Consider the following 70,172-nt stretch of genomic DNA (forward strand, 5'->3'; position numbering starts at 1 on the left):
CCATTCACCCTTTCGCGGGTATTTTCGGATCCATGGGATCCTTCGACTTTACCGACCATCAGCAGCAGCAGCCGGAGCTGCAGGTCCCCCCCGAAGGTTCCGGCGACAAGAATGGACTCAATGCGATGCCCTTCCTAGGCCAAATCCACACTAGTCTTCTGCTTTCGCGCCCAATGGGTCCAATAGGTCGCGCACACCCCCCCACCCCCCCACCTTCCCTCCGATGGGTGATTCAGATGGGTGAGCGGCAGCAGCTCAGACTCCCCTTCCCCCTAGGACATAACTTACCCCCGCTCCCCTGCAGATTCAATGCTGTGCCACAGATGGCATCGATGGGACCACCGCCCGTGTTGAGCTCCCTCTGGACAGCCGGCGCTTCTCCGGACAGCCGCGGAGACTACTACGACGGCCCGCACAAAGAGTACTCCGACGGCCGCTACGACGGCGACTACGAGGGCGACTACTCGATGCCCACCGAGGAGGACCAAGAGGAGGAGTCGTGCTCCTGTCAGGGCCAGAGCGAGTTCAGCTCGATAGAGCGCACCGAGTCGGACTCGGAGTGGGAGGAGCTCTCCGACGGCCCTTCCCCCAGGGTCTCTCCGCTGGAGTCCCTCGGCGCAGTCGTCTCTCCACAATGCAGCCGGAGCACAGTCAGCGCATGGTGGCCTTGTACCACCTCCTCTTGGAGACCGCTGTGGTCAAGGTCGTGCTGCTGGTGATGCAGATGCTGTGCTGCGCGGTGTTCTGGCTGGTCGAGAAGACTGGTCGTCAACGAAACCGTCGGCTCGATGCGCCTCCGATTGTGGAACAGCAAGTTCAAGCTGCGCACCATCCAGCGCCAGTTTGTGGCGCATGGCCAATGCCCGGGCGACGAGACGCTCGTCTTCTTTGCCGTGCTCATGACCACTCCCTGGCTGTTCTCCCTCAGCCTCCTGGGATTCATCCTGTCTTTGGCGGCGCTCCTGAAGAAGACCGTCGAGGAGCTGTGTTCCAGATACGCCTGCACCTCGTGATCTAGGGGGAAGCCATCGAGCAGAAAGCAGCAAGCAGTATCCAATCACACACTGACAGAAGACAAACGTCCACACGCCCGACACTCCACTCCTCCCCTCAGAGATGTTTGCACTTCCATTTGGGCATCTATTTTCGTTGATGCCAGAATCGTAATGCACGGAATCGTCTCTCCGTTTTGGACGCAATGAAAATATATGCCGAAATATTCGAAATTCAAAGTCAAATTCAAACAAGAGTTTCCAGTCGATCAGATATATCGTTTATGCATATTACGATCCGTTCCGTTTGGACGGGAGTCCAATTGCTCATCGTTCATCCCCGTTATTGCATTTATTATTATTTTTATTTCGCTGCATATTTGTTCTGCAATTTATTCAATAATAATCGGAGGAGGAGAGCATGCAGCAGCAGCAAAACATTTCCGCTGCAGCAGCGATTGTGGCAGCCGTGGGGCCTTTGTTGCCACCAATTGCAGGCCCCCGCATACGCACTTCGGAGGCACGGAATCCACCAGAAGCGGCAACAAATGAATCATTAAATATTCACTGTACTCTTATTGATTCATGATCAAAACAACACAACAAAGCGTCATCATCCACGATCCACGACCCCTTCTACCTGATCCCGAATCCGTAGAAGCATCCATTTTCAGGGCTCTTTTGGGCGCTGGTTGGGGTACGCCTCCGATTTCAATCCCTTGCCACACGGGCAACCCGAGCAAGCCCCGATATGTAAACAGGGTCAAGACTACCTGTGCGAAGGGGGCCAAGGGGGCGTCGGCATAAGACTCGGCCCGGAAGTGGACATACTCGTGTGCAGCCCTTTCGCCCCGGCTATTGATATTCCCATTTGTGATTACAGTCTGTAGCGCCACAGCTCTTATAGTCTTTGAGCACTAGGCGCTGAAGAGGACGGACAGACGGACGGACGGATGGACGGACGGACAGACGGACAGACAGACAGGGCGCAATCGACTCGGCTATTGATGCTGATCAAGAATATATACTTTATGGCGTCGGAAACGATTCCTTCTGGACGTTACACACATCCACTTTTACCAAAAATCTAATATACCCCAATACTCATTTTGCAAACAGATCAAAAAAAACAAAACGGAGAAAATCCCTACTGCAGTCATCGACTGCGATACAACCTCTGGCGCTTACGTATAATTTCGTATAAAATATGTTCTATGTAAATAATCAACCAATTTATTTTCGGTTTTAGTTGCCGATCGTGTTCTGACATGATAATTATAGTAGAACAAAGAATACAATAGTATAGACAATGGAAGAGATTACTTGGAAGAGTATTTTTATAACCGCTACTCAAAATAGTATTGGGGTATATTAGATTTGTGGTAAAAGTGGATGTGTGTAACGTCCAGAAGGAATCGTTTCCGACCCCATAAAGTATATATATTCTTGATCAGCATCAATATCCGAATCTATTGAGCCCTGTCTGTCTCCGTCCTATATACAGCTAGTTTATAGCAACGATATTTTGGATCCAGACTTCTGTGATATGTCACTGCTACAAAAATATTTCAAAACTTTGCCCCGCCCACTTCTGCCCTCCCAAAGGGCAAAAATCTGTGGTATCCACAAATCTCAGAGACAATTAAGTCTAGAGTAACCAAATTTTTCTCACTATAAAACCTATATTTCAGAATTTCGCCCCACCTCCTTCCGCCCCCACAAAGGACGAAAATCTGTTGCATTCACAATATTGCACATTCGAGAAAACTAAAAACGCAGAATCATGGATAGTGACCATATCTATCAGATCGCTGAATCTGGATCAGATCGGATCATTTTTGTAGCCAAAAGCAAGAAATCAATTTGCAGTGGCTACGCAGCGCCCGACGTCACGCTCTGACTGATTTTCTGTCTCTCTCGCACGCACTCTTTGTCGTGTCGTTTAGTATTAGCGGCCTCTGCCGGAGGAGAGCCATACTGACTAAGTATCGGGAATAAATGTAGAGTTGCGGTGTCCGCAGCAACTCACAACGTTCCCCCTCGTTTATTAGTTGAATTTGTGAGTAAAGCGCTTGTCGAATAGTTATTTGTTAGATCTAATATCTCAAGTGGCTTCAAAGTCTTAACTTAATAGCAAACTTAAACATGTCTGGTCGGCGAAAAGTCATTGAATACAAGAAAACCATACTGGATCTAAATATGGGAAAGACAAAACACGACTATTAGCATCTTACATTTAACTATTCTGAAACAGTCGTTGTGGCTTCTTCCTTAGGCTTTTCAGGTTCATCCAGATTCCTTCCGACATTAAACTGATCCTGCTGGACATCTACTGACGACTGCTTTTGTTCGCTTGGAGATCGTGGCTGCCGGGTTCGTAGAAGACTATCGAGTCCGCCAAAAGGAGCCTCAATGATAACATAAAACACATACGACATCAAAATAGTGATCCCAATGACAGACCAGAAATTAAGCATCTGCAAAGCATAAAATATTATACATTTGTTATAATCCACTAGTTTCCTTCAACTATCCAAAACAAAACTTACAAAGTTGTAGTTCGAAAAATATGTATTGGTCCGTAGAATTCTGCTGTTTACTTCCAGAGTGAACATATTCCAGATGTACACGGAATAGGAGAGTCTCGAGAGTGGCTGCCACAATGGCGAGGATAGGAAACTGTCTGCCAGACCGCCATAGCCCTGCATGCAGGCAAAGATGATCCAACACAGCGCTAGGGGCCAGCCCCCGGGTAAGCGTGTAGTAGAGAGACTCCTCGAGTATGGTTAGAGGAGCCCTAAACTTGGATGCGGCTTAGCTGGAGCTTCCTTCCACGATTCAGGTGCAAGAAGTACCCGAAGAGAAATCCAGTCAGCCATTGACCCGCATGCGTGTGTGTGGATCCATAGACATCCAAACCATCACCTCCTTTACTTCCATTCCTGAATTAAATGAGGCTTAATAACTTCAAATGCAAATAGAAAGATCGTGGACTTACTTCGTGAGCATTGATTCATTGTTGACCATCATCGTGACAAAGAGGCAGGTCGTGACTAGAAGCAACAGCACTACAATGCCAGCAGCCGCCTTTTTGCCCCATTTATACAGAGCAATCAGCAGAAGCAGAGAGATTATGTATAGTTGCATATCCACTGCCAAGTACCAGGCATGACCTAAGCCCTTAAAAAAGGTGTTGGAATACGCCTATTCCCACATTCAAATAATAACATTAAATAATATTATCGATATGTTAGGTATTATTATTATAAGTTAGTCTGGTCACACTTGAAGTGTCGACCCTCTCTCTTCTTTTGTGATCTCAAGTGTGTGGACCGGTGTTGCAGCAAAAAGTAATCAAGAAATACATAAATAATCTTTAAAGAAAAACATAACTTGGTACTGTCTTCCGTTTACTAATTGTCATAGCTAGTCTACCAATAGGTTATGGGCCCAGTCCACGCCAATTTAAATAAATTAAATTAATAACAAATAGTTGTGAAATTAGTTCCGCGTGCGTTCTTGTGTAGTTTTTTTTTATAGTGTGTGTGTGTATAATATATACATACATAGAAAATGGAAAGAAATAAGCAACATATTAAGCCTTTTTGTGGCGAGAAATATTCTATATGGAAATTTAGAATCAGAGCTTTGTTTGCTGAATTAGAGGTGCTCCAAGTAGTCGATAACATAATGCCTAACGAAGTAGATGATAATTGGAAAAGGCAGAGCGATGTGCAAAGAGCATTTTAATTCAATATTTAGGCGACGCATTTCTAAACTTCGCGGCAGGCGACATTTCGGCACGTGATATTCTGAAGAAGCCTTGCGTCGCAATTAGCTGCACGTAAACGTTTAATAACACTCAAACTCTCAAGTGAAATGACACTTTCGAGTCATTTTGTTACTTTTGATGAAACAGTGAGTGAGTTGTTAGGGGCGGGCGCAAAAATGGATGAGATGGACAAAGTGGCACATTTGCTGCAGACTCTACCTTCAACCTATAATGGTGTCATCACGGCAATCGAAACTTTGTCAGATGAAACTCTATCATTAGCGTTTGTAAAAAAAATTGTTCGACTACGAGACCAAATTAAGAAATGAAAGTACTGATACAAGTAGTAAAGTCATGAAGGCAGTTGTATGAAATAATAACAATTTTAATAATCGTAAAACGTTTGGATCTAGAAACACACGGCAAAAGATATTATTAAGGGAAAAGCTAGAAGTAATATTAAATGCCATCACTGTGGCAAAGAAGGGCACATGAAAAAGACTGTTACCAGTTTATAAGGTTAAATCAAAACAAAAAATTATAAACATAATAAACAAGCTCAGCTTGCAGCATCGGGCCACGGGTTCGCATTTATGATGCGGAAAATGAAAAGAGTGATCAGATAAATAATGAACTCGGTTTTACTCGATTCTGGTGCAACGGATCATTTGATCAATGATGACTCGCTGTACGCCGATTGCATCGAACTGGAGCAGCCAATTAAAATCGCTGTGGCAAAGAAGGCGAGTTTTTATATGCCACTAAGCGTGGAATTGTGCGGCTGCACAATGGACACAATATCACACTGGAGGATGTGCTCTACTGCAAGGAGGCAGCAGGAAACCTCATGTCTGTCAAGAGTCTGCAACAGGCAGGGATGTCAATTAAGTTTGACTGTGGTGGTGTCTCCATATCAAAAATGGAGTAAGTGTTGTTAAACATACAGGTATGTTGGATATACCTGTAGTCAAATTCCAAGCATACAGTGTAGATGCTAGGAACAAAAATAATTATCGATTATGGCATGAGAGGTTGGGGCATATAAGCAATGCAAAATTGCTTGAAATAAATAATAATAATTTATTTAATGACAGTAATCTTCTTGTTAATTTAAAAATATCAGATGAAGTTTGTGAGTCATGTTTAAATGGGAAACAGGCTAGGTTGCCATTTAAGCAATCTAAAGATAAAAGTTATATAAAACGACCCTTGTTTGTAATACATTCAGATGTATGTGGCCCCATTAAACCAGTTACACTAGACGATAAAAATTATTTTGTGATCTTCGTAGATCAATTTACACATTATTGTGTAACCTATTTGTTAAAATATAAATCAGATGTATTTAATGTATTTAAAGATTTTGTAGCAAAGAGCGAGGCTCATTTTAATTTCAAGATTGTCAATTTGTATATTGACAACGGTAGAGAATACTTGTCGAATGAAATGCGTGAGTTCTGCGTTAATAAAGGAATAAGTTATCATTTGACAGTGCCATACACCTCAGTTGAATGGTGTTTCGGAGCGAATGATAAGAACCATTACAGAGAAAGCTCGTGCTATGGTAAATGGTGCAAAATTAGACAAAGTTTTTGGGATGAAGCTGTGCTAACTGCAACATATCTAATCAACAGAATTCCAAGCAAAGCACTTGGTGATTGTAAAATGACCCCATATGAGCTGTGGCACAATAGAAAGCCCAATTTAAAATTTTTAAGAGTGTTCGGTTCAACCGTGTATGTGCACAACAAAATTAAAAAAGGTAAATTTGATGAAAAATCATTCAAAGCTATCTTGATAGGGTATGAACAAAATGGACTCAAATTGTGGGATGTCATTAAAGGAAAAGTTATTGTTGCAAGAGATGTTGTCGTAGACGAGACTAATATGCTTTATTCTAGAGAAGTAAAATTTGAAACAGATTTCCCGAAAGAGAGTAAGGAAAGAAGTCAACAAGAATTCCTGAATGAGAGTAAGGAATCTGATCAGCTTAATTTCCCGAATGATAGTACGGAATGTGGAATCCTGAATGAGAGTAAGGAATGTGATCAGTTTTATCTCCCGAATGATAGTACGGAATGTGGAATCCTGAATGAGAGTAAGGAATGTGATCAGTTTTATCTCCCGAATGATAGTACGGAATGTGGAATCCTGAATGAGAGTAAGGAATGTGATCAGTTTAATTTCCCGAATGAAAGTACGGAATGTGAAATCCTGAATGAGAGTAAGGAATGCGAAAAGCAGAATTTTCCGAATGAAAGTAGGAAAAGAAAAACTGATTTCCTGAATGATAGTAAGGAATTATATATCCCGAATGAGAGTAAGGATTGTGAAAAAGCTGATCAGCCAGATAATTGTCGTGAAGAAAATAAGGATACTAATATAATTAGTAGAAAAGTGAGAGGTTAAAGTCTAAGCCGAAGGTGTCTTATAAAGAACATGATAAAAGCTTTAACAAATTTATATTAAATGCCCATATAATGTTTGATGAAGTTCCAAATTCCTTTGATGAAATAAATTTTAGGAATGATAAATCTGATTGGGAGGAGGCAATAAATACAGAGTTAAATGCCCATGAAATTAATAACACCTGGACAATTATAAAGAAGCCAGAAAACAAAAATATTGTAGACAGTAGATGGGTATTTTCCATTAAATATAATGAACTAGGAGTCCCAATAAAATACAAAGCTAGACTGGTTGCAAGAGGATTTACTCAAACATACCAAGTGACTATGAAGAAACATTTGCTCCCGTTGCTTAGAATTGCCAGTTTTAGGTTCGGTACTATCATTGGCAGTCCAATTTAATTTGAAAGTCCATCAATGGATGGTTAAAACAAGCTTTCCTCAATGGTACATTAAGTGAGGAGATATATATGCGGCCATCCTTCAGGGCGTATTATGCGGTGCTGGGCATGTATGCAAACTGAACAAAGCCATTTAATGGGCTCAAACAAGCAGCTAGATGCTGGTTTCATTCAAGTATTTGAGCAAGCATTGAAAGGATTCGATTTTGTAAACCTCTCCCGTGGATCGTTGCATATATATTCTTGATAGAGGTGACATAAAGAAAAACATATATGTATTATTATATGTTGATGATGTAGTAATAGCGACAAGGGTTATGGATAGAATGAATAATTTCAAAAATTATTTAAGCGAAAGATTTAGAATGACTGACTTAAAATGAGATAAAACATTTTATCGGTATCAGAGTAGAAATTTTTGAAGACAAAATATATTTGAGTCAAGCTGAATATGTAAAAAGAATTTAAAATAAATTTAACATGGATAGTTGCAATTCAGTCAGTACTGCCATTACTAAATAAACTAAATTATGAGTTACTTAACTCAGATGAAGACTGCAATGCTCCATGTCGTAACCTTATTGGCTGTTTATGTACATAATGCTGTGTACACGACCAGATTTAGCTACCGCTGTAAATATCTTGAGTAGATATAGTAGCAAGAACAATGCTGAGTTATGGCAATGTTTAAAAAGGTTATTAGATATTTAAAGGGAACTATTGATATGAAGCTTATATTTAAAAGAATACATCATTTGAAAATACATTAGTTTGCTATGTAGACTCCGATTGGGGTAGTAATGAGATTGATAGAAAAAGTACAACGGGTTAATTGTTTAAAATGTTCGATTCCAATTTAATTTGTTGGAATACAAAAAGACAGAATTCAGTGGCAGCTTCATCAACTGAAGCTGAATATATGGCCCTATTTGAAGCTGTAAGAGAAGCTTTATGGCTAAAGTCTCTTCTAAATAGTATTAATCTTAACTCGACAGACCCATTAAAATTTATGAAGACAACCAAGGCTGTATTAGCATGCAAATAATCCCTCATGTCATAAAAGAGCAAAGCATATTGATATAAAATATCATTTTTCAAGAGAACAGATAGAAAACTAATGAGATTTCTCTTGAGTATATTAATACAGACACCAACTTGCTGACATATTCACGAAGCACTACCTGCTGGAAGATTTGCGGAACCTGCGGAACAAATTAGGACTACTACAAGAAGAATGATTCCAATTTAATGAAAACATGAACATGAAGCTTTATTAACGAATTTATTACATTAATTCATATTTAATTTTTTTTTTTATTTTTTTTTTATTTGAACCAAAAGAACCAATGAATTGTTAAAGTAATTTTAATTTTATGTTAATTTAATTTTAAAGTGATCTGATCGGGTTTTTCTGGGTTTTCCCCGTATCCTTAGAGCAAATGCTAGATCACATAACACTTCCCAGAATGCACACCAACCACATTAGATAACAATTGAATGTTACCTTTTTTATTTAATGATGAAAACTTTTTTATATTTTTATTTTTATGATTTTGATAATTAATGTTATTTTTGAGGGGGGCGTGTTGGAATACGCCTATTCCCACATTCAAATAATAACATTAAATAATATTATCGATATGTTAGGTATTATTATTATAAGTTAGTCTGGTCACACTTGAAGTGTCGACCCTCTCTCTTCTTTTGTGATCTCAAGTGTGTGGACCGGTGTTGCAGAAAAAGTAATCAAGAAATACATAAATAATCTTTAAAGAAAAACATAACTTGGTACTGTCCTTCCGTTTACTAATTGTCATAGCTAGTCAACCAATAAAAGGTAATCGTATCAATTGGTAGGAGCTAAGATCTATGACTTACAGCATTGCTTGTTGCATACTTTGCACGAACAGCAGCGTCCAGAACCAGCCCATTTCACAGGCTTGTGAAGGCACAAGCCTCCACAAAACCTGACCACAGAACCATCCCCTGAAGAGACAGCCCCGGGGGCTTATTATCTCATTTATTACTACTACTATTACTATTATAACAAAGACAACCATGAATCCTTAGTTTTCCCCAATTAAAATAAGAAATAGGCTAAGAAAAACCCCTAAAATAGTGAGGCCTCTTACTTATTAGCAGCGAAGAGACAACACGAAAGAGAGACGTCTACTACGGCCACGCAGCAAGAGAGCCGACATGGAAGAGAAGGAAACGGAAGAGAGTCGCCGATTGCTCTTACGCCCACGCAGCCAAAGCAAGAGAGAGAACGGCCAAACGCAAAGGAACAGCATGCAAAGAGCGCGAAGCGGCAGAGAGCCGCCGATCGCCCACGCAGCCGAGGGAGAGAGCCGACGGCGAATAGATCGGTTGCAGTAGGCAGGGTGTACGCACAGAACCAGAAGTTACCCAAAATGTTGGTAAATTTTTGTCGTTTATTCCCCCACAATAAAGACACCCACCTCAACCCACCGGTTTCAGAACTTTCCTGAGTCGTGGATCATGCGGCATCCACCAAGCTGGGCGTGCCTTTCCGATACCTTTCTTCCCTGGGGACCCGGCGATGCTGGATGTGAGTCGTGGATTCACGCGGCAGAAAAACTTCAAATCAGGTATTAGCAGCCCAAAATCAGAGCCCCGGCGAATAGCCAGCACCAATATTTGATCCCTCGACTTGTGTACAGCTAAGGCTGGTTTACCTAATACCCCCCAAGCAACAGCCACGTGTCCCAGACGCGCCGGCGAAAACCACGCGGAAAACCACGCAGCCAGCCACCTACGCAGTAGAAAGAGACGGGGAGAGAGCGCCGAAGACACCGCGTGCCGGGAGAAAATGGGCGCGGACGGCGCCTAGAACTTTGGCACGCGACGGCGACAAAGCGGCACCAGCGACAGAGCAGCAGTGACGGAACAGCGACACAGCGGCAGAGCGGAAAAGAGCAGAAAAAGCAGCAGCGACAGAGCAGCGAGCCAGCGGCAGAGCGGCGGCAGAGCAGCAAAGCAGCACGGCGGAACAGCGAGACAGCGGCAGAGCGGAGAAGAGCAGCAAAGCAGCAGCGACAGAGCAGCGAGACAGCGGCAGAGCGGAGAAGAGCAGCAAGCATCAGGGACAGAGCAGCGAGCCAGCGGCAGAGCGGAGAAGAGCAGCAAAGCAGCAGCGAGCCAGCGGCAGAGCAGAGAAGAGCAGCAAAGCAGCAGCGACAGAGCAGCGTGACAGCGGCGGAGCGGAGAAGTGCAGGAAAGCAGCTGCAGCGGCGCAGCGGCAGAGCAGCAAAGCAGCAGCGGTGTCCCAGCGACAGAGCAGCGAGGCAGCGGCAGAGCGGAGAAGGCGCCGCTACAGAGCAGCGGGACAGTGACAGAGAAAGCCAAGCAGCGAAGCAGCGGTAGAAACAACGGAGCAGCGGGGGACAGAGGGCGAAGGCAGAGACCAGCTAGATGGCAGAGGAGCCCTCGGTCACAAAGGAATGGCCACGGCCAATATAAGGCGGAGAGCAGGAACACGAGTCAGGGAGTTACCACCGAGGAGTCAGGGAGTCACGACCGATCAGTGAAGGAGTTACCACAGTCAGACAATTAATACCGAGCAGTCAGAGAGAGTTATTACCCGAGTTTTCCCAGGGGACCGTTCCCTGTACCGTCTGATGATGCAGCGAGCCCAGTACACTCGGGACAGGAACTCGAGCGGATCTACGGAAAATCTCCGCCCGGAGTATCAAATGTACACGCGCAGACAGGATTTCCGCTCCCTCACAGAATTGACCCAGTTCGTCTCTTCTTATACTCCCCATGGTATTAGACGACTTCATCTTGGGACACGACTTCCTCTGCGGCATCCCGCAAGAATCCACTGTGGACGGGCATATCTACAGCTGAAGTTGCAGCAGAAACCCGCCGGGACGATACCATCATGCACCGCCCAGCCACGCCCACGGGCCGTCACGTTTGCGGACTCCACTGCCATCCGAGACCAGCCCCAGACCAACACCCCATAGCCAACCACGAACCATCCAACCGCCGCGACAACAAGACCTTACTCGACAAGATCATGCAACAACCCCAGGACTACGCCGCCACAACAGGACACGAAGAAAGCTACGACGGAAAGAACTGCGACACCGATGGATCCAACCATGGCCAGTTCCCCGGCACGAATCCCGACACCATCAGGACAACGCAACACAACAAGGACTTTGGGCAGAGACAGTTACGGCTCCACTGGATCAATCCAGGGCCAGCTCGTCGAACCAGGAGTCAACAACAGGACACAGCAGGAAGCAAGGGACTTTGGCAGAGACAGCTAACTGCTCCACTGGATCAATCCAGTTCCAGCTCGACGAACCAGGACTCAACAACAGGACACAGCAGGAAGCAAGGGACTTTGGCAGAGACAACTACGGCTCCGCTGGATCAATCCAAGGCCAGCTCGTCGAACCAGGAGTCACCAACAGGACACAGCAGAAGCAAGGGACTTTGCAGAGACAACTACGGCTCCGCTGGATCAATCCAAGCCCAGCTCGTCGAACCAGGTGTACCCAACAGGACACCGCAGAAAGCAGAAGACTTTGGCAGAGACAGCTACGGCTCCACTGGATCAATCCAGGGCCAGCTCGTCGAACCAGGAGTCAGCAACAGGACCCAGGAATCACCAGGATACTCCAGCAAAGATAGCTGCGGATCGCGGGATCAATCCAGGGCCAGCTCATCGAACCGGAAGTCACCACGTAGTCTCCCAACCACGACAGACATCACGCAAGCCAACGAACCCCGATACACAGGACGAGATCACAGAAAACCCGACGATGGACTACCACTGGAGCCATTAGCCGACGGCCGAGATAGCTCGGGAACGCAACCCGTTTCGCCCAGCCGACTCGGACGACTACGAGAACGCGATCTTGGGCCACAATTACCGCCCTGGAACTGGAGGACCTATCGCCGTGGCAGCAAGACCCAGACCCCGAACCACCCCCCACGCCCGTGGGCAGGCAAGTTTCTGGAAGAAGAATTGGCGAAATTCGACGGACTAACTGGAGGTCTCCCCCATCGCCGAACACACGATCACAATGCGAGACAACAGGCCCGTGAAGCAGCGCTACTTCCCGAAGAACCCGGCCAATCGGAAAGATCATCAACGAACAGGTGGACGAGCTGCTCCGGGACGGAAGGATCGAACCATCCCGAAGTCCCCACAGTGCCCCAATCGTTTTAATAGGAAAGAAGACCGGAGAAATGCGAATGTGCGTGGATTACGATATATTGGACGTTGCCATGGAATGACTGCATCTTTCAAGAGGCGATGCAATTACTGCAACCGTCAAGTGGCCCGTGTGACACCAGCAGCAGGCTGTTACGCGCGGATCCCAGGCAAAACGCAGCCCTCCTCCCGCCCAACCGACCGAGGGGCGCTGCCGCATGACGCGCGTAGCCGAACCAAACGCGAACATGTAAGAAAGATAGATATTAGACTAACATTCGAGGAAAATTAGCACTAAACTTACCAAGAAACTAAGCATGCAATCAAAATACAAATACCACTACAGTTACTAATTAATAGAAAGGTGTGTAAGGATTAATAATTTAATAAGAGGAAGAGAATTATTGTTGGATATAATATGGTAGAGGGAATTATAATCCGAGCATAAGACCTAAACGGTTTCATGCAAGGAATAATTCGATCTACAAGGTGGAAGGAACAACGGTATAAAATTTCTAGTCAGTCTAATGGGGAATCGTGAAGTTATATGCGGCTCAACAGATCATGGCTATCTATGTCACCCCTGATCAAGTTGTGCATAAATATCACACCAAGCATTTTTCTACGGTTAACTAAGGATGGGAGGTTTTACTAATAATAGTCTACTAGAGTAAGATGGGAGTCTTACACCCGCATCCCAGTTAAAGCCCCGCAGAGCAAAGAGTAAAAAGTTTTCTGTACTGATTCTATACGGTCCTGGTGTACTTTGTACTGAGGGCACCATACACAGGAGCCGTATTCTAAGATCGGACGAACAGCGAGGTATAGAGAGTCTTTGTTATATAGGGGTCGTAAAATTCCTTTGACCTCCTCTTTATAAACCCAAGCACGCCCATGGCCTTATTTACCATGGTAGAAATGTGTTCGGAAAACTTTAACTTGGGGTCTAACATAAACACCCAGATCATCCACCAGGGTAATTCTCTCAAGAGAACCCCCAAATAGGGTGTAGGGAGCCAACAAAGGGCTAGAACGATGAAATGTCATAACTTTGCATTTCGAGGCATTAAGGTGTAACAAGTTTGCACACACCATGATTGAAAGCTATTGAGATCGGATTGCAAGCGAGAATGAAAATGAAATGTCCTTGTACTGGACACAGAGCTTAACATCATCCGCATACATAAGTACTCGAGAGTATGTTAATACTGAAGGCAAGTCATTAATAAGAGTGTGAAGAGTTAGGGGCCTAGATGGCTGCCCTGTGGTACTCCCGAAGAAACCTTTACTGGTAAAGAGAGGGAGTTTTGAAGAGGACTCTTTGAGACCTAGAACAAAGATAGCTAGAAATCCATCTCAGGAGGTTGGGGCGGAAACCCTAAAAGGTCAAGTTTATGTGCTAAAAGGGAATGGTTTACAGAGTCGAATGCTTTACTAAAGTCGGTGTAAATAACATCCGTCTGTAAGTTTGCCTGCCTTTAATAATGAAAGAGGTAAACTCTAACAAGTTCGTGGTGGTTGATCGCCGCCTTATAAATCCCTGCTGAGTTGGAGATATAAGTGACTTGCAGAGATGTTGCAAGTGCGGAGTTAAAACCTTCTCAAACAATTTGGGAATAGCGGATAACTTTGCTATACCTCTATAATTTTTTGCATCAGACTTGCTACCTTTTTATGGGAGGAATTATAAACGATTCCTTCCAGATTGGGGGGAAGCAAGAGGAATCAATGGACAGGGTGAATAGTTTAAGCAATGGTCCACACAGAGCCTCGGCGCAGTACCTGAGTACACAACCTGGAACCCCGTCTGGACCCGGTGAAAACACCGGCTTAACTAGTCGAAGATCTTGAAGTAGGGAATATTCATTTAATAAGGGACTGAAAATGCCGTTCGACCTCGGTAATCCGTATGGGTACGGTTGATCAGAGTAGCGTTCCTCAGAATAGGTGGTTTGGAAAAACGGGGCAAAAAGATCGGCAATTGCCTGATTATTATTTGCCGACATATTACAAAATGATAGCGAGGATGGGTGTGCGGACGTTCTACGCTTACTGCTTACGAAGCAGTAAAACTGCTTAGGGTCCTGAGAAAAACGTATCCTGCAACGAGATAGGTAGTTCTTATAGCATTGAGCATTAAGAACTGAAAAGTTTGACCGAGCTATTACATAACGAGAGTGAGAAGTAGGAGAACCCACTTCTTGAAATTTTTTATAAAGTCTTGATTTTAAGTTTTTTAGACTGGATAACTCTTGGGTAAACCAAGGGGGTTTTCCAGATCTAATCGGACAAGAAAGCGGGACACAAGAATAAAAAAATGTGCCAAGAGCATTGTAAAAAATGTTTGTGCCTTTTGTGACATCAGTGCACAAGTACAAAGCGGACCAATCAAAATCCCTAATTAGGTTATTAAGCTTCGCAAACTCGGCTTTACGAAAGCAGCGGACACGTTCAGGTAGTCTACTCGACCGATCCAATACAGTTGGTCCTATATCTAGCGACACCTCGAAAGTTGGGTGGTAGGCGTCTTCAGGTATAGTGAGTGGAAGGGTTCGGGTTAACAACACTATGGTCGGATCCGATACAAAGCATAGATCAAGCAATCGACCCAAGGAATTTTTCACATGATTGACTTGAGACAGGGACAGGTCAAGCAAGCCGTCAACAAAGTCATGTCGTGACATGGGCACTAGGATACTAGACTCGTTTACCGAAGACCAAACAGTTCCTGGCAAGTTGAAGTCACCAAGAACTATCATATGATCTTTATCAGATAGCGAGGAAGAAACAGCGGTTAAAGCGGACAAGTGCTGCTCATAAATTGAAATATCCGAAGAAGGTGGGATATACGAGCAGGTAATGAATATAGCGAAAGCGGGAAGAATCAGTTTTACACACAGGAATTCCAGTTCCTGTTGAACTTGGACTGTGAAGTGTTCTGACGTGAAGTAAGAGTCCACTGCAATTAGAACCCCTCCTGCACGTCGAGACGAACGGTCTTTCTAAAAGTTGTGTACCGACCTGCCAAAACCTCGGAACTAAGAATGTCCGGCTTTAACCAGGTTTCAGTAAACACAATAACGTGGGAAGCAAATGCAACACTATCCCGGAAAAGAATGCTGAGCTTACTACGCAAGCCTCTTACATTCTGATAGGATACTAAAAGAGAAGTTAGTTTTTTGGAAAGGTTGAAGCAAGACGGGAAGTTGAGGAAGAGGAAGTTGAGGTTGAGGGTGGCACACTGGAAAGATTTGGAAGGGATATGGGGGGCCTATTCTTCTTCTTAGCCTTAAACTCCTTCACCACCAAATGCTCCGGCCAAAATTTGGCGGAGCAAATGGTGTCAAATTGAGTTGGGGAGATGCTTATCTTAAACGAGGCTATCTCCCTTCACCACAGGTCTAGTACTTGTGGTGGCAATATCCGGAGGTCCGGAACGTCTATTTACTGGTGGGATCGGGATAGACGGGACAACTAGTGAACTTGCGGACACCACGGACACGGACGCTGTAGACGTACTTGGCTGCACATTCTCCGAGGCGATGAATTCGGCTACCGAATCTGCATCGTCAGCAGCTGTCGTTGCCTTTGGAGTGGCAAACGAGATCAACTGCTGCACACTTGGAGTGGTCGGAGTCAGTTTTTCGGCGGCGCACGGCTGAGTGACGGTTGGCACTTGCAGGTCCCGCGGAGTGACCTTTTTGCGCCTCGGAGACTCATTCAGCAGTTTTAAAAAACCGCTAAACTGAGCCTCCATGGCTAGGAGCCGATCGTATTGGTTTTTGAAACCAACGGTCAGCTCCTTAAAGCCACTCCGCGTCTGCCTCATGAAAGATACCATGTCCTTCTCCACCGCACGGCATGCCTCGCCACTGTAATGCAAGCCATTACGTTTGGCTATAGCATCACTCACGAGGCCAGAAAATCCCGCGCATTTTGCGTGGACTACGCTGTCGCAGAGCCAGCAGGGGACATTCGGCTGATCGTGAGTGAACTGCTTCTTACAGGTTTTTTTGGCGCAGACCACAGCGTATTCCATTTTATATATGTATTTGCTCAAAAAAAATTTACGAAAAAAAATTAAAATTTCCAAAACAAATTGGTATCAGATTAATGTGCCAGACAGACAGACAATGTGCAGAGTGGAGAGCGGTTATAGCGAGAGCTACTAAACAGAGAGCACTATTGCTCAGAAAGTTTAAAGAGCGAGAGAGAAAGAACAGTTATTGAAGTTGAGGTGATAGCGAGAGAGTGATAAAACAACAAAAGCTACCAGACGAGAGCGGACTGCAATGCAATACTTACTCACTGCAACAACACAAACACAAGCCGACGCCGAAAAATAAAAAGTTAAATAATATTTTAACACAAATCAAAAGGCATGCAAGTTAACGTACCCAATTCTATTGAGCTCTTATACGAGTTGTAAACAATCTTTGGCTTTCCAAAACGAAAACAATTTCAATCTTGGGCCTCCGCCTAATTGATTTCTAAGATGTACAATCTCAAGGGCTCCCGCCGCAATCCCAATCTTTGACACTCGCCTAAATGGAAAACCAATGTTTGCCCACACCCGGCTTCTCATAAACAATCTCACTCCCGGCTTTCTGCAGATCCTGCACTTTAGGCCTTTTACAGTTCTCTCTTTGATGACGAAATCCAATACTCGGGATGGCGAAATCAATTGAAATGCTGAAATTGAAATACAATATACAATACAAATACAAATACATACAAAATACAAATAAATACAAAAGCTAATCAAGATAATTCAAAAATACAAAAAACCCAAAAAAAACCAAAGTTTTTAAACAAAACCAACCAAAACAAAACACAAAGAAAGTGAAACTATCAGCTAAACCAAAGAAGGAAGACCCCCAGAAGACCCAGTTAAACAAAGAAATTAAGATGTTTTAAGATTTAAGAAATAAAAGATGACACCACATTAAAGGTAATAGAATCCCTACCAATTTTCAATGGTGGATTAAACCAATACGTAGGATGGAGGGAAGCTGCAGAAACTGCAGTGAAGTTATATAAGAAAGGAAGTAAGCAATATTATATTGCATTAACAATTTTGAGAAACAAAATAAAAGGACCAGCACATGACGCACTGACCAACCACGGGGCAGTTTTAAATTTTGATGCCATACTTTCACGACTTGACTTTGTTTACAGTGACAAGAGACCAATTTACATAATAGAACAGGAGTTAAGCGTTCTCCGACAAGGGAACCTTTCAATTATAGATTTCTATAACGAGGTTAACAAGAAAATGACCTTGCTAATAAATAAGACAATAATGACTCACGGAAAGGACAGTGAAATCACCAAAGAATCAAATAAAAAAATTAGAGACAATGCCTTACGCATTTTTGTCACTGGCCTAAACGGCGGCATTGCAGAAAATCCTATTTTCATTGAATCCCCCAGATTTACCGAATGCCTTGGCAAAGGTACAGGAATTGCAATCTAATAACATTCGGCCCCAATTTGCCTACCAATGCAGCGGCCCCAGAAATTCAGGGAATAATAATTACAATACCTTAAGATTCAACCAACGACAACCTAGGACTAATAGTTCACCATTCGACCAAAAAAAAAGGATTTTCAGAGGAATAACATGTCATGGGGACAACCCTATTTCTTGGGTAGTAGACAACAAAATCAGGCCCCGGAACCAATGGATGTAGACGAATCGATACAAATCCAGAACCGACAGAACAGCAATCATTCAGGGGAAATAATAATAATAATAATATTAGAAATTATCGGGAGAATACTAATGGTTATTATAGGAGAAATAATAAAAATTATAACCAAGCTCAGCATTTTAGGGCAAACGTAGTACCGAATAATCAGTCTAACGCAAATCAAGCGCAGAAACGAAAGCCAAATGAAACGTCGGAACAACCGGCTACTAAAGCAATGCGGATAAATAACATTGAGGAGGACCATTTTTTAGATCAGCCCCCGAAGTAGGACTGGCCTACTTAAAAAGAGTAGATAAAAAATAAACAGAGAATTAAAAGTTTTGATAGATACGGGAGCAACTTCCTGTTATATAAAAAAAGGAGTTTACGAAAATAAAAAAGAATTATCAATTTATAAGAAAGTTGCTACAGTGAATGGGTTTTCAATAATTAAATATTTCCATAACATAACTATTTTCAACACAAAACAAGTGTTTTACGAAATAGATGGAATGGAGGCAGATTTACTAATAGGATTTAACCTATTAAAGAAAATCGGAGCTGTTATTGATACAGGAAAGGGGACTTTAAGTTATAAAGACAATGAGGAGAAACTTCTATATGACGAGGTCCTTTCTTTAAACAAATTAACCTTTATAGAAGGAAAAACCATCCTTCCGTTGAAGGAATATATAATAAAAAAATATTTTGAAGAAGAAAAAGAAATGAAAAGTGATTCGTTAAAGGTAGAAGGAAGTTTATATAGCTTGGGATCAAAAAATCCTGAGCACGCCGACGAAGAATTATCCGTCAATAGTTTGGGATTCAAATATCCTGAACCCGCCGTCGTTGAATTATCCGACATCCAAAGTTTTAATAGTTTGGGATTAAAATATCCTGAGCACGCCGTCGTTGAATTATCCGACACTAAAAGTTCGAATAGTTTGGGATTAACGAATCCTGAACACGCCGTCGTTGATTTATCCGACAATGAACAATTTAAAAGTTTGGGAAATATCCGACATTCAAAGTTATGCAAATTCTGAATTGAAAAAAATGAAATTGTATAACACAATAACCTACAAAGAGGACAATTTAGAAAATCTCAGAGAGAAAATGGTATCTATCATCGAAGAAGACCATGCCAATATAAATTTACAGTTACCGTTCAGAACGGATGTAAAAGGAGAGATTAACACTGAACATGATAGACCGGTATATGGCAAGCAGTATCCATACGCTTATTCGGTTAACGATTTCGTTAATAACGAAATAAGTAAAATGTTAGAAGAAGGCATAATCAGACCTAGTAAAAGCCCATATAATTCACCGGTAATAGTAGTACCAAAGAAGGGAGTAAATGAGGACGGAACTCCTAAACATAGATTAGTAATAGAATTTAAGAAACTTAATGAAAACACCATACCGGATAGATACCCTATGCAAGATCCTTCAGTAATCCTTGCCAATTTAGGTAAGGCAAAGTATTTCTCGGCCATTGATTTAGAGTCAGGTTTCTATCAGATTTTAATGAGGGAATCAGATATTGAAAAAACATCTTTTTCCATAAATAACGGCAAATATGAATTTCTAAGAATGCCTATGGGATTGACGAACGCTCCCAGAATTTTCCAAAGGGCAATGGACGATATACTTAGAGAACAAGTTGGGAAAACTTGTCACGTCTATATGGACGATATAATAATATTTTCAAAAACTATAGAACAACATTATAAAGATCTAATTCATATAATACAGATATTGCAAAACGCTAACATGAAAATTTCCCTAGAAAAGTCTAAATTCTTTCAATTGGAAACCAAATTTCTGGGATACATTGTTTCCCAAAATATCATTAAAACAGATCCAGACAAAATCTCCGCAATACAAAACTATCCAATTCCTAAAAATATCAGAGAGCTACGTAGCTTCTTAGGACTAACAGGGTATTACAGAAAATTTGGCCGAAATTATGCCACAATTGCCAAACCATTAACAAAATATCTGAGTGGAGTAAATGGGAAAGTTTCACGAAGGGCATCCAAGAAAACATTAATACAACTGGATGAAGCAGCAATTGGAGCATTTAATAATTTAAAGGACAGTTTAATAGCACATATTGAATTAGTACAACCAGATTACAATAAAAAATTCACATTAACCACAGATGCATCGGACATAGCAATAGGTGCAGTTTTGTCGCAAGATGGGAATCCCATAACATTTATTTCTAAAACTTTAAGTAAAACCAAAGACTATACAATACCGGAGTGAGTGGAATTGAAATACATACAGATCACCAACCTTTGTCCTTTGCAATGTCGCAAAAAAATCCAAATGTTGAAATGAAACGTTGGTATTACTTCATAGAAAGTTTTACACCAAAAATCATTTATAAGCCAGGCTCAACTAACGTAGTAGCGGACGTAGTGATGTCGACCAGACAGAATCAGAATCAGACATAAATTCTCAGCATTCAGCAGAGAGTAGTTTTGAAAACGTCATTCAAGAGACTAGCCAGCCTCTAAACCAATTTAAACAACAGCTACTATTAGCGCAAGGGAGATTCACAGTTCATGAGTTAGTAAGAGTTTATGAAAATACCCGATATATTATTGAATTTGATACGGTAGACAATCTGCTAATCATTTTAAAAGAATTTATTCAGCCTCACTTAACCACAGGAATACACTGCACTTTAGAAGATTTATACCTTATCCAAAATAAGCTAAAGGAAAACTTCATAAATAAATTTCTCTTCACGAGAAAGTTCCTCCAAGATGTAGTAAATTCAGAAGATAAAGCTATAATTATAGAAGAAACACATTGCAGAGCCCATAGAGGACTAGATGAAAATTACAAACAAATAACTAAGCTGTATTATTGGCCAAACCTGCACAAAAAATTAAAAGAATATATAAAAAATTGTGAGATCTGTAACAAAAACAAATATCACAGACACCCTGTAAAAATTCCAATTGGGGAAGCTCCCATTCCAGCAAAAGAAGGAGATCAATTACACTTAGACATATACTATGCCCAAAACCTAACATTCATAACTTGTATAGATTCTTATTCCAAATACTTGGTGGTCAAGGAAATTCAAAGTAAATTAAACATTGAAAATAAGGTAATGGAAATATTGCAACACTTTCCGTTAGCAACATCATTAATGACTGACAACGAACCAAGCTTTACTTCAGCACAATTTAGATCATTCATACAAAGAAGTAACTTAACTATTTATTATGCTGATCCCAGACACAGCACCTCAAATGGTCAGGTAGAAAGGGTACATTCCACACTAACAGAAATAGCGCGGTGCATCAAGGATGAATTAAATCTAACAGATTATTCAGAAATAATAATAAGGGCGGCACTGAAATATAACCTGACGATACATTCAACGACCAATCAAATGCCATATGACATATTGTATAACAAAATAGAACACAAACATAATCCAATATTACTTAAGGAAGCTCAGACCAAAATGCTTAAGCTACATAACAAAGATAGAAGAAAAAAAGATTATAAAATAGGAGAAGTAGTTTATGAAATGAAATTCGGGGAAAGAAATAAACTTCAATCCCGATACAAAAAGTAGGTAGTTAAGGAAAATCGACCGAATAAAATTATAATCAACAATAGAAACAGAATTATACATAAAGATAACATCAAATATTAAATATTTTTTCCAGAAAATGTATGCGAATATACTAATACTGACTTTTGTTATATTGACGACTTCGGAAGTAATACGCATAGTGACTATCTATTGCTCAAAGACGACAGAGACGTTTACACTTATGAAACATACGCTGAACTTTTCCATATTACTAATTTGAGTTTTTATAGAGAGATAATTGATAAAGAATCCAAATATGTCAACAAATCAATTAATTCAGACGATGAGTGGGAAATATCAATGGACTTAAGTCTATTAAAATTAATGATTTCAGAATTAGTTCCAAAACGGAATGAAAGGCGAATTAATGAATTAGGTACCATTTGGAAATGGATAGCAGGCAGCCCTGATCATGACGACTTTTTGAAAATACAAAACAAAGTAAATGAATTAACTGAAAATAATAATAAACAATTTGTAATAAATTCCAAATTTTTCAAAGAAATTGAATTGCTATCAAATTCATTAAAAAATGTCATCTTCAATGAAGAAACGATACTGAGAAAGCATCGTTTAAAATTAATAACTTTTGACCTACTAAATTTAGTTGATACCATAACCCTCTTAAAAGTAAACATTTTCAATACAAAAATTTTAAATAAAAACGAAATAGAGGACATTTATAAGCATGAAAAACATCCTGTTGAACTGTCTGATCTGCTGGACATTGCAACGGTTAAAATAATTCGAAATGCAGATTTAATAATCATTTACATAAAATATCCTCAAATTAAAGATATTTGCAAGTTTTACCATGCAAGAGCCATCTCACAAAATGATGGAATGTTAGTTAAGTTTGTGAATGTAAGGAGAAATACTATTTAATGAATAATTTTAAAAGTGAAACTTTTAACAATTACGCACAAATAAATTTAAAGAATACCTGTTTCAGTAATTTACTTAATGGCTTTAAAGCCAACTGCACTTAAAAAAGGGGAAAAAACAAAGAAATAGACATCATTCAGGATGGTGCCATATTAGTTTCAGGCAAAAATATCGTAGACAATACTACTTTGTTAGGATCGTATCTCCTTATATTCAACAACACAATTGTAATAAATAATATAACCCACATAAATGATAAGGGTAAAATTCTAAGATATATATCGCATCATAGATATAGCGATTTTGAATTAGTTGATTATATACAATCGAATGATAAGCAATTTTCTTTTGATAATGTTAATATTTTAAATCCCCTTATAACATTAGGTAATACGGCCTTACCATTAACAACATTATTTTTAATCATTTTGATATTGATAATGTTATTTTACTTCGGCTATAAATTAACCAAATTTGTACTTATTAAATCAATAAGAATACCGTCAGAAGAAATAGTGGAAAGCAACATTCAAATACTGTCAGAAGAAATTAGAGCTCTATCAGAACTTCAAAATGTATCGGGACGAAACATTTAAGAATGGGGGGAGTTAACGTACCCAATTCTATTGAGCTCTTATACGAGTTGTAAACAATCTTTGGCTTTCCAAAACGAAAACAATTTCAATCTTGGGCCTCCGCCTAATTGATTTCTAAGATGTACAATCTCAAGGGCTCCCGCCGCAATCCCAATCTTTGACACTCGCCTAAATGGAAAACCAATGTTTGCCCACACCCGGCTTCTCATAAACAATCTCACTCCCGGCTTTCTGCAGATCATGCACTTTAGGCCTTTTACAGTTCTCTTTTTGGATGACGAAATCCAATACTCGGGATGGCGAAATCAATTGAAATGTTTATAGAAAAACTATTCCCGAAAGGGATCAACGATGCAAAGATCAGAAAGTTCAAGTCAGTCTTGATCCAGCAGCGACACCGCAAAGTCTAGCTAACAATTAAGATCGCGCAATCCCTTTGCCCGGAATTCCTTTGTGACCCTCTACTTAAATCTATATCAGTGAAGTTCGAAGTAAAATAAAAACTTTTTAAAAACACAATCCGCTACCGCAGTTATTTAATTTGCACTCGCGTAATAGAATTGGTTTCCAGATTGTTGTCTGGTTAGGAAGTATAATTAGAATTTAGTTAGGAAAACACCGGCTGTTTATTCAAAACAAAAGGAAAAAATGCGGAGCGCAAAACAAAAACACGTCTGATCACTACGAAAGAGAACGGAGTTGCCAGCTAAATGCCCGCTCGGTGCCTGACGCGTATCCGCTGCCACGGATTAACCACATTCTCGAGAGACTACGCCACGCTCGCTACATCTCCACGCTGGACCTCAAAAACGGATACTGACAGATCCCGGTTGCCAAGAGCAGCAGAGAGGCAACAGCATTTACCGTCCCCGGCAGAGGACTCTTCCATTGGAAGGTCATGCCTTTCGGCCTGCACTCAGCCCCAGCGACGTTCCAGCGAGCCTTGGACAGCGTCATCGGACCCACCATGGAGCCGTACGCGTTCGCGTATCTCGACGACATCATCGTCATCGGAGCCACACTAGAAGAACACATCGACCACCTTCGCGAGGTCTTCAGGAGGCTGCGAGAGGCGAACCTCCGACTAAACCGAAACAATTGCAGTTTCTTCAGGAAGAGTTTAGTCTACCGCGGCCATGTCATCAGCGAACAAGGCATCCACACGGACCCAGACAAGGTCAGCGCAGTCCAGAAACTAACACCGCTTACCACACTGAAAGAACTGCGACGCTGTATCGGGATGGCATCCTGGTACCGTGGTATCGCCACGGTGGTCCAGCCCATGACCAACCTGCTCAAAAAGGATCAAAAGTGGGAGTGGACAGACGAACAACATCAGGCATTCGAGACTCTCAAGGAAAGACTCACGCAAGCACCAGTCCTGGCATGCCCCGACTTCGCCGAGCGATTCGTACTCCAAACGGACGCCAGTTCATATGAAGCATGGAGATCGACGGAGCAGAAAGATTCATCGCCTACGCAAGCCGTCGACTACTCAAGGCAGAGGAAAACTACTCGGCCACCGAGAAAGAGTGCCTTGCTCCGATGCTTCCTGGAAGGATACCACTTCGATGTAACTTCGAAGTGGTTGAACTCCATCGAACTCCATCGAACTGCAGGACGCATCGCCCGCTGGGCCTTGGAGCTCCAGCAATATCGGTTTGACATCCACTACCGTCGAGGAAGCCAGAACGTTGTGGCTGCAGCGAGTGGACGAGGACCGGGACCCCTGCCCCTGCCCCTGGCTGCAGAAACTCCGCAAACGGATACAGGAACAGCCGGAGGGGCATCCGGAACTCATCATCGAGAGCGACCAAATATACAAACAAGCCAGCAGCAGAACCAGCGAAGAAGATCCTATCAAATGGAAATTATGTGTCCACAGGGACCACCGCCGACGCGTGCTAGAAGAGTGAATCGACAGCAGGACACCTCGGGATCAGGAAGACAGCGACACGAATAGCACAGAGGTACTACTGGCCCGGACTGCACCGAGATATCGCCCGATATATCCGGCAGTGCGCCAAGTGCCAGCAGTAGTGCCAGCAGTCGTACTCGGCCGGGAACCTCGGTTGCCTGGAGCCTTGTACGAAGAGGCGACCCCAGGACTAGGCCAGTGAAGTGACAGAGATCCCAACCGACAAGGCCAAGCGACTCAAGGAAATCTTCGCCATCGTACAGGAAAATACCCAGCAGGCATCACAGACGCAGAGCAGGAACTACAACCTACGTCGACGCGAATGGAGACCCACGATCGGGACGCTCGTGATGCTACGCCAACATCACCTGTCCAAAGCGGCGGACAACTTCGCTGCCAAACTGGCTCCCAAATATGAGGGGCCTTACAAAATAGTAAAATTTAGGCCCAGGGCACACCAGTGGCACAGGTTCTAACCAAACATGGTTTCTTCTTCCGAACGGCCCGATCCCGGACACCAGCTGGGACGACGGTTGGCACGCCCAATTGCAGGAGTGGGACGCGCAGGAGGAGGCGGCAGCCCCGGAAAGAAAGAAGAATCGCGATTGGCAGCCGCTGGACTACGCACCAATGGAGTGGCTATCGCCAGCTCCCACCGACCCCAACGCCCCGAACCCGGACTCGACGGGCTGCACGGCCCGAGAGGCCGAACCAGGAAACCCGAGTCGCCCAAAGGAGGACAGCGACCTGTCATTGGTTTTGGAAGAGGCAGAGGCGGGCGTACTGCTCACAGCGTTCGAGGAGATGCCCGAGCTGAACGGGTTGCAAGAGGAACAGGCATGGCCAATCGCCCCAGTCGCCTGGCGGGTAAGCACACCTGACTGCCGCATCCCGCAAAGCCTGCTGGAAGGCGCCAGCGCTCAGGCAAACGCGGCGCGGCACGGGCGCCGTCGGATCCGCAGCCTTGAATACCACGACGGCCAACGCTTCCGCGTATCCATCAGCGGAAATTTGGTGCGCATTTCACCGCGCCCCACCCCGAAGTAGGAAGGGAGTGTGAAGGCACAAGCCTCCACAAAACCTGACCACAAAACCATTCCCTGAAGGGACAGCCCCGGGGGGCTTATTATCTCATTTTATTACTACTACTATTACTATTATAACAAAGACAACCATGAATCCTTAGTTTCCCCAATTAAAATAAGAAATAGGCTAAGAAAACCCCTAAAATAGTGAGGCCTTTTACTTATTAGCAGCGAAGAGACAACACGAAAGAGAGACGCCTACTACGGCCACGCAGCAAAGAGAGCCGACATGGAAGAGAAGGAAACGGAGAGAGTCGCCGATCGCTCTTACGCCCACGCAGCCAAAGCAAGAGAGAGAACGGCCAAACGCAAAGGAACAGCATGCAAGAGAGCGAAGCGGCAGAGAAGCCGCCGATCGCCCACGCAGCCGAGGGAGAGAGCCGACGGCGAACCATGAAAAACACCCCCGAGCCGAGGCCGAGTGCCGAAAGCTGCGCAGCCACGAAGCGGCAGAGAAGCTGCAAAAAAGAAAGGAGATCGGGAGTGATCTCCAAGTGCTGAACCAGAACGGTTGGGAAAAATAAACAGTGCCCCGACCCCGCGAGAAAAAAAAGACAAAAATATATATGTCGCGACCACCGTGACGAGGACCGGCCGCCGGATCCAAGGAAGGGAAAGCAAGGGTGAGCCACCTCACGTAAGGGAGCTCTGGGGGGGATAGATCGGTGCAGTAGGCAGGGTGTACGCACAGAACCAGAAGTTTCCCAAAATGTTTGTAAATTTTTGTCGTTTATTCCCCCACAATAAAGACACCCACCTCAACCCACCGGTTTCAGAACTTTCGCCCGTAGGAGTCCCTCAGCCCCTCCCCCTCTCTTCACTATTCCCTGGGGGCCCGGCGAAGTGGATGTGAGTCGTGGATCATGCGGCATCTGCTAAGCTGGGCTCCCCTCTCCCCTACCCTTCCGACCCCTGACCCAAACCCCATCCTCCCGCCACGCATGACCCCCAACGCACGTCTCTACAGCTCCCCAAGCACGGGTTCACCCGCGGAAACGATGGGGTCGGAAACGATTCCTTCTGGACGTTACACACATAAACTTTTACCACAAATCTAATATACCCCAATACTCATTTTGAGTATCGGGTATAATGACAACGACATTGTGCAAAACGGCAATGCACACAATAGAACTGCCATCCCCCTCAGCTGAGGCAGCCAGACGAAGATTGCTCTCCAAAAACAACATCAACATCAACAACATCAGAAAACGAGGGGGAACGTTGTGAGTTGCTGCGGACACCGCAACTCTACAGTTATACCCGATACTAAGTCAGTATGGCTCTCCTCCGGCAGACGCCGCTAATATTAAACGACACGACAAAGAGTGCGTGCGAGAGAGACAGAAAATCAGTCTGAGCGTGACGTCGGGCGCTGCGTAGCCACTGCAAATTGATTTGTTCCTTTTGGCTATAAAAATGATCTGATCTGATCCAGATTCAGCAATCTTATAGATATGGTCGTTATCTATGATTCTGCGTTTTTAGTTTTCTCAAATATGCAATATTGTGGATGCAACAGATTTTCGTCCTTTGTGTGGGCGGAAGGGGGTGGGGCGAAATTTTGAGATAAAGGTTTTATAGTGAGATCTAACAGAAGTGCGGATACCAAATTTGGTTACTCTAGCTTTAATAGTCTCTGAGATTTGTGAATATCCCCAGATTTGCATTCTTTGCGGGGGCGGAAGGGGGTGTGGCGAAATTTTGAAACAAATTCGTCTCGGTCCGATATATTAGGAGTGTGGATACCAAATTTGGTTGCTCTAGCTTTTATAGTCTCTGAGATCTAGGCGCTAATGTTTTACTCTAAGCAAAGCCGCCTATGCTACGTGTGTGTTAGAGAGAGACAGGGCGAGAAAAAATGAAATTGTTTTCTTGATGCTGGCTATAATAATGATACGATCCAATTCAGATTCTGCAGTCTGAAAGATATGGGTATTCTCTACGATTCTGCGTTTTTGGTTTTCTCGTATCTTTAAAATTGTGGATGCCACAGATTTTCGCCCTTTGTGGGGGCGGAAGTGGGCGGGGCAAAGTTTTGAAATATTTTTGTAGCAGTGACATATCACAGAAGTCTGGATCCAAAACATCGTTGCTCTGGCTCTTATAGTCTTTGAGCATTAGGCGCTGAAGGGGACGGACAGACGGACAGACGGACGGACGGACAGACGGACAGACGGACGGACGGACAGACGGACAGATGGACAGACAGACATGACTCAATCGACTCGGCTATTGATGCTGATATACTTTATGGGGTCGGAAACGAATCCTTCTGGACGTTACACACATCCACTTTTACCACAAATCTAATATACCCCAATACTCATTTTGAGTATCGGGTATAAAAACAGGGTCATACCTTGCATCAGAGGAACAGCGGGGCATCGCTAGAAATGATCGGTAAAGCTTGAATGAAGGCGGCGGAAGGCGTGAAAGCGGGAGGAAAACTTACCCGAAGCATCCAGAGGGCCAGAAAACCAGGAAACCAGGAAAACCAGACGCGCACAAGAAAAACAAAGAAAACACCCGGCATCGCGAGAAAATAGTACGTTTCCAGTCCATTGAGGAATTCGCGATCCGGAAGTAGAATACGCACGCTGCGACATATCGAGTAGATCACAAAAACGACCTTACGCTTTATCGAGTGGAGCGTAAGGGCAACGCTGTGTCATATCGAGTAGGTCAGAATAGCGACCATACCCTATATCGGGCGGGGCAAAAGAAGCAAAAGAAGCACCCGGGTCGAGAACAAAGCAAACCTGGGACGCGGAAAACCGGGGTTTTCCGCCAATAAAAGAAAGGGGGAAGTGTGAGGAAAGGTATTCCCACAAGTAGGGGGCAGTATAGGGTTAAGCGCTAACGGCCGTTATCCGGGGATATCCGGAGGCGGCGAATTCCCGAGGAGAGCTCTCCCGGGGAACCAAGATGAGAGGGGAGGACCCCTGGAGAGAGAGCAGCGGGATGACGGGATCGGGCCGGCAGTGGCCCAGCGCATGACCAAATATGGTCATGAGATCACGCCACCAGCCAGGTCCCGTTGGAAAGCGACAAGGGAATGAAGGAACGCCGATGGAAAAATACGGGCACCGCATGGCGGAAAGTGCCGTTAGCGCCAGGCGGCATCGGCGGCGCCGACGCAGAAGCGAGCCTATAAGAGGAGGGCCGCGACCAGGAACGGGGAGAGTCAGCAAACGGAGCTAGCAAGAGTGAAGTGAATAGTGAGCCACAAGAGTGAGACCAAGCGAAGGGAAAAGAACTTTAGAAAGCGAACTCGTTGTGTGAGGATTGAGAGGCGGACTCGAGCGTGCAGCCAAGAGCGAAAGACCCCAATCCCTTGAACCAACGGTGCCACGCTTGAAGCGCATCCCACCAGGAGTGAGGCACCCTCGGGCCGAAAAGCCAAGTGAGTCGAGTGAGAGCGAACGCGTCAGGCGCCTGACTGAGAGGTGGATTTGGGCCACGTGCCAAGAATCGCTAGCCCCAGTCAGTAGAGCCGGCGGTGCCACGCTTGGCGACGCCGTGGGGAGCCCAGGGAGCGACACGCTCATCGAACCACAGAGGAGAACCAGGAGGAGAACCAGCACCGGAGTCGGAATAGCGTAGGATAGACTTAAGATACCAATAAAGCATATTAGCATACCAGTACAAGACCCAACCCGTGCCTTCTTACTTGTTTGTAGCGGCGTCTGCCGGAGGAGAGCCATACTGACTTAGTATCGGGTATAGCTGTAGAGTTGCGGTGTCCGCAGCAACTCACAACGTTCCCCCTCGTTTTATTTTGGAAATATACAAAACAAAACTTTATAATATATCGTCGAATTATTTATGTCGGGTCAAGCAGCTTAAATATTTTAAATTATTGCCAGTGGTGCGGCCCAAAGGAAATGCATTTTGGTTTTGTCGTTTCCAATGCCCCCACTGCAAAGATCATTTGCTACCGCATATGCGCATGCAGCGGAATTCTTTCGTCTCCTTATGTCGCAATCTCTCGGACTCGGCTTAACAGCGTCCCCGAGCAGCTCTAACGCTCTCGGGCTATCATACGCTCTCGCTCGCGTCTAAGCTTGCTGCATAGGGCCCGGCAGATTGGCCCTTCAGCCCTTGCATGGGCAGTTTTGAGCTAATCGTCGCAGCTATTAGATTAACATCCTCGCATCAATCGTTCGCCCAATCATTGCCATATGTACATACGCGATAAGTAGGTTTACATATGCAAATAAATTGTGAATTATAACACCCTCTCGACTTTCATTAACTTCAAATTGCAACAGTTATTAAAAACGCCTAATAGCTTAACATTTGGTGACCCCGACGTGATTGTGCAATAAATAATCTATCAGTGCAATCACCAACTAATATAGCATTCAAAGATCTAAACTAATTGCCATCTCAACCAGTGTCATCAACCACATAAGTTATCCATAAGTTATCTATTGCTCGTGTTACTCTTTGCGACGATGGCAGCCATGTGACTAAAACTTTAGGACTTGCGTGGGATCCGGTTTCTGATCTACTATTATTTTCGCTCTCGGCCCTTCAATCTTCTTTGAATTCCTGCTAGCGCTCTGTTTTGTCATCCATAGCGCGATTCTACGATCCTCTCGGACTAGCTGGTCCCGTAATTACTAAATCCAAAATCTTTCTCCAGCGTTTGTGCCAAGAGAAGTTGTCCTAGGATGAAAGCCTTCCAGTCGCACTGAACACCGAGTGGCAGGAAATATGCACCAGGTTTGGTCAGATTCGTCGACTTGAATTTCCTCGGCTTGTAGTCCTTCCAGACTCTACGCTGGAAATTCACGGATTTTGCGATGCCAGCAACGAGGCTTATGGTGCATGCATTTTTGTCATGTCCTAGGGTCAGCATTCCAGCAGTCACTTACTGTGTGCCAAATCTCGTGTGGCTCCTTTGAAGACACTTACAGTACCAAAGTTGGAGCTTTGTGGAGCGGAGTTGCTGGCTAGGCTCATATCTGAGATAGCTGGAATGAATGTATTCAAGGGAAGGTGTTACTGTTGGTGTGATTCTGCCGTTGCGCTCTCTTGGATTCGGGACGAGCCGTCAAGATTTAATATTTTTGTTGCAAATAGAGTGTCAACGATTCAGGAAATGACCGAAAAAATGGAATGGCGCTATGTTCCCACAGCTTTAAACCCAGCCGACATTCTGTCTCGAGGGGCTCATCCGACTGAGCTGAATGAGTCACCTCTTTGGGCTCATGGTCCTCCATTTCTTTGCGGCTCCTCAGATGACTGGCCACCCACTGTGCTACCTGATAAGCCAGCCCTTGAACTTCGTCGGAAGGCTCTTCTGCTCAAATCGCCCTACATGGACATTATTGCTAATTCCAAGTATGCGAATTCATTTGCTTCTTTGCAACGCGTTTTCGGATACATTCACAAGTTTTGCAACCAAATTCGGCGCCCCGGTCTCACTGTCGCAGACATTGAACATGGAACCCAGGTATTGCTACGACTAGTCCAGCGTACTCATCTATGGGAGGACATGAAGTCTCTGCGGGCAAGGGGAGCAGTCTCCTCATCGAGCTCAATCGCATCGTTATCGCCATTCATGGATCAGTTTGGACTTCTCAGGGTAGATGTTCGACTGAAAAGCTCTTCGTTGGAATTTGATGGCCGTCATCCAATCATCTTGCCCAGCAGCCATCCACTGACTCTTGCAATAATCTCCCATTTTCATGAGCGGAATCTGCACGCTGGTCCTCGAGCTTTGCTTGGACTAATTCGTTCCCAATATTGGCCTATTGGGGGGAGGAAGACGGTAAACAAGGCAGTAAACAAGTGCGTAAGATGCTTTCGACTGAAGCCCAGGGTATTGGAGCATATTATGGCGGATCTTCCAAAGGAGCGGCTCGATGGTTCTCATGCCTTTGAGATCACAGGCGTGGACTTCTGTGGGCCGTTTTTCTACAAACCGGAGGCACGCAACAAGGCTCCAATCAAGTGCTACATCTGCATCTTCATTTGTTCCGCTACCAAGGCTGTTCATCTGGAGCTTATAAAGGACTTATCCACAGTTGCTTTTCTACATGGACTAAGGCACTTCATATGTACTAGACGAAAGCCGCGGCAAATTTGGTCAGACAACGCAACCAATTTTGTCGGCGCTAAGAATGAGCTGATGGAATTAAAGCGCCTGGTCCTCAGCGATGACCATCAGAAGGCGCTGCTGGATTTTTGCTTGGTCGAGGCTATAGACTGGCATTTCATTCCTCCGCGCTCCCCTCATTTTGGTGGTCTATGGGAGGCTGCAGTGAAGACGGCCAAGTACCACTTCTACCGTGCGATAGGCAACTCGGTTCTTGGATTTGACGAGCTGCGGACGCGGTTGTGCCACATCACGGCAGTGATTAATTCAAGACCTTTAGTTTCAATTTCAGAGAGCCCTGCCGATCTAGACGTTCTAACTCCAGCGCATTTCTTGAATGGTGGCCCTCCTGCTTCGTTCGCTGAGCCTGACGTCACGCAGCTAAACTTCGATCGCCTGGACGGCTGGCAGCGCGTTTCGTACCTGCAGCAGCTCTTTTGGTCCCGGTGGAAGGAGGAGTACATATCGTCACTGCAGCAGCGCTCAAAGTGGCGCACTGTGAAGCCTAGTTTAGCTGTCGCCGATTTGGTTCTTGTCAAGGATGAGAATCTTCCTCCCATGAAGTGACCACTGGCGAGAGTGGTCGAGCTTTTGCCTGGACGAGATGGCGTTTCCCGAGTTGCTGTGCTGAAGACGTCATCTGGAATCACAAAGCGCGCCGTCAACAAGCTGTGCCTACTGCCAAATGCTGTTGCTGTTGAAAGTCAGGCTTCCAACGGGGGGAGTATGTCAGATCAAGCAGCTTAAATATTTTAAATTATTGCCAGTGGTGCGGTCCAAAGGAAATGCATTTTGGTGTTGTCGTTTGCACTGCAAAGATCATTTGCTACCGCATATGCGCATGCAGTGGAATTATTTCGTCTCCTTATGTCGCTATCTCTCGGACTCGGCTTAACAGCGTCCCCGAGCAGCTCTAACGCTCTCGGGCTGTCTCGGACCCACAACGCTTCCTATGCTAATGCTAATTCGATTGGTGGCGTTTCGCCATCTGCCATCTGTTCTATCTAGAACCACCAGCCGATTATAAAAACAATTGTGTTGAGTAAGGTAGTCTTGAGTAGTCTGAGGTACTCAGACTAGCACAGCGTAATACTTGATACAGCCGAACATCATTGATAATTACTCTTATCAGTCTAGTGTGTGGGTAGTCGGAAGCTCACATCTTTTTTATGTGGTTTTGTAATCTACAAAATGTCTACATAAGAGTGAAAAAAAACCCATATTGATATTTACATCTATAACTATTCTGGAGTAGTCTCTGTGGCTTCTTATTTAGGCACGTCGGACTCAACCAGATTACTTCCGGCATTCAACTGGGCCTGCTGGACATCAACTGAGGATTGCTTTTGTTCGCTTGGAGCTTGGGGCTTCAAAACACTTTTCTCCCGGGATCGTAGAAGATTATCGAGTCCGCCAAAAGGAGCCTCAATGACAACGTAAAGCAGATACGAAATGAAAATAGTGATCCCAAAGTCAGACCAAAATTTCTGCATCTGAAAATCATCAATGAGGTTAGTTAAAAATAAGCAACCATCAACTACTAGAAACAAAACCTACTACAATTTGTCCGAGAAATAAGTATTAGTACGAACGCTTCTACTGTTGACTTCCTGTACGAAAAGGTGTCAGATGTACACGGAATAGGAGAGTCTCGAGAGAGGCTGCCACAATGGCGAGGATAGGAAACTGTTGGCCAGACCGCCATGGCCCTGCATGCAGGCAAAGACGATCCAACACAGGGCTAAGGGCCAGCCCACTCTGGTAAGCGTGTAGTACAGAAACTCCTTGAGGGTGGACAGGGGTGGAGCACTCCATTGGGTCGCAGGGTACAGGGCAAACATCGAGGTGAAGATCATGGCCAGACTAAGAACCCATCCAGACCATACCAAAATCCGGCTTATTTGGAACTTCTTCCTACAATTCAGGTGAAGAAAATATCCAAAAAGAATCAGCCAAGGTGCCGAATGAGTATGTGTGGCAGAATACAGTTTCCTTCCGGCATCTCCTTCGGTTCCATTCCTGCAATTAAATGGGGTTGAAGAACTCCAACGACAAACAGAAGCATCGTGGACCTACTTGAAGAGCAATGAGTATTTGTTGACTATCATCGTGGCAAAGAGGCAGGACGATAGTAGGAGAACAAGAACCGCGATGCCAGCTGCTGCCTTTTTGCCCCACTTATACAGTGCAATCAGCAGAAGCGGAGAGATTATATAAAGCTGCATATCCACTGCCCAGTACCATGTGTGATCCAGGCACTGAAAACGATTATCGTACAAATGGTAATAAGAGTAGATCTATGACTTACAATATTGCTTGTAGCATAATTCTGCACGAAGAGCAGCGTCCAGAACCAGCCCTTTTCATAGGCGGCTGTACCATGGAATCCACCTTTAAAATAAGGTCCCCCAGAAACAATGGGCGTCAGCTTTATGTAAACTAGGATTGCTATTGCAAGTATCGGCACGATCCGTATAATACGATGAAGATACATAAGCGGCACATTCAGTTTTCCTTTGGATCTGTAAGAAAATTGGCAATAATTCTCGATGGATACAAAATATCTCAAACACTTACTTATCCATTGAGCGAAGAGCAACCGTAGCCACTAGTAGGCCAGCAATAAAGAAAAAGGAATCAACCGAAAAAAATCCGTGGAGAATAAAGCTGGAAAAGGATTCCGCGACCCACTAGCAAACAAAAAAACAGAGCTGAATGGTTTTTGCACATACAAGCATGAGGCCACTAAAACCGAAATCATATTGAAGGTATTTATATTTGGAGAAACAAAACAACACAGAATAGGGACATGCAGCGGATTCCATCAAGACAACTGATCACGTTCGGATTCGATTTGCTGTCGACAATGCGGAAGATGGCACGGGAACTTGACCGTGCCGAGCACATCTTCACAGTCACAGAGATACTACCTGGTAGGCAAAATACGAGTTAAATCATTCTGTAAATCATTCCGTTCTCTCCGGTCCTCACTCTGATCCTGGCACAGAAAGTAGTCGTAGAGCGTGCATAGACCCACGATAGTACCCATCAAGCCAAGAAGTACACTGCAATCCATAGTATGAGTCACAGAAATTGATTATGATAAGGTCTAACTTACACTGTGAAAATGGTCATTCCATCCCAAGGTTTCGATTCACTTGTCTGATAGCTGGCCTCGCTAAATTTTATATTTGTGCTGCTTGAGTTCAACAAATTCTGCATTAACTGCTCCAGAAACGTATCCATATGTGCCGCAGAGCAGGAAGCCGGAAAGCAAGATGCGATCTTGATCGAAATGGATACGGCGGGTACAATTAGAAAACAGTACTTTCCATGTATGCTGTGACTACTGGTGATCTCCTCGCTGATCTTGACTCATCGAAGTTACCCAGATGGTAGACATTGCCGGACAGCACTCCTGAGGGAATGGAGCCCCAAGCATCGATCACTGCTCACAAAATTCGTCAACTTCAGTTCTCATTGACTTGAATATAATTTTCATTATTTACTTACTCTTAAGGGCCCATAATTTTCCAGTAGTGAGCGCCTGCATGAACTGAGCGATGTCCGCGAAACACAACAGATCCTCCTGACTGGGTATTCGGGGGTGGAAAAGATCCAAGTCCGGGAGCAATTCATACGGAAGTTTTCGGTAAACTTCCCAGCGGGCGGAGACTTTTTAAACGCTGGTAATCTTGCAGGACATCTCCGTCTTTCAGTTGTGCGGCACTGACAAGTACCAGTCCGCAGACAAGTAGACTGCTTAAAACGTTCACCATGCTAATACTTTTTCGATTGAAGGCATTGCACCTTTTGACTGTGATTTTATAGGAATGTTTTGAGGGAAATCTGGAGATAACATTATCAGTGTGTCAGCTCTCGAGTCGAGTATATCAGCCAAAATGCTTAATTCAGTCAAACATCACCGATAAGGAGCAATCCGTCTAAATTCTATGTAGTCACAAGATCATTTATCTATAATCTTTTCCCAGGTAATCAAACGATTATTGACTTTTGATGGATTAAATTTGGTTTTAATATGAGTGAGTAAGAAAAAAACGGAGAAAACTAAAGTTTAGCTAAACATGGATGTAGACAATTTTTTCTATAATTCTGATCATTGCTTAATGATAGCCAATGTGCAATTATTACCATTAGTGGTGGCAGATCCTTTCTTTGTTTCAATGTTTTTTCCAATTCTCATGACAAGTAGCAGCAAAATGGCGAGAGTTCGTGAAGAGATTCCGCCTCCCCGCAACAACCAAATTTAAAACGAGGGGGAACGTTGTGAGTTGCTGCGGACACCGCAACTCTACATTTATACCCGATACTTAGTCAGTATGGCTCTCCTCCGGCAGAGGCCGCTAATATTAAACGACACGACAAAGAGTGCGTGCGAGTGAGACAGAAAATCAGTCAGAGCGTGACGTCGGGCGCTGCGTAGCCACTGCAAATTGATTTCTTGCTTTTGGCTACAAAAATGATCCGATCTGATCCAGATTCAGCGATCTGATAGATATGGTCACTATCTATGATTCTGCGTTTTTAGTTTTCTCGAATGTGCAATATTGTGAATATAACAGATTTTCGTCCTTTGTGGGTGCGGAAGGGGGTGGGGAGAAATTCTGAAATATAGGTTTTATAGTGAGATCTAACAGAAGTGCGGATACCAAATTTTGTTACTCTAGCGATAATAGTCTCTGAGATTTGTGGATTTTCGTCCTTTGCGGGGGCGGAAGGGGGTGTGCCGAAATTTGGACACGAAACAGTCAAGGTCCGATATCACAGGAGTATGGATACCAAATTTGGTTGCTCTGGCTCTTATAGGTTCTGAGATCCTTGAACTCATATTTTGCAACTGGCAAAACCGACCATGAAACCTGTGTTTTTGAGAGAGACAGAGCGAGGAAAAATAAAATTGTATTCTTGATTCTGGCTATAATAATTATACGATCTGGATGAGATTTTACATTCTAGAACATATAAACATCCTCTACGATTCTGCCTTTTTTGGTTTTATCGTATCTTTAAAAACGTGGATGCCACAGATTTTCGTTCTTTGTGGGGCGGAAGTGGGCGGCGCGAAGTTTTGAAATATTTTTGCGGCGTTGTGGGGTGGGGTGGGGAGACCTGAAAAGAAGGGAGAATCTGTTAGGAACACAACATCGAAGTGGGCCCTGAACTATCACTTGGAGCCGTTCAGAACTGGCTCTGGGAATCATTCAGTACAAATATCGAAAGTACAGGGAACATAAAGTAAATAAAAATTCAAATACAAAACAAAGCCCATGAACGAATATTTCCTCACAGGTGCTGGAATAAGATGAATCCAACTATTAATAATCCACGTTCCCCATTCACCCTTTCGCGGGGTATTTTCGGATCCATGGGATCCTTCGACTTTACCGACCAGCATCAGCAGCAGCAGCCGGAGCTGCAGGTCCCCCCCGAAGGTTCCGGCGACAAGAATGGACTCAATGCGATGCCCTTCCTAGGCCAAATCCACACTAGTCTTCTGCTTTCGCGCCCAATGGGTCCAATAGGTCGCGCACACCCCCCCACCTTCCCTCCGATGGGTGATTCAGATGGGTGAGCGGCAGCAGCTCAGACTCCCCTTCCCCCTAGGACATAACTTACCCCCGGCTCCCCTGCAGATTCAATGCTGTGCCACAGATGGCATCGATGGGACCACCGCCCGTGTTGAGCTCCCTCTGGACAGCCGGCGCTTCTCCGGACAGCCGCGGAGACTACTACGACGGCCCGCACAAAGAGTACTCCGACGGCCGCTACGACGGCGACTACGAGGGCGACTACTCGATGCCCAACGAGGAGGACCAAGAGGAGGAGTCGTGCTCCTGTCAGGGCCAGAGCGAGTTCAGCTCGATAGAGCGCACCGAGTCGGACTCGGAGTGGGAGGAGCTCTCCGACGGCCCTTCCCCCAGGGTCTCTCCGCTGGAGTCCCTCGGCGCAGTCGTGCTCTCCACAATGCAGCCGGAGCACAGTCAGCGCATGGTGGCCTTGTACCACCTCCTCTTGGAGACCGCTGTGGTCAAGGTCGTGCTGCTGGTGATGCAGATGCTGTGCTGCGCGGTGTTCTGGCTGGTCGAGAAGACTGTGGTCGTCAACGAAACCGTCGGCTCGATGCGCCTCCGATTGTGGAACAGCAAGTTCAAGCTGCGCACCATCCAGCGCCAGTTGCTGTGGCGCATGGCCAATGCCCGGGGCGACGAGACGCTCGTCTTCTTTGCCGTGCTCATGACCACTCCCTGGCTGTTCTCCCTCAGCCTCCTGGGATTCATCCTGTCTTTGGCGGCGCTCCTGAAGAAGACCGTCGAGGAGCTGGTGTTCCAGATACGCCTGCACCTCGTGATCTAGGGGGAAGCCATCGAGCAGAAAGCAGCAAGCAGTATCCAATCACACACTGACAGAAGACAAACGTCCACACGCCCGACACTCCACTCCTCCCCTCAGAGATGTTTGCACTTCCATTTGGGCATCTATTTTCGTTGATGCCAGAATCGTAATGCACGGAATCGTCTCTCCGTTTTTGGACGCAATGAAAATATATGCCGAAATATTCGAAATTCAAAGTCAAATTCAAACAAGAGTTTCCAGTCGATCAGATATATCGTTTATGCATATTACGATCCGTTCCGTTTGGACGGGAGTCCAATTGCTCATCGTTCATCCCCGTTATTGCATTTATTATTATTTTTATTTCGCTGCATATTTGTTCTGCAATTTATTCAATAATAATCGGAGGAGGAGAGCATGCAGCAGCAGCAAAACATTTCCGCTGCAGCAGCGATTGTGGCAGCCGTGGGGCCTTTGTTGCCACCAATTGCAGGCCCCCGCATACGCACTTCGGAGGCACGGAATCCACCAGAAGCGGCAACAAATGAATCATTAAATATTCACTGTACTCTTATTGATTCAGTGATCAAAACAACACAACAAAAGCGTCATCATCCACGATCCACGACCCATTATACCTGATCCAGAATCCGTAGAAGCATCCATTTTCAGGGCTCTTTTGGGCGCTGGTTGGGGTACGCCTCCGATTTCAATCCCTTGCCACACGGGCAACCCGAGCAAGCCCCGATATGTAAACAGGGTCAAGACTACCTGTGCGAAGGGGGCCAAGGGAGGCGTCGGCATAAGACTCGGCCCGGAAGTGGACATACTCGTGTGCAGCCCTTTCGCCCGGCTATTGATATTCCCATTTGTGATTACAGTCTGTAGCGCCACAGCAGCTCTTATAGTCTTTGAGCACTAGGCGCTGAAGAGGACGGACAGACGGACGGACGGATGGACGGACGGACAGACGGACAGACAGACAGGGCTCAATCGACTCGGCTATTGATGCTGATCAAGAATATATATACTTTATGGCGTCGGAAACGATTCCTTCTGGACGTTACACACATCCACTTTTACCAAAAATCTAATATACCCCAATACTCATTTTGCAAACAGATGCAAAAAAAAACAAAACGGAGAAAATCCCTACTGCAGTCATCGACTGCGATACAACCTCTGGCGCTTACGTATAATTTCGTATAAAATATGTTCTATGTAAATAATCAACCAATTTATTTTCGGTTTTAGTTGCCGATCGTGTTCTGACATGATAATTATAGTACGAGAACAAAGAATACAATAAGTATAGACAATGGAAGAGATTACTTGGAAGAGTATAATTTTTATAACCGCTACTCAAAATGAGTATTGGGGTATATTAGATTTGTGGTAAAAGTGGATGTGTGTAACGTCCAGAAGGAATCGTTTCCGACCCCATAAAGTATATATATTCTTGATCAGCATCAATATCCGAATCTATTGAGCCCTGTCTGTCTGTCCGTCCTATATACAGCTAGTTATAGCAACGATATTTTGGATCCAGACTTCTGTGATATGTCACTGCTACAAAAATATTTCAAAACTTTGCCCCGCCCACTTCTGCCCTCCCAAAGGGCAAAAATCTGTGGTATCCACAAATCTCAGAGACAATTAAGTCTAGAGTAACCAAATTTTTCTCACTATAAAACCTATATTTCAGAATTTCGCCCCACCTCCTTCCGCCCCCACAAAGGACGAAAATCTGTTGCATTCACAATATTGCACATTCGAGAAAACTAAAAACGCAGAATCATGGATAGTGACCATATCTATCAGATCGCTGAATCTGGATCAGATCGGATCATTTTTGTAGCCAAAAGCAAGAAATCAATTTGCAGTGGCTACGCAGCGCCCGACGTCACGCTCTGACTGATTTTCTGTCTCTCTCGCACGCACTCTTTGTCGTGTCGTTTAGTATTAGCGGCCTCTGCCGGAGGAGAGCCATACTGACTAAGTATCGGGAATAAATGTAGAGTTGCGGTGTCCGCAGCAACTCACAACGTTCCCCCTCGTTTATTAGTTGAATTTGTGAGTAAAGCGCTTGTCGAATAGTTATTTGTTAGATCTAATATCTCAAGTGGCTTCAAAGTCTTAACTTAATAGCAAACTTAAACATGTCTGGTCGGCGAAAAGTCATTGAATACAAGAAAACCATACTGGATCTAAATATGGGAAAGACAAAACACGACTATTAGCATCTTACATTTAACTATTCTGAAACAGTCGTTGTGGCTTCTTCCTTAGGCTTTTCAGGTTCATCCAGATTCCTTCCGACATTAAACTGATCCTGCTGGACATCTACTGACGACTGCTTTTGTTCGCTTGGAGATCGTGGCTGCCGGGTTCGTAGAAGACTATCGAGTCCGCCAAAAGGAGCCTCAATGATAACATAAAACACATACGACATCAAAATAGTGATCCCAATGACAGACCAGAAATTAAGCATCTGCAAAGCATAAAATATTATACATTTGTTATAATCCACTAGTTTCCTTCAACTATCCAAAACAAAACTTACAAAGTTGTAGTTCGAAAAATATGTATTGGTCCGTAGAATTCTGCTGTTTACTTCCAGAGTGAACATATTCCAGATGTACACGGAATAGGAGAGTCTCGAGAGTGGCTGCCACAATGGCGAGGATAGGAAACTGTCTGCCAGACCGCCATAGCCCTGCATGCAGGCAAAGATGATCCAACACAGCGCTAGGGGCCAGCGCACCCGGGTAAGCGTGTAGTAGAGAGACTCCTCGAGTATGGTTAGAGGAGGAGCCCTAAACTTGGATGCGGCTTAGCTGGAGCTTCCTTCCACGATTCAGGTGCAAGAAGTACCCGAAGAGAAATCCAGTCAGCCATTGACCCGCATGCGTGTGTGTGGATCCATAGACATCCAAACCATCACCTCCTTTACTTCCATTCCTGAATTAAATGAGGCTTAATAACTTCAAATGCAAATAGAAAGATCGTGGACTTACTTCGTGAGCATTGATTCATTGTTGACCATCATCGTGACAAAGAGGCAGGTCGTGACTAGAAGCAACAGCACTACAATGCCAGCAGCCGCCTTTTTGCCCCATTTATACAGAGCAATCAGCAGAAGCAGAGAGATTATGTATAGTTGCATATCCACTGCCAAGTACCAGGCATGACCTAAGCCCTTAAAAAAGGTGTTGGAATACGCCTATTCCCACATTCAAATAATAACATTAAATAATATTATCGATATGTTAGGTATTATTATTATAAGTTAGTCTGGTCACACTTGAAGTGTCGACCCTCTCTCTTCTTTTGTGATCTCAAGTGTGTGGACCGGTGTTGCAGCAAAAAGTAATCAAGAAATACATAAATAATCTTTAAAGAAAAACATAACTTGGTACTGTCTTCCGTTTACTAATTGTCATAGCTAGTCTACCAATAGGTTATGGGCCCAGTCCACGCCAATTTAAATAAATTAAATTAATAACAAATAGTTGTGAAATTAGTTCCGCGTGCGTTCTTGTGTAGTTTTTTTTTATAGTGTGTGTGTGTATAATATATACATACATAGAAAATGGAAAGAAATAAGCAACATATTAAGCCTTTTTGTGGCGAGAAATATTCTATATGGAAATTTAGAATCAGAGCTTTGTTTGCTGAATTAGAGGTGCTCCAAGTAGTCGATAACATAATGCCTAACGAAGTAGATGATAATTGGAAAAAGGCAGAGCGATGTGCAAAGAGCATTTTAATTCAATATTTAGGCGACGCATTTCTAAACTTCGCGGCAGGCGACATTTCGGCACGTGATATTCTGAAGAAGCCTTGCGTCGCAATTAGCTGCACGTAAACGTTTAATAACACTCAAACTCTCAAGTGAAATGACACTTTCGAGTCATTTTGTTACTTTTGATGAAACAGTGAGTGAGTTGTTAGGGGCGGGCGCAAAAATGGATGAGATGGACAAAGTGGCACATTTGCTGCAGACTCTACCTTCAACCTATAATGGTGTCATCACGGCAATCGAAACTTTGTCAGATGAAACTCTATCATTAGCGTTTGTAAAAAATAAATTGTTCGACTACGAGACCAAATTAAGAAATGAAAGTACTGATACAAGTAGTAAAGTCATGAAGGCAGTTGTATGAAATAATAACAATTTTAATAATCGTAAAACGTTTGGATCTAGAAACACACGGCAAAAGATATTATTTAAGGGAAAAGCTAGAAGTAATATTAAATGCCATCACTGTGGCAAAGAAGGGCACATGAAAAAAGACTGTTACCAGTTTATAAGGTTAAATCAAAACAAAGAAAATTATAAACATAATAAACAAGCTCAGCTTGCAGCATCGGGCCACGGGTTCGCATTTATGATGCGGAAAATGAAAAAGAGTGATCAGATAAATAATGAACTCGGTTTTATACTCGATTCTGGTGCAACGGATCATTTGATCAATGATGACTCGCTGTACGCCGATTGCATCGAACTGGAGCAGCCAATTAAAATCGCTGTGGCAAAAGAAGGCGAGTTTTTATATGCCACTAAGCGTGGAATTGTGCGGCTGCACAATGGACACAATATCACACTGGAGGATGTGCTCTACTGCAAGGAGGCAGCAGGAAACCTCATGTCTGTCAAGAGTCTGCAACAGGCAGGGATGTCAATTAAGTTTGACTGTGGTGGTGTCTCCATATCAAAAAATGGAGTAAGTGTTGTTAAACATACAGGTATGTTGGATATACCTGTAGTCAAATTCCAAGCATACAGTGTAGATGCTAGGAACAAAAATAATTATCGATTATGGCATGAGAGGTTGGGGCATATAAGCAATGCAAAATTGCTTGAAATAAATAATAATAATTTATTTAATGACAGTAATCTTCTTGTTAATTTAAAAATATCAGATGAAGTTTGTGAGTCATGTTTAAATGGGAAACAGGCTAGGTTGCCATTTAAGCAATCTAAAGATAAAAGTTATATAAAACGACCCTTGTTTGTAATACATTCAGATGTATGTGGCCCCATTAAACCAGTTACACTAGACGATAAAAATTATTTTGTGATCTTCGTAGATCAATTTACACATTATTGTGTAACCTATTTGTTAAAATATAAATCAGATGTATTTAATGTATTTAAAGATTTTGTAGCAAAGAGCGAGGCTCATTTTAATTTCAAGATTGTCAATTTGTATATTGACAACGGTAGAGAATACTTGTCGAATGAAATGCGTGAGTTCTGCGTTAATAAAGGAATAAGTTATCATTTGACAGTGCCATACACCTCAGTTGAATGGTGTTTCGGAGCGAATGATAAGAACCATTACAGAGAAAGCTCGTGCTATGGTAAATGGTGCAAAATTAGACAAAAGTTTTTGGGATGAAGCTGTGCTAACTGCAACATATCTAATCAACAGAATTCCAAGCAAAGCACTTGGTGATTGTAAAATGACCCCATATGAGCTGTGGCACAATAGAAAGCCCAATTTAAAATTTTTAAGAGTGTTCGGTTCAACCGTGTATGTGCACAACAAAATTAAAAAAGGTAAATTTGATGAAAAATCATTCAAAGCTATCTTGATAGGGTATGAACAAAATGGACTCAAATTGTGGGATGTCATTAAAGGAAAAGTTATTGTTGCAAGAGATGTTGTCGTAGACGAGACTAATATGCTTTATTCTAGAGAAGTAAAATTTGAAACAGATTTCCCGAAAGAGAGTAAGGAAAGAAGTCAACAAGAATTCCTGAATGAGAGTAAGGAATCTGATCAGCTTAATTTCCCGAATGATAGTACGGAATGTGGAATCCTGAATGAGAGTAAGGAATGTGATCAGTTTTATCTCCCGAATGATAGTACGGAATGTGGAATCCTGAATGAGAGTAAGGAATGTGATCAGTTTTATCTCCCGAATGATAGTACGGAATGTGGAATCCTGAATGAGAGTAAGGAATGTGATCAGTTTAATTTCCCGAATGAAAGTACGGAATGTGAAATCCTGAATGAGAGTAAGGAATGCGAAAAGCAGAATTTTCCGAATGAAAGTAGGAAAAGAAAAACTGATTTCCTGAATGATAGTAAGGAATTATATATCCCGAATGAGAGTAAGGATTGTGAAAAAGCTGATCAGCCAGATAATTGTCGTGAAGAAAATAAGGATACTAATATAATTAGTAGAAAAAGTGAGAGGTTAAAGTCTAAGCCGAAGGTTTCTTATAAAGAACATGATAAAAGCTTTAACAAATTTATATTAAATGCCCATATAATGTTTGATGAAGTTCCAAATTCCTTTGATGAAATAAATTTTAGGAATGATAAATCTGATTGGGAGGAGGCAATAAATACAGAGTTAAATGCCCATGAAATTAATAACACCTGGACAATTATAAAGAAGCCAGAAAACAAAAATATTGTAGACAGTAGATGGGTATTTTCCATTAAATATAATGAACTAGGAGTCCCAATAAAATACAAAGCTAGACTGGTTGCAAGAGGATTTACTCAAAAGTACCAAGTAGACTATGAAGAAACATTTGCTCCCGTTGCTAGAATTGCCAGTTTTAGGTTCGTACTATCATTGGCAGTCCAATTTAATTTGAAAGTCCATCAGATGGATGTTAAAACAGCTTTCCTCAATGGTACATTAAGTGAGGAGATATATATGCGGCCTCCTCAGGGCGTATTATGCGGTGCTGGGCATGTATGCAAACTGAACAAAGCCATTTATGGGCTCAAACAAGCAGCTAGATGCTGGTTTCAAGTATTTGAGCAAGCATTGAAAGGATTCGATTTTGTAAACTCTCCCGTGGATCGTTGCATATATATTCTTGATAGAGGTGACATAAAGAAAAACATATATGTATTATTATATGTTGATGATGTAGTAATAGCGACAAGGGTTATGGATAGAATGAATAATTTCAAAAATTATTTAAGCGAAAGATTTAGAATGACTGACTTAAATGAGATAAAACATTTTATCGGTATCAGAGTAGAAATTTTTGAAGACAAAATATATTTGAGTCAAGCTGAATATGTAAAAAGAATTTTAAATAAATTTAACATGGATAGTTGCAATTCAGTCAGTACTCCATTACTAAATAAACTAAATTATGAGTTACTTAACTCAGATGAAGACTGCAATGCTCCATGTCGTAACCTTATTGGCTGTTTAATGTACATAATGCTGTGTACACGACCAGATTTAGCTACCGCTGTAAATATCTTGAGTAGATATAGTAGCAAGAACAATGCTGAGTTATGGCAATGTTTAAAAAGGGTTATTAGATATTTAAAGGGAACTATTGATATGAAGCTTATATTTAAAAAGAATACATCATTTGAAAATACATTAGTTGGCTATGTAGACTCCGATTGGGGTAGTAATGAGATTGATAGAAAAAGTACAACGGGTTATTTGTTTAAAATGTTCGATTCCAATTTAATTTGTTGGAATACAAAAAGACAGAATTCAGTGGCAGCTTCATCAACTGAAGCTGAATATATGGCCCTATTTGAAGCTGTAAGAGAAGCTTTATGGCTAAAGTCTCTTCTAAATAGTATTAATCTTAAACTCGACAGACCCATTAAAATTTATGAAGACAACCAAGGCTGTATTAGCATTGCAAATAATCCCTCATGTCATAAAAGAGCAAAGCATATTGATATAAAATATCATTTTTCAAGAGAACAGATAGAAACTAATGAGATTTCTCTTGAGTATATTAATACAGACAACCAACTTGCTGACATATTCACGAAGCCACTACCTGCTGGAAGATTTGCGGAACTGCGGAACAAATTAGGACTACTACAAGAAGAATGATTCCAATTTAATGAAAACATGAACATGAAGCTTTATTAACGAATTTATTACATTAATTCATATTTAATTTTTTTTTTTATTTTTTTTTTTATTTGAACCAAAAGAACCAATGAATTGTTAAAGTAATTTAATTTTATGTTAATTTAATTTTAAAGTGATCTGATCGGGTTTTTCTGGGTTTTCCCCGTATCCTTAGAGCAAATGCTAGATCACATAACACTTCCCAGAATGCACACCAACCACATTAGAATAACAATTGAATGTTACCTTTTTTATTTAATGATGAAAACTTTTTTTATATTTTTTATTTTTATGATTTTGATAATTAATGTTATTTTTGAGGGGGGCGTGTTGGAATACGCCTATTCCCACATTCAAATAATAACATTAAATAATATTATCGATATGTTAGGTATTATTATTATAAGTTAGTCTGGTCACACTTGAAGTGTCGACCCTCTCTCTTCTTTTGTGATCTCAAGTGTGTGGACCGGTGTTGCAGAAAAAGTAATCAAGAAATACATAAATAATCTTTAAAGAAAAACATAACTTGGTACTGTCTTCCGTTTACTAATTGTCATAGCTAGTCAACCAATAAAAGGTAATCGTATCAATTGGTAGGAGCTAAGATCTATGACTTACAGCATTGCTTGTTGCATACTTTTGCACGAACAGCAGCGTCCAGAACCAGCCCATTTCACAGGCTTGTGAAGGCACAAGCCTCCACAAAACCTGACCACAGAACCATCCCCTGAAGAGACAGCCCCGGGGGGCTTATTATCTCATTTTATTACTACTACTATTACTATTATAACAAAGACAACCATGAATCCTTAGTTTCCCCAATTAAAATAAGAAATAGGCTAAGAAAACCCCTAAAATAGTGAGGCCTCTTACTTATTAGCAGCGAAGAGACAACACGAAAGAGAGACGTCTACTACGGCCACGCAGCAAAGAGAGCCGACATGGAAGAGAAGGAAACGGAGAGAGTCGCCGATTGCTCTTACGCCCACGCAGCCAAAGCAAGAGAGAGAACGGCCAAACGCAAAGGAACAGCATGCAAGAGCGCGAAGCGGCAGAGAAGCCGCCGATCGCCCACGCAGCCGAGGGAGAGAGCCGACGGCGAATAGATCGGTGCAGTAGGCAGGGTGTACGCACAGAACCAGAAGTTACCCAAAATGTTGGTAAATTTTTGTCGTTTATTCCCCCACAATAAAGACACCCACCTCAACCCACCGGTTTCAGAACTTTCCTGAGTCGTGGATCATGCGGCATCCACCAAGCTGGGCGTGCCTTTCCGATACCTTTCTTCCCTGGGGACCCGGCGATGCTGGATGTGAGTCGTGGATTCACGCGGCAGAAAAACTTCAAATCAGGTATTAGCAGCCCAAAATCAGAGCCCCGGCGAATAGCCAGCACCAATATTTGATCCCTCGACTTGTGTACAGCTAAGGCTGGTTTACCTAATACCCCCCAAGCAACAGCCACGTGTCCCAGACGCGCCGGCGAAAACCACGCGGAAAACCACGCAGCCAGCCACCTACGCAGTAGAAAGAGACGGGGAGAGACGCCGAAGACACCGCGTGCCGGGAGAAAATGGGCGCGGACGGCGCCTAGAACTTTGGCACGCGACGGCGACAAAGCGGCACCAGCGACAGAGCAGCAGTGACGGAACAGCGACACAGCGGCAGAGCGGAAAAGAGCAGAAAAGCAGCAGCGACAGAGCAGCGAGCCAGCGGCAGAGCGGCGGCAGAGCAGCAAAGCAGCAACGGCGGAACAGCGAGACAGCGGCAGAGCGGAGAAGAGCAGCAAAGCAGCAGCGACAGAGCAGCGAGACAGCGGCAGAGCGGAGAAGAGCAGCAAAGCATCAGGGACAGAGCAGCGAGCCAGCGGCAGAGCGGAGAAGAGCAGCAAAGCAGCAGCGAGCCAGCGGCAGAGCAGAGAAGAGCAGCAAAGCAGCAGCGACAGAGCAGCGTGACAGCGGCGGAGCGGAGAAGTGCAGGAAAGCAGCTGCAGCGGCGCAGCGGCAGAGCAGCAAAGCAGCAGCGGTGTCCCAGCGACAGAGCAGCGAGGCAGCGGCAGAGCGGAGAAGGCGCCGCGACAGAGCAGCGGGACAGTGACAGAGAAGCCAAGCAGCGAAGCAGCGGTAGAACAACGGAGCAGCGGGGGACAGAGGGCGAAGGCAGAGGACCAGCTAGATGGCAGAGGAGCCCTCGGTCACAAAGGAATGGCCACGGCCAATATAAGGCGGAGCAGGAACACGAGTCAGGGAGTTACCACCGAGGAGTCAGGGAGTCACGACCGAGCAGTGAAGGAGTTACCACAGTCAGACAATTAATACCGAGCAGTCAGAGAGAGTTATTACCGAGTTTTCCCAGGGGACCGTTCCCTGTACCGTCTGATGATGCAGCGAGCCCAGTACACTCGGGAACAGGAACTCGAGCGGATCTACGAAAATCTCCGCCCGGAGTATCAAATGTACACGCGCAGACAGGATTTCCGCTCCCTCACAGAATTGACCCAGTTCGTCTCTTCTTATACTCCCCATGGTATTAGACGACTTCATCTTGGGACACGACTTCCTCTGCGGCATCCGCGCAAGAATCCACTGTGGACGGGCATATCTACAGCTGAAGTTGCAGCAGAAACCCGCCGGGACGATACCATCATGCACCGCCCAGCCACGCCCACGGGCCGTCACGTTTGCGGACTCCACTGCCATCCGAGACCAGCCCCAGACCAACACCCCATAGCCAACCACGAACCATCCAACCGCCGCGACAACAAGACCTTACTCGACAAGATCATGCAACAACCCCAGGACTACGCCGCCACAACAGGACACGAAGAAAGCTACGACGGAAAGAACTGCGACACCGATGGATCCAACCATGGCCAGTTCCCCGGCACGAATCCCGACACCATCAGGACAACGCAACACAACAAGGACTTTGGCAGAGACAGTTACGGCTCCACTGGATCAATCCAGGGCCAGCTCGTCGAACCAGGAGTCAGCAACAGGACCCAGGAATCACCAGGATACTCCAGCAAAGATAGCTGCGGATCGCGGGATCAATCCAGGGCCAGCTCATCGAACCGGAAGTCACCACGTAGTCTCCCAACACGACAGACATCACGCAAGCCACGAACCCCGATACCACAGGACGAGATCACAGAAACCCCGACGATGGACTACCAACTGGAGCCATTAGCCGACGCCGAGATAGCTCGGGAACGCAACCCGTTTCGCCCAGCCGACTCGGACGACTACGAGAACGCGATCTTGGCCACAATTACCGCCCTGGAACTGGAGGACCTATCGCCGTGGCAGCAAGACCCAGACCCCGAACCACCCCCCACGCCGTGGGCAGGCAAGTTTCTGGAAGAAGAATTGGCGAAATTCGACGGACTAACTGGAGTCTCCCCCATCGCCGAACACACGATCACAATGCGAGACAACAGGCCCGTGAAGCAGCGCTACTTCCCGAAGAACCCGGCCAATCGGAAGATCATCAACGAACAGGTGGACGAGCTGCTCCGGGACGGAAGGATCGAACCATCCCGAAGTCCCCACAGTGCCCCAATCGTTTTAATAGGAAAGAAGACCGGAGAAATGCGAATGTGCGTGGATTACGATATATTGGACGTTGACATGGAATGACTGCATCTTTCAAGAGGCGATGCAATTACTGCACCGTCAAGTGGCCCGTGTGACACCAGCAGCAGGCTGTTACGCGCGGATCCCAGGCAAAACGCAGCCCTCCTCCCGCCCAACCGACCGAGGGGCGCTGCCGCATGACGCGCGTAGCCGAACCAAACGCGAACATGTAAGAAAGATAGATATTAGACTAACATTCGAGGAAAATTAGCACTAAACTTACCAAGAAACTAAGCATGCAATCAAAATACAAATACCACTACAGTTACTAATTAATAGAAAGGTGTGTAAGGATTAATAATTTAATAAGAGGAAGAGAATTATTGTTGGATATAATATGGTAGAGGGAATTATAATCCGAGCATAAGACCTAAACGGTTCATGCAAGGAATAATTCGATCTACAAGGTGGAAGGAACAACGGTATAAAATTTCTAGTCAGTCTAATGGGAATCGTGAAGTTTATGCGGCTCAACAGATCATGGCTATCTATGTCACCCCTGATCAAGTTGTGCATAAATATCACACCAAGCATTTTTCTACGGTTAACTAAGGATGGGAGGTTTACTAATAATAGTCTACTAGAGTAAGATGGGAGTCTTACACCCGCATCCCAGTTAAAGCCCCGCAGAGCAAAGAGTAAAAAGTTTTTCTGTACTGATTCTATACGGTCCTGGTGTACTTTGTACTGAGGGCACCATACACAGGAGCCGTATTCTAAGATCGGACGAACAAGCGAGGTATAGAGAGTCTTTGTTATATAGGGGTCGTAAAATTCCTTTGACCTCCTCTTTATAAACCCAAGCACGCCCATGGCCTTATTTACCATGGTAGAAATGTGTTCGGAAAACTTTAACTTGGGGTCTAACATAACACCCAGATCATCCACCAGGGTAATTCTCTCAAGAGAACCCCCAAATAGGGTGTAGGGAGCCAACAAAGGGCTAGAACGATGAAATGTCATAACTTTGCATTTCGAGGCATTAAGGTGTAACAAGTTTGCACAACACCATGATTGAAAGCTATTGAGATCGGATTGCAAGCGAGAATGAAATGAAATGTCCTTGTACTGGACACAGAGCTTAACATCATCCGCATACATAAGTACTCGAGAGTATGTTAATACTGAAGGCAAGTCATTAATAAAGAGTGTGAAGAGTTAGGGGCCTAGATGGCTGCCCTGTGGTACTCCCGAAGAAACCTTTACTGGTAAAGAGAGGGAGTTTTTGAAGAGGACTCTTTGAGACCTAGAACAAAGATAGCTAGAAATCCATCTCAGGAGGTTGGGCGGAAACCCTAAAAGGTCAAGTTTATGTGCTAAAAGGGAATGGTTTACAGAGTCGAATGCTTTACTAAAGTCGGTGTAAATAACATCCGTCTGTAAGTTTGCCTGCCTTTAATAATGAAAGAGGTAAACTCTAACAAGTTCGTGGTGGTTGATCGCCGCCTTATAAATCCCTGCTGAGTTGGAGATATAAGTGACTTGCAGAGATGTTGCAAGTGCGGAGTTAAAACCTTCTCAAACAATTTGGGAATAGCGGATAACTTTGCTATACCTCTATAATTTTTTGCATCAGACTTGCTACCTTTTTTATGGGAGGAATTATAAACGATTCCTTCCAGATTGGGGGGAAGCAAGAGGAATCAATGGACAGGGTGAATAGTTTAAGCAATGGTCCACACAGAGCCTCGGCGCAGTACCTGAGTACACAACCTGGAACCCCGTCTGGACCCGGTGAAAACACCGGCTTAACTAGTCGAAGATCTTGAAGTAGGGAATATTCATTTAATAAGGGACTGAAAATGCCGTTCGACCTCGGTAATCCGTATGGGTACGGTTGATCAGAGTAGCGTTCCTCAGAATAGGTGGTTTGGAAAAACGGGGCAAAAAGATCGGCAATTGCCTGATTATTATTTGCCGACATATTACAAAATGATAGCGAGGATGGGTGTGCGGACGTTCTACGCTTACTGCTTACGAAGCAGTAAAACTGCTTAGGGTCCTGAGAAAAACGTATCCTGCAACGAGATAGGTAGTTCTTATAGCATTGAGCATTAAGAACTGAAAAGTTTGACCGAGCTATTACATAACGAGAGTGAGAAGTAGGAGAACCCACTTCTTGAAATTTTTTATAAAGTCTTGATTTTAAGTTTTTTAGACTGGATAACTCTTGGGTAAACCAAGGGGGTTTTCCAGATCTAATCGGACAAGAAAGCGGGACACAAGAATAAAAAAATGTGCCAAGAGCATTGTAAAAAATGTTTGTGCCTTTTGTGACATCAGTGCACAAGTACAAAGCGGACCAATCAAAATCCCTAATTAGGTTATTAAGCTTCGCAAACTCGGCTTTACGAAAGCAGCGGACACGTTCAGGTAGTCTACTCGACCGATCCAATACAGTTGGTCCTATATCTAGCGACACCTCGAAAGTTGGGTGGTAGGCGTCTTCAGGTATAGTGAGTGGAAGGGTTCGGGTTAACAACACTATGGTCGGATCCGATACAAAGCATAGATCAAGCAATCGACCCAAGGAATTTTTCACATGATTGACTTGAGACAGGGACAGGTCAAGCAAGCCGTCAACAAAGTCATGTCGTGACATGGGCACTAGGATACTAGACTCGTTTACCGAAGACCAAACAGTTCCTGGCAAGTTGAAGTCACCAAGAACTATCATATGATCTTTATCAGATAGCGAGGAAGAAACAGCGGTTAAAGCGGACAAGTGCTGCTCATAAATTGAAATATCCGAAGAAGGTGGGATATACGAGCAGGTAATGAATATAGCGAAAGCGGGAAGAATCAGTTTTACACACAGGAATTCCAGTTCCTGTTGAACTTGGACTGTGAAGTGTTCTGACGTGAAGTAAGAGTCCACTGCAATTAGAACCCCTCCTGCACGTCGAGACGAACGGTCTTTCTAAAAGTTGTGTACCGACCTGCCAAAACCTCGGAACTAAGAATGTCCGGCTTTAACCAGGTTTCAGTAAACACAATAACGTGGGAAGCAAATGCAACACTATCCCGGAAAAGAATGCTGAGCTTACTACGCAAGCCTCTTACATTCTGATAGGATACTAAAAGAGAAGTTAGTTTTTTGGAAAGGTTGAAGCAAGACGGGAAGTTGAGGAAGAGGAAGTTGAGGTTGAGGGTGGCACACTGGAAAGATTTGGAAGGGATATGGGGGGCCTATTCTTCTTCTTAGCCTTAAACTCCTTCACCACCAAATGCTCCGGCCAAAATTTGGCGGAGCAAATGGTGTCAAATTGAGTTGGGGAGATGCTTATCTTAAACGAGGCTATCTCCCTTCACCACAGGTCTAGTACTTGTGGTGGCAATATCCGGAGGTCCGGAACGTCTATTTACTGGTGGGATCGGGATAGACGGGACAACTAGTGAACTTGCGGACACCACGGACACGGACGCTGTAGACGTACTTGGCTGCACATTCTCCGAGGCGATGAATTCGGCTACCGAATCTGCATCGTCAGCAGCTGTCGTTGCCTTTGGAGTGGCAAACGAGATCAACTGCTGCACACTTGGAGTGGTCGGAGTCAGTTTTTCGGCGGCGCACGGCTGAGTGACGGTTGGCACTTGCAGGTCCCGCGGAGTGACCTTTTTGCGCCTCGGAGACTCATTCAGCAGTTTTAAACCGCTAAACTGAGCCTCCATGGCTAGGAGCCGATCGTATTGGTTTTTGAAACCAACGGTCAGCTCCTTAAAGCCACTCCGCGTCTGCCTCATGAAAGATACCATGTCCTTCTCCACCGCACGGCATGCCTCGCCACTGTAATGCAAGCCATTACGTTTGGCTATAGCATCACTCACGAGGCCAGAAAATCCCGCGCATTTTGCGTGGACTACGCTGTCGCAGAGCCAGCAGGGGACATTCGGCTGATCGTGAGTGAACTGCTTCTTACAGGTTTTTTTGGCGCAGACCACAGCGTATTCCATTTTATATATGTATTTGCTCAAAAAAAATTTACGAAAAAAAATTAAAATTTCCAAAACAAATTGGTATCAGATTAATGTGCCAGACAGACAGACAATGTGCAGAGTGGAGAGCGGTTATAGCGAGAGCTACTAAACAGAGAGCACTATTGCTCAGAAAGTTTAAAGAGCGAGAGAGAAAGAACAGTTATTGAAGTTGAGGTGATAGCGAGAGAGTGATAAAACAACAAAAGCTACCAGACGAGAGCGGACTGCAATGCAATACTTACTCACTGCAACAACACAAACACAAGCCGACGCCGAAAAATAAAAAGTTAAATAATATTTTAACACAAATCAAAAGGCATGCAAGTTAACGTACCCAATTCTATTGAGCTCTTATACGAGTTGTAAACAATCTTTGGCTTTCCAAAACGAAAACAATTTCAATCTTGGGCCTCCGCCTAATTGATTTCTAAGATGTACAATCTCAAGGGCTCCCGCCGCAATCCCAATCTTTGACACTCGCCTAAATGGAAAACCAATGTTTGCCCACACCCGGCTTCTCATAAACAATCTCACTCCCGGCTTTCTGCAGATCCTGCACTTTAGGCCTTTTACAGTTCTCTCTTTGATGACGAAATCCAATACTCGGGATGGCGAAATCAATTGAAATGCTGAAATTGAAATACAATATACAATACAAATACAAATACAATACAAAATACAAATAAATACAAAAGCTAATCAAGATAATTCAAAAATACAAAAAACCCAAAAAAACCAAAGTTTTTAAACAAAACCAACCAAAACAAAACACAAAGAAAGTGAAACTATCAGCTAAACCAAAGAAGGAAGACCCCCAGAAGACCCAGTTAAACAAAGAAATTTAAGATGTTTTAAGATTTAAGAAATAAAAGATGACACCACATTAAAGGTAATAGAATCCCTACCAATTTTCAATGGTGGATTAAACCAATACGTAGGATGGAGGGAAGCTGCAGAAACTGCAGTGAAGTTATATAAGAAAGGAAGTAAGCAATATTATATTGCATTAACAATTTTGAGAAACAAAATAAAAGGACCAGCACATGACGCACTGACCAACCACGGGGCAGTTTTAAATTTTGATGCCATACTTTCACGACTTGACTTTGTTTACAGTGACAAGAGACCAATTTACATAATAGAACAGGAGTTAAGCGTTCTCCGACAAGGGAACCTTTCAATTATAGATTTCTATAACGAGGTTAACAAGAAAATGACCTTGCTAATAAATAAGACAATAATGACTCACGGAAAGGACAGTGAAATCACCAAAGAATCAAATAAAAAAATTAGAGACAATGCCTTACGCATTTTTGTCACTGGCCTAAACGGCGGCATTGCAGAAATCCTATTTTCATTGAATCCCCCAGATTTACCGAATGCCTTGGCAAAGGTACAGGAATTGCAATCTAATAACATTCGGCCCCAATTTGCCTACCAATGCAGCGGCCCCAGAAATTCAGGGAATAATAATTACAATACCTTAAGATTCAACCAACGACAACCTAGGACTAATAGTTCACCATTCGACCAAAAAAAGGATTTTCAGAGGAATAACATGTCATGGGGACAACCCTATTTCTTGGGTAGTAGACAACAAAATCAGGCCCCGGAACCAATGGATGTAGACGAATCGATACAAATCCAGAACCGACAGAACAGCAATCAATTCAGGGGAAATAATAATAATAATAATATTAGAAATTATCGGGAGAATACTAATGGTTATTATAGGAGAAATAATAAAAATTATAACCAAGCTCAGCATTTTAGGGCAAACGTAGTACCGAATAATCAGTCTAACGCAAATCAAGCGCAGAAACGAAAGCCAAATGAAACGTCGGAACAACCGGCTACTAAAGCAATGCGGATAAATAACATTGAGGAGGACCATTTTTTAGATCAGCCCCCGAAGTAGGACTGGCCTACTTAAAAAGAGTAGATAAAAAAATAAACAGAGAATTAAAAGTTTTGATAGATACGGGAGCAACTTCCTGTTATATAAAAAAAGGAGTTTACGAAAATAAAAAAGAATTATCAATTTATAAGAAAGTTGCTACAGTGAATGGGTTTTCAATAATTAAATATTTCCATAACATAACTATTTTCAACACAAAACAAGTGTTTTACGAAATAGATGGAATGGAGGCAGATTTACTAATAGGATTTAACCTATTAAAGAAAATCGGAGCTGTTATTGATACAGGAAAGGGGACTTTAAGTTATAAAGACAATGAGGAGAAACTTCTATATGACGAGGTCCTTTCTTTAAACAAATTAACCTTTATAGAAGGAAAAACCATCCTTCCGTTGAAGGAATATATAATAAAAAAATATTTTGAAGAAGAAAAAGAAATGAAAAGTGATTCGTTAAAGGTAGAAGGAAGTTTATATAGCTTGGGATCAAAAAATCCTGAGCACGCCGACGAAGAATTATCCGTCAATAGTTTGGGATTCAAATATCCTGAACCCGCCGTCGTTGAATTATCCGACATCCAAAGTTTTAATAGTTTGGGATTAAAATATCCTGAGCACGCCGTCGTTGAATTATCCGACACTAAAAGTTCGAATAGTTTGGGATTAACGAATCCTGAACACGCCGTCGTTGATTTATCCGACAATGAACAATTTAAAAGTTTGGGAAATATCCGACATTCAAAGTTATGCAAATTCTGAATTGAAAAAAATGAAATTGTATAACACAATAACCTACAAAGAGGACAATTTAGAAAATCTCAGAGAGAAAATGGTATCTATCATCGAAGAAGACCATGCCAATATAAATTTACAGTTACCGTTCAGAACGGATGTAAAAGGAGAGATTAACACTGAACATGATAGACCGGTATATGGCAAGCAGTATCCATACGCTTATTCGGTTAACGATTTCGTTAATAACGAAATAAGTAAAATGTTAGAAGAAGGCATAATCAGACCTAGTAAAAGCCCATATAATTCACCGGTAATAGTAGTACCAAAGAAGGGAGTAAATGAGGACGGAACTCCTAAACATAGATTAGTAATAGAATTTAAGAAACTTAATGAAAACACCATACCGGATAGATACCCTATGCAAGATCCTTCAGTAATCCTTGCCAATTTAGGTAAGGCAAAGTATTTCTCGGCCATTGATTTAGAGTCAGGTTTCTATCAGATTTTAATGAGGGAATCAGATATTGAAAAAACATCTTTTTCCATAAATAACGGCAAATATGAATTTCTAAGAATGCCTATGGGATTGACGAACGCTCCCAGAATTTTCCAAAGGGCAATGGACGATATACTTAGAGAACAAGTTGGGAAAACTTGTCACGTCTATATGGACGATATAATAATATTTTCAAAAACTATAGAACAACATTATAAAGATCTAATTCATATAATACAGATATTGCAAAACGCTAACATGAAAATTTCCCTAGAAAAGTCTAAATTCTTTCAATTGGAAACCAAATTTCTGGGATACATTGTTTCCCAAAATATCATTAAAACAGATCCAGACAAAATCTCCGCAATACAAAACTATCCAATTCCTAAAAATATCAGAGAGCTACGTAGCTTCTTAGGACTAACAGGGTATTACAGAAAATTTGGCCGAAATTATGCCACAATTGCCAAACCATTAACAAAATATCTGAGTGGAGTAAATGGGAAAGTTTCACGAAGGGCATCCAAGAAAACATTAATACAACTGGATGAAGCAGCAATTGGAGCATTTAATAATTTAAAGGACAGTTTAATAGCACATATTGAATTAGTACAACCAGATTACAATAAAAAATTCACATTAACCACAGATGCATCGGACATAGCAATAGGTGCAGTTTTGTCGCAAGATGGGAATCCCATAACATTTATTTCTAAAACTTTAAGTAAAACCAAAGACTATACAATACCGGAGTGAGTGGAATTGAAATACATACAGATCACCAACCTTTGTCCTTTGCAATGTCGCAAAAAAATCCAAATGTTGAAATGAAACGTTGGTATTACTTCATAGAAAGTTTTACACCAAAAATCATTTATAAGCCAGGCTCAACTAACGTAGTAGCGGACGTAGTGATGTCGACCAGACAGAATCAGAATCAGACATAAATTCTCAGCATTCAGCAGAGAGTAGTTTTGAAAACGTCATTCAAGAGACTAGCCAGCCTCTAAACCAATTTAAACAACAGCTACTATTAGCGCAAGGGAGATTCACAGTTCATGAGTTAGTAAGAGTTTATGAAAATACCCGATATATTATTGAATTTGATACGGTAGACAATCTGCTAATCATTTTAAAAGAATTTATTCAGCCTCACTTAACCACAGGAATACACTGCACTTTAGAAGATTTATACCTTATCCAAAATAAGCTAAAGGAAAACTTCATAAATAAATTTCTCTTCACGAGAAAGTTCCTCCAAGATGTAGTAAATTCAGAAGATAAAGCTATAATTATAGAAGAAACACATTGCAGAGCCCATAGAGGACTAGATGAAAATTACAAACAAATAACTAAGCTGTATTATTGGCCAAACCTGCACAAAAAATTAAAAGAATATATAAAAAATTGTGAGATCTGTAACAAAAACAAATATCACAGACACCCTGTAAAAATTCCAATTGGGGAAGCTCCCATTCCAGCAAAAGAAGGAGATCAATTACACTTAGACATATACTATGCCCAAAACCTAACATTCATAACTTGTATAGATTCTTATTCCAAATACTTGGTGGTCAAGGAAATTCAAAGTAAATTAAACATTGAAAATAAGGTAATGGAAATATTGCAACACTTTCCGTTAGCAACATCATTAATGACTGACAACGAACCAAGCTTTACTTCAGCACAATTTAGATCATTCATACAAAGAAGTAACTTAACTATTTATTATGCTGATCCCAGACACAGCACCTCAAATGGTCAGGTAGAAAGGGTACATTCCACACTAACAGAAATAGCGCGGTGCATCAAGGATGAATTAAATCTAACAGATTATTCAGAAATAATAATAAGGGCGGCACTGAAATATAACCTGACGATACATTCAACGACCAATCAAATGCCATATGACATATTGTATAACAAAATAGAACACAAACATAATCCAATATTACTTAAGGAAGCTCAGACCAAAATGCTTAAGCTACATAACAAAGATAGAAGAAAAAAAGATTATAAAATAGGAGAAGTAGTTTATGAAATGAAATTCGGGGAAAGAAATAAACTTCAATCCCGATACAAAAAGTAGGTAGTTAAGGAAAATCGACCGAATAAAATTATAATCAACAATAGAAACAGAATTATACATAAAGATAACATCAAATATTAAATATTTTTTCCAGAAAATGTATGCGAATATACTAATACTGACTTTTGTTATATTGACGACTTCGGAAGTAATACGCATAGTGACTATCTATTGCTCAAAGACGACAGAGACGTTTACACTTATGAAACATACGCTGAACTTTTCCATATTACTAATTTGAGTTTTTATAGAGAGATAATTGATAAAGAATCCAAATATGTCAACAAATCAATTAATTCAGACGATGAGTGGGAAATATCAATGGACTTAAGTCTATTAAAATTAATGATTTCAGAATTAGTTCCAAAACGGAATGAAAGGCGAATTAATGAATTAGGTACCATTTGGAAATGGATAGCAGGCAGCCCTGATCATGACGACTTTTTGAAAATACAAAACAAAGTAAATGAATTAACTGAAAATAATAATAAACAATTTGTAATAAATTCCAAATTTTTCAAAGAAATTGAATTGCTATCAAATTCATTAAAAAATGTCATCTTCAATGAAGAAACGATACTGAGAAAGCATCGTTTAAAATTAATAACTTTTGACCTACTAAATTTAGTTGATACCATAACCCTCTTAAAAGTAAACATTTTCAATACAAAAATTTTAAATAAAAACGAAATAGAGGACATTTATAAGCATGAAAAACATCCTGTTGAACTGTCTGATCTGCTGGACATTGCAACGGTTAAAATAATTCGAAATGCAGATTTAATAATCATTTACATAAAATATCCTCAAATTAAAGATATTTGCAAGTTTTACCATGCAAGAGCCATCTCACAAAATGATGGAATGTTAGTTAAGTTTGTGAATGTAAGGAGAAATACTATTTAATGAATAATTTTAAAAGTGAAACTTTTAACAATTACGCACAAATAAATTTAAAGAATACCTGTTTCAGTAATTTACTTAATGGCTTTAAAGCCAACTGCACTTAAAAAAGGGGAAAAAACAAAGAAATAGACATCATTCAGGATGGTGCCATATTAGTTTCAGGCAAAAATATCGTAGACAATACTACTTTGTTAGGATCGTATCTCCTTATATTCAACAACACAATTGTAATAAATAATATAACCCACATAAATGATAAGGGTAAAATTCTAAGATATATATCGCATCATAGATATAGCGATTTTGAATTAGTTGATTATATACAATCGAATGATAAGCAATTTTCTTTTGATAATGTTAATATTTTAAATCCCCTTATAACATTAGGTAATACGGCCTTACCATTAACAACATTATTTTTAATCATTTTGATATTGATAATGTTATTTTACTTCGGCTATAAATTAACCAAATTTGTACTTATTAAATCAATAAGAATACCGTCAGAAGAAATAGTGGAAAGCAACATTCAAATACTGTCAGAAGAAATTAGAGCTCTATCAGAACTTCAAAATGTATCGGGACGAAACATTTAAGAATGGGGGGAGTTAACGTACCCAATTCTATTGAGCTCTTATACGAGTTGTAAACAATCTTTGGCTTTCCAAAACGAAAACAATTTCAATCTTGGGCCTCCGCCTAATTGATTTCTAAGATGTACAATCTCAAGGGCTCCCGCCGCAATCCCAATCTTTGACACTCGCCTAAATGGAAAACCAATGTTTGCCCACACCCGGCTTCTCATAAACAATCTCACTCCCGGCTTTCTGCAGATCATGCACTTTAGGCCTTTTACAGTTCTCTTTTTGGATGACGAAATCCAATACTCGGGATGGCGAAATCAATTGAAATGTTTATAGAAAAACTATTCCCGAAAGGGATCAACGATGCAAAGATCAGAAAGTTCAAGTCAGTCTTGATCCAGCAGCGACACCGCAAAGTCTAGCTAACAATTAAGATCGCGCAATCCCTTTGCCCGGAATTCCTTTGTGACCCTCTACTTAAATCTATATCAGTGAAGTTCGAAGTAAAATAAAAACTTTTTAAAAACACAATCCGCTACCGCAGTTATTTAATTTGCACTCGCGTAATAGAATTGGTTTCCAGATTGTTGTCTGGTTAGGAAGTATAATTAGAATTTAGTTAGGAAAACACCGGCTGTTTATTCAAAACAAAAGGAAAAAATGCGGAGCGCAAAACAAAAACACGTCTGATCACTACGAAAGAGAACGGAGTTGCCAGCTAAATGCCCGCTCGGTGCCTGACGCGTATCCGCTGCCACGGATTAACCACATTCTCGAGAGACTACGCCACGCTCGCTACATCTCCACGCTGGACCTCAAAAACGGATACTGACAGATCCCGGTTGCCAAGAGCAGCAGAGAGGCAACAGCATTTACCGTCCCCGGCAGAGGACTCTTCCATTGGAAGGTCATGCCTTTCGGCCTGCACTCAGCCCCAGCGACGTTCCAGCGAGCCTTGGACAGCGTCATCGGACCCACCATGGAGCCGTACGCGTTCGCGTATCTCGACGACATCATCGTCATCGGAGCCACACTAGAAGAACACATCGACCACCTTCGCGAGGTCTTCAGGAGGCTGCGAGAGGCGAACCTCCGACTAAACCGAAACAATTGCAGTTTCTTCAGGAAGAGTTTAGTCTACCGCGGCCATGTCATCAGCGAACAAGGCATCCACACGGACCCAGACAAGGTCAGCGCAGTCCAGAAACTAACACCGCTTACCACACTGAAAGAACTGCGACGCTGTATCGGGATGGCATCCTGGTACCGTGGTATCGCCACGGTGGTCCAGCCCATGACCAACCTGCTCAAAAAGGATCAAAAGTGGGAGTGGACAGACGAACAACATCAGGCATTCGAGACTCTCAAGGAAAGACTCACGCAAGCACCAGTCCTGGCATGCCCCGACTTCGCCGAGCGATTCGTACTCCAAACGGACGCCAGTTCATATGAAGCATGGAGATCGACGGAGCAGAAAGATTCATCGCCTACGCAAGCCGTCGACTACTCAAGGCAGAGGAAAACTACTCGGCCACCGAGAAAGAGTGCCTTGCTCCGATGCTTCCTGGAAGGATACCACTTCGATGTAACTTCGAAGTGGTTGAACTCCATCGAACTCCATCGAACTGCAGGACGCATCGCCCGCTGGGCCTTGGAGCTCCAGCAATATCGGTTTGACATCCACTACCGTCGAGGAAGCCAGAACGTTGTGGCTGCAGCGAGTGGACGAGGACCGGGACCCCTGCCCCTGCCCCTGGCTGCAGAAACTCCGCAAACGGATACAGGAACAGCCGGAGGGGCATCCGGAACTCATCATCGAGAGCGACCAAATATACAAACAAGCCAGCAGCAGAACCAGCGAAGAAGATCCTATCAAATGGAAATTATGTGTCCACAGGGACCACCGCCGACGCGTGCTAGAAGAGTGAATCGACAGCAGGACACCTCGGGATCAGGAAGACAGCGACACGAATAGCACAGAGGTACTACTGGCCCGGACTGCACCGAGATATCGCCCGATATATCCGGCAGTGCGCCAAGTGCCAGCAGTAGTGCCAGCAGTCGTACTCGGCCGGGAACCTCGGTTGCCTGGAGCCTTGTACGAAGAGGCGACCCCAGGACTAGGCCAGTGAAGTGACAGAGATCCCAACCGACAAGGCCAAGCGACTCAAGGAAATCTTCGCCATCGTACAGGAAAATACCCAGCAGGCATCACAGACGCAGAGCAGGAACTACAACCTACGTCGACGCGAATGGAGACCCACGATCGGGACGCTCGTGATGCTACGCCAACATCACCTGTCCAAAGCGGCGGACAACTTCGCTGCCAAACTGGCTCCCAAATATGAGGGGCCTTACAAAATAGTAAAATTTAGGCCCAGGGCACACCAGTGGCACAGGTTCTAACCAAACATGGTTTCTTCTTCCGAACGGCCCGATCCCGGACACCAGCTGGGACGACGGTTGGCACGCCCAATTGCAGGAGTGGGACGCGCAGGAGGAGGCGGCAGCCCCGGAAAGAAAGAAGAATCGCGATTGGCAGCCGCTGGACTACGCACCAATGGAGTGGCTATCGCCAGCTCCCACCGACCCCAACGCCCCGAACCCGGACTCGACGGGCTGCACGGCCCGAGAGGCCGAACCAGGAAACCCGAGTCGCCCAAAGGAGGACAGCGACCTGTCATTGGTTTTGGAAGAGGCAGAGGCGGGCGTACTGCTCACAGCGTTCGAGGAGATGCCCGAGCTGAACGGGTTGCAAGAGGAACAGGCATGGCCAATCGCCCCAGTCGCCTGGCGGGTAAGCACACCTGACTGCCGCATCCCGCAAAGCCTGCTGGAAGGCGCCAGCGCTCAGGCAAACGCGGCGCGGCACGGGCGCCGTCGGATCCGCAGCCTTGAATACCACGACGGCCAACGCTTCCGCGTATCCATCAGCGGAAATTTGGTGCGCATTTCACCGCGCCCCACCCCGAAGTAGGAAGGGAGTGTGAAGGCACAAGCCTCCACAAAACCTGACCACAAAACCATTCCCTGAAGGGACAGCCCCGGGGGGCTTATTATCTCATTTTATTACTACTACTATTACTATTATAACAAAGACAACCATGAATCCTTAGTTTCCCCAATTAAAATAAGAAATAGGCTAAGAAAACCCCTAAAATAGTGAGGCCTTTTACTTATTAGCAGCGAAGAGACAACACGAAAGAGAGACGCCTACTACGGCCACGCAGCAAAGAGAGCCGACATGGAAGAGAAGGAAACGGAGAGAGTCGCCGATCGCTCTTACGCCCACGCAGCCAAAGCAAGAGAGAGAACGGCCAAACGCAAAGGAACAGCATGCAAGAGAGCGAAGCGGCAGAGAAGCCGCCGATCGCCCACGCAGCCGAGGGAGAGAGCCGACGGCGAACCATGAAAAACACCCCCGAGCCGAGGCCGAGTGCCGAAAGCTGCGCAGCCACGAAGCGGCAGAGAAGCTGCAAAAAAGAAAGGAGATCGGGAGTGATCTCCAAGTGCTGAACCAGAACGGTTGGGAAAAATAAACAGTGCCCCGACCCCGCGAGAAAAAAAAGACAAAAATATATATGTCGCGACCACCGTGACGAGGACCGGCCGCCGGATCCAAGGAAGGGAAAGCAAGGGTGAGCCACCTCACGTAAGGGAGCTCTGGGGGGGATAGATCGGTGCAGTAGGCAGGGTGTACGCACAGAACCAGAAGTTTCCCAAAATGTTTGTAAATTTTTGTCGTTTATTCCCCCACAATAAAGACACCCACCTCAACCCACCGGTTTCAGAACTTTCGCCCGTAGGAGTCCCTCAGCCCCTCCCCCTCTCTTCACTATTCCCTGGGGGCCCGGCGAAGTGGATGTGAGTCGTGGATCATGCGGCATCTGCTAAGCTGGGCTCCCCTCTCCCCTACCCTTCCGACCCCTGACCCAAACCCCATCCTCCCGCCACGCATGACCCCCAACGCACGTCTCTACAGCTCCCCAAGCACGGGTTCACCCGCGGAAACGATGGGGTCGGAAACGATTCCTTCTGGACGTTACACACATAAACTTTTACCACAAATCTAATATACCCCAATACTCATTTTGAGTATCGGGTATAATGACAACGACATTGTGCAAAACGGCAATGCACACAATAGAACTGCCATCCCCCTCAGCTGAGGCAGCCAGACGAAGATTGCTCTCCAAAAACAACATCAACATCAACAACATCAGAAAACGAGGGGGAACGTTGTGAGTTGCTGCGGACACCGCAACTCTACAGTTATACCCGATACTAAGTCAGTATGGCTCTCCTCCGGCAGACGCCGCTAATATTAAACGACACGACAAAGAGTGCGTGCGAGAGAGACAGAAAATCAGTCTGAGCGTGACGTCGGGCGCTGCGTAGCCACTGCAAATTGATTTGTTCCTTTTGGCTATAAAAATGATCTGATCTGATCCAGATTCAGCAATCTTATAGATATGGTCGTTATCTATGATTCTGCGTTTTTAGTTTTCTCAAATATGCAATATTGTGGATGCAACAGATTTTCGTCCTTTGTGTGGGCGGAAGGGGGTGGGGCGAAATTTTGAGATAAAGGTTTTATAGTGAGATCTAACAGAAGTGCGGATACCAAATTTGGTTACTCTAGCTTTAATAGTCTCTGAGATTTGTGAATATCCCCAGATTTGCATCCTTTGCGGGTCGGAAGGGGGTGTGGCGAAATTTTGAAACAAACTCGTCTCGGTCCGATATATTAGGATTGTGGATACCAAATTTGGTTGCACTAGCGTTTATAGTCTCTGAGATCTAGGCGCTAATGTTTTACTCTAAGCAAAGCCGCCTATGCTACGTGTGTGTTAGAGAGAGACAGGGCGAGAAAAATTGAAATTGTTTTCTTGATGCTGGCTATAATAATAATACGATCCAATTCAGATTCTGCAGCATAAAAGATATGGTCATTCTCTACGATTCTGCGTTTTTGGTTTTATCTTATCTTTAAAATTGTGGATGCCACAGATTTTCGCCCTTTGTGGGGGCGGAAGTGGGCGGGGCAAAGTTTTGAAATATTTTTGTAGCAGTGACATATCACAGAAGTCTGGATCCAAAACATCGTTGCTCTAGCTCTTATAGTCTTTGAGAATTAGGCGCTGAAGGGGACGGACAGACGGACAGACGGACGGACGGACAGACGGACGGACGGACAGACGGACGGACGGACAGACGGACAGACAGACATGGCTCAATCGACTCGGCTATTGATGCTGATCAAGAATATATATACTTTATGGGGTCGGAAACGATTCCTTCTGGACGTTACACACATACACTTTTACCACAAATCTAATATACCCCAATACTCATTTTGAGTATCGGGTATAAAAATTATACTCTTCCAAGTAATCTCTTCCATTGTCTATACTTATTGTATTCTTTGTTCTCGTACTATAATTATCATGTCAGAACACGATCGGCAACTAAAACCGAAAAGAAATTGGTTGATTATTTACATAGAACATATTTTATACGAAATTATACGTAAGCGCCAGAGGTTGTATCGCAGTCGATGACTGCAGTAGGGATTTTCTGCGTTTTGTTTTTTTTTGCATCTGTTTGCAAAATGAGTATTGGGGTATATTAGATTTTTGGTAAAAGTGTATGTGTGTAACGTCCAGAAGGAATCGTTTCCGACCCCATAAAGTATATATATTCTTGATCAGCATCAATAGCCGAGTCGATTGAGCCCTGTCTGTCTGTCCGTCTGTCCGTCCGTCCATCCGTCCGTCCGTCTGTCCGTCCTCTTCAGCGCCTAATGCTCAAAGACTATAAGAGCTGCTGGGGCGCTACAGACTGTAATCACAAATGGGAATATCAATAACCGGGCGAAAGGGCTGCACACGAGTATGTCCACTTCCGGGCCGAGTCTTATGCCGACGCCTCCCTTGGCCCCCTTCGCACAGGTAGTCTTGACCCTGTTTACATATCGGGGCTTGCTCGGGTTGCCCGTGTGGCAAGGGATTGAAATCGGAGGCGTACCCCAACCAGCGCCCAAAAGAGCCCTGAAAATGGATGCTTCTACGGATTCTGGATCAGGTATAATGGGTCGTGGATCGTGGATGATGACGCTTTTGTTGTGTTGTTTTGATCACTGATCACTGAATCAATAAGAGTACAGTGAATATTTAATGATTCATTTGTTGCCGCTTCTGGTGGATTCCGTGCCTCCGAAGTGCGTATGCGGGGGCCTGCAATTGGTGGCAACAAAGGCCCCACGGCTGCCACAATCGCTGCTGCAGCGGAAATGTTTTGCTGCTGCTGCATGCTCTCCTCCTCCGATTATTATTGAATAAATTGCAGAACAAATATGCAGCGAAATAAAAATAATAATAAATGCAATCACGGGGATGAACGATGAGCAATTGGACTCCCGTCCAAACGGAACGGATCGTAATATGCATAAACGATATATCTGATCGACTGGAAACTCTTGTTTGAATTTGACTTTGAATTTCGAATATTTCGGCATATATTTTCATTGCGGCCAAAAACGGAGAGACGATTCCGTGAGGGCTGAGGGAGAACAGCCAGGGAGTGGTCATGAGCACGGCAAAGAAGACGAGCGTCTCGTCGCCCCGGGCATTGGCCATGCGCCACAGCAACTGGCGCTGGATGGTGCGCAGCTTGAACTTGCTGTTCCACAATCGGAGGCGCATCGAGCCGACGGTTTCGTTGACGACCACAGTCTTCTCGACCAGCCAGAACACCGCGCAGCACAGCATCTGCATCACCAGCAGCACGACCTTGACCACAGCGGTCTCCAAGACGAGGTGGTACAAGGCCACCATGCGCTGACTGTGCTCCGGCTGCATTGTGGAGAGCACGACTGCGCCGAGGGACTCCAGCGGAGAGACCCTGGGGGAAGGGCCGTCGGAGAGCTCCTCCCACTCCGAGTCCGACTCGGTGCGCTCTATCGAGCTGAACTCGCTCTGGCCCTGACAGGAGCACGACTCCTCCTCTTGGTCCTCCTCGGTGGGCATCGAGTAGTCGCCCTCGTAGTCGCCGTCGTAGCGGCCGTCGGAGTACTCTTTGTGCGGGCCGTCGTAGTAGTCTCCGCGGCTGTCCGGAGAAGCGCCGCCTGTCCAGAGGGAGCTCAACACGGGCGGTGGTCCCATCGATGCCATCTGTGGCACAGCATTGAATCTGCAGGGGAGCCGGGGGTAAGTTATGTCCTAGGGGGAAGGGGAGTCTGAGCTGCTGCCGCTCACCCATCTGAATCACCCATCGGAGGGAAGGTGGGGGGGGTGTGCGCGACCTATTGGACCCATTGGGCGCGAAAGCAGAAGACTAGTGTGGATTTGGCCTAGGAAGGGCATCGCATTGAGTCCATTCTTGTCGCCGGAACCTTCGGGGGGGACCTGCAGCTCCGGCTGCTGCTGCTGATGCTGGTCGGTAAAGTCGAAGGATCCCATGGATCCGAAAATACCCCGCGAAAGGGTGAATGGGGAACGTGGATTATTAATAGTTGGATTCATCTTATTCCAGCACCTGTGAGGAAATATTCGTTCATGGGCTTTGTTTTGTATTTGTATTTTTATTTACTTTATGTTCCCTGTACTTTCGATATTTGTACTGAATGATTCCCAGAGCCAGTTCTGAACGGCTCCAAGTGATAGTTCAGGGCCCACTTCGATGTTGTGTTCCTAACAGATTCTCCCTTCTTTTCAGGTCTCCCCACCCCACCCCACAACGCCGCAAAAATATTTCAAAACTTCGCGCCGCCCACTTCCGCCCCACAAAGAACGAAAATCTGTGGCATCCACGTTTTTAAAGATACGATAAAACCAAAAAAGGCAGAATCGTAGAGGATGTTTATATGTTCTAGAATGTAAAATCTCAACCAGATCGTATAATTATTATAGCCAGAATCAAGAATACAATTTTATTTTTCCTCGCTCTGTCTCTCTCAAAAACACAGGTTTCATGGTCGGTTTTGCCAGTTGCAAAATATGAGTTCAAGGATCTCAGAACCTATAAGAGCCAGAGCAACCAAATTTGGTATCCATACTCCTGTGATATCGGACCTTGACTGTTTCGTGTCCAAATTTCGGCACACCCCCTTCCGCCCCCGCAAAGGACGAAAATCCACAAATCTCAGAGACTATTATCGCTAGAGTAACAAAATTTGGTATCCGCACTTCTGTTAGATCTCACTATAAAACCTATATTTCAGAATTTCTCCCCACCCCCTTCCGCACCCACAAAGGACGAAAATCTGTTATATTCACAATATTGCACATTCGAGAAAACTAAAAACGCAGAATCATAGATAGTGACCATATCTATCAGATCGCTGAATCTGGATCAGATCGGATCATTTTTGTAGCCAAAAGCAAGAAATCAATTTGCAGTGGCTACGCAGCGCCCGACGTCACGCTCTGACTGATTTTCTGTCTCTCTCGCACGCACTCTTTGTCGTGTCGTTTAATATTAGCGGCCTCTGCCGGAGGAGAGCCATACTGACTAAGTATCGGGTATAAATGTAGAGTTGCGGTGTCCGCAGCAACTCACAACGTTCCCCCTCGTTTTAAATTTGGTTGTTGCGGGGAGGCGGAATCTCTTCACGAACTCTCGCCATTTTGCTGCTACTTGTCATGAGAATTGGAAAAACCATTGAAACAAAGAAAGGATCTGCCACCACTAATGGTAATAATTGCACATTGGCTATCATAAGCATGATCAGAATTATAGAACAAATTGTCTACATCCATGTTTAGCTAAACTTTAGTTTTCTCCGTTTTTTTCTTACTCACTCATATTAAAACCAAAAACCAAAAAAAAACACAAACTAACGAGAGAAACTGTGTAAAGAGTTAGAAAGTGCCAATAAATACATTAAACACAAACAACACACACACAAGACTTTCAATTAAAAACAACA

The 70,172-nt window shown here is 43.7% G+C and overlaps 3 protein-coding genes and 1 pseudogene across 3 annotated transcripts; 1 reads left to right on the forward strand and 3 right to left on the reverse strand.

The window, feature by feature from the left end:
- Positions 1-3,232: 3,232 nt before the first annotated feature.
- LOC113566899 lies at positions 3,233-3,718 on the reverse strand. Its single transcript, XM_026994089.1, has 2 exons — positions 3,542-3,718; positions 3,233-3,469 (listed from the first exon to the last, which is right to left on the reverse strand). Exons 1-2 carry the CDS (start codon positions 3,698-3,700, stop codon positions 3,233-3,235), a joined length of 396 nt encoding a protein of 131 aa, XP_026849890.1. The 5' UTR covers positions 3,701-3,718.
- A 30,231-nt stretch (positions 3,719-33,949) lies between these two features.
- Positions 33,950-36,460, reverse strand: LOC113566900 (annotated as a pseudogene).
- Positions 36,461-38,354: 1,894 nt separating this feature from the next.
- LOC113566901 lies at positions 38,355-39,056 on the forward strand. The gene is made up of 2 exons (XM_026994090.1): positions 38,355-38,624; positions 38,736-39,056. The coding sequence occupies exons 1-2, from the start codon at positions 38,355-38,357 to the stop codon at positions 39,054-39,056; spliced, it is 591 nt and encodes a 196-aa protein (XP_026849891.1).
- A 2,233-nt stretch (positions 39,057-41,289) lies between these two features.
- On the reverse strand, positions 41,290-41,775 carry LOC113566902. Its single transcript, XM_026994091.1, has 2 exons — positions 41,599-41,775; positions 41,290-41,526 (listed from the first exon to the last, which is right to left on the reverse strand). The coding sequence occupies exons 1-2, from the start codon at positions 41,755-41,757 to the stop codon at positions 41,290-41,292; spliced, it is 396 nt and encodes a 131-aa protein (XP_026849892.1). The 5' UTR covers positions 41,758-41,775.
- Between the last annotated feature and the right edge of the window lie 28,397 nt (positions 41,776-70,172).

Source organism: Drosophila persimilis, unplaced genomic scaffold, assembly GCF_003286085.1.
Source record: "Drosophila persimilis strain 14011-0111.01,24,50 unplaced genomic scaffold, DperRS2 tig00001234-arrow-arrow-pilon, whole genome shotgun sequence".
NCBI classification, from domain to species: Eukaryota; Metazoa; Arthropoda; class Insecta; order Diptera; family Drosophilidae; genus Drosophila; species Drosophila persimilis.

What these genes read in the sequence shown, in the direction of transcription:
- LOC113566899 (XM_026994089.1), bottom strand. Translation starts at nt 3,700, where the DNA reads ATGCAGGGCTATGGCGGTCTGGCAGACAGTTTCCTATCCTCGCCATTG. An exon ending in ATTTTTCGAACTACAACTTT is followed by an intron (nt 3,470 to 3,541) that starts GTAAGTTTTGTT and finishes TATGCTTTGCAG; the next exon opens with ATGCTTAATTTCTGGTCTGT.
- LOC113566901 (XM_026994090.1), top strand. Translation starts at nt 38,355, where the DNA reads ATGGCATCGATGGGACCACCGCCCGTGTTGAGCTCCCTCTGGACAGCC. An exon ending in CCGACGGCCCTTCCCCCAGG is followed by an intron (nt 38,625 to 38,735) that starts GTCTCTCCGCTG and finishes GCTGTGGTCAAG; the next exon opens with GTCGTGCTGCTGGTGATGCA.
- LOC113566902 (XM_026994091.1), bottom strand. Translation starts at nt 41,757, where the DNA reads ATGCAGGGCTATGGCGGTCTGGCAGACAGTTTCCTATCCTCGCCATTG. An exon ending in ATTTTTCGAACTACAACTTT is followed by an intron (nt 41,527 to 41,598) that starts GTAAGTTTTGTT and finishes TATGCTTTGCAG; the next exon opens with ATGCTTAATTTCTGGTCTGT.